The following is a 72089-nucleotide window of genomic DNA, read 5'->3' as shown; positions in this document are numbered from 1 at the left end:
ACTTAAGCCCCTGGTGTGTTGGCCGTACCAAAGTGTACGGTTGCAAGGTGTCATTAATGAACACATATATAAAATAAAAATGCAAAAACAGACTGAAGCTATGCATTGTTTATTCAAGAAGGTGCGTTAAAGCAGAATGGTACAGGTAGTGCGATAAGCAAAATGTAGGACTATGTCCCCTCCAAGGGCAAGCTGACGAATAGTATTAAAGTAAGTATTTCACTCGTTATCGTAATCCACCTGGGAGTTCCGTGGTGTGACGTAGCTTTCTGCCTCCTTGGTTGCTGCATCATGTGTTCGGCAATCATGCTGCCGGACAGGGTTTCCAGAGATTAAAGTCCTGAAAGAGAAAAATAACAAAGCGGGAAGCCCCTAGTGCGGTTTAAGCCGCGTCTTGGAGCGTGTCGTAGTCGTGCCCCCCTCCCCACCTGTGCCCATGGTATTTTTAATGCATAATTATGTACGCGTGGCACGGATTTCGCCATTAGGCTGGGACCGGGGTGGGGGCCGCATTGCTATGCAAGCTCGGAATGTGCCAGGCGGTCTTGTTGCCGATTACTCCGGGCACGCTTGAAGGTGTTCGGATCCTTAATCGCCGAACTAGTGGATTGCCTTAAGAGGCTGCTTTGCGCTTCTGCTGCGAGGGCCACAGTGTGCTCCTCCGTTCGAAGAGAGCACTTTGTGTTTCCATTAACTGTAATGACCCCCCGAGGTCCTGGCATCTTGAGCTTGAGGTATGCATAATGCGGTAGCGCATTGAATCTCGCAAATGCGGTTCGCCCGAGCAGTGCATGATAACCACTGCGAAACGGGACTATATCGAAGATTAACTCTTTGCTTAGGAAGTTATCCGGGGATTCGAAGACCACTTCCAGTGTGACTGAGCCTGTGCAATGGGCCTCTACACCTGGTATGACGCCTTTAAAGGTCGTTTTTGTGGGTTTGATCCTTGAGGGGTCTATACCCATTTTGCGCACTGTGTCCTGATAAAGCAGGTTCAGGCTGCTGCCGCCATCCATAAGGACTCGAGTGAGGTGAAATCCGTCAATTATTGGATCTAGGACCAGTGCGGCGAATCCGCCATGACGGATACTAGTGGGGTGGTCCCTGCGATTGAAGGTGATCGGACAGGAGGACCATGGGTTGAACTTTGGGGCGACTGGCTCCAACGCATATACGTCCCTAAGCGCACGCTTCCGCTCCCTCTTGGGGATGTGGGTTGCGTATATCATGTTCATCGTCCGCACTTGTGGGGGGAACCTCTTCTGTCCTCCGGTGTTCGGCTGCCGGGCTCCTCCTCGTCATTGCTATGTGGCCCCTTATCTTTGTTTTCGGCATTTAACTTGCCGGCCTGCTTGAACACCCAACAATCCCTGTTGGTGTGGTTGCCTGGCTTGTCGGGGGTGCCGTGTATTTGACGCGAGCGATCGAGTATACGGTCCAAACTGGACGGGCCTGGAGTGCTTCTTTTAAATGGCTTTTTCCGCTGACCGGGTTTAGAGCATTTGAATCCGGCATTAACTGCCATATCGTCGGTATTGTCACTGTTAATGTGGCGCTTGTGTTTGTTGCGATGTGACCTGCCATTGCCGTCATTGGTATCCGAAGTACCATGCTTCTTTGATATGTTATTGCTGCGAGCCAACCAGCTGTCTTCTCCCGCACAAAATGGGGTCATGAGTGTCGTGAGGGCTGCCATAGATTTCGGCTTTTCCTGGCCAAGGTGCCGGGCGAGCCATTCGTCGCGGATGTTGTGCTTAAAAGCTGCTAGGGCCTCTGCATCCGGACAGTCGACGATTTGATTTTTCTTTGTTAGGAACCATGTCCAGAATTGCCTGGCTGATTCCTCTGGCTGCTGAATTATGTGGCTTAAGTCATCGGCGTCTGGTGGTCGCACATAAGTGCCCTGAAAGTTGTCGAGGAATGCGGCTTCCAGATCTTCCCAACAGCCAATGGACTCTGCTGGCAAGCTGTTGAGCCAATGCCGAGATGGTCCTTTGAGTTTGAGTGGGAGGTATTTGATTGCGTGTAGGTCATCACCACAGGCCATGTGGATGTGCAGGAGGAAATCCTCGATCCATACCGCAGGATCTGTTGTGCCGTCATATGATTCTATATTTACGGGTTTGAAACCCTCTGGGATCTGATGATCCGTTACTTCGTCTGTGAAGCATAAGGGGTGTGCGGCACCTCTGTACTGGGCTATATCGTGACGCAGCTCAAATGAGTCTTGCCCGCTGTGTTCGGCCCGGCCGGATTTACTTTTACTGTATCCGGCGTGACGATTATCGTCTCGCATAGTGGCGCGCCCTCGTGATCCGTAGATTGATCTTGCATATTTTGCTTTGTCCTCCAATACGTCTCGCAGGTCTGGCGTATTTCCCCATGCCTTTTTATCTGAATGGCGTCGGGGTGCAGGCTGAGCTTTTGGCTGGAATGCCTCTCTGTCACGGCCACGAGGTGGCCGATCAGCCACGTCATACGCTTCTTCCTCTAGTCGGGGTAGCAACCTGCATTTTGGTTAACTCTTGGAGGGGCATTCGAGTTTATATTCCTCGGCCGCAAGGACTTCAGTCCATCTGTCGGCTAGCATATCTTGACCAGCTTGAAGCTTCTGCTGCTTTTTCTTAAGGCTATTTGCCGTGGCTATAAGCCGGCGCTTGAAGCGCTCTTGCTCAATGGGATCCTCAGGCACGACAAATTCGTCGTCGCCGAGGCTTGCCTCATCTTCGGAGGGAGGTATGTAATTATCATCCTCTTCCTCTCTATTTGCCGCTCTCTCATGAGGGCTGGCTTCTCCATCCTCCTGTGCTGAATCTTGCTGGAGCGGGTTGTCTTCGGCACTGTCCGTGGTGTTATTATCTCCTGTGCCAGAATCACCGTTTTTGCTTTGGCGGGACTTAGAGCGGCGCCGTTGACGCCGGCGCTTAGGTTGCTTCTTGGAGGGGTCATCCTCTGATGTTCCGTCGCCATTGCCTTCTTTGGGTGTGTCCACCATATATATGTCATACGACGAGGTGGCTTTCCAGTGCCCTATAGGCACTGGTTCCTGTTCGTCTCCTGCATCGTCGTCCATACCGTCGATGTCTTTGGAGTCGAAGTCGAGCATGTCGGTCAAGTCATCGACAGTGGCTATGAAGTGGGTGGTGGGTGGGCGTCGAATTTCTTTGTCGTCCGCATCCCAATCCTGCCAGTCATAATCCGGCTAGGACTCTCCTGACAAAGAGAGAGACCTTTATGAATTCAGTATGTTCCTGAAGGGCGAGTGCTGAAAGATATCCGCAGCAGTGAACTCCATGATCGGTGCCCAATCGGATTCGATTGGCAGGGGAGCGGATGGTCCAGAGTCCAGAGGAGAGTCCGGCGAAGGGGAGTCACGAGCCTCGTGAAGGATAAGGTTGGTGTTCGGTTCGATCTCCGTTGAGGCTGCTGCCTCCGCGGCGGGGTCTAACCACCCACCCTCGGATGGCGTAGTTGGCTCCGAATTAAAGGTCGGAGCGGCTGCAGGTGCGGTCTCTAGGACACTGTTCGGTGGTAGAGCTAAATCATGCCCATCGTGACAGTGCGGCGCACTCGGCAGGGGCTCGAATCCGTCGAAGATCAAGTCTCCGCGGATATCGGCCGTGTAGTTTAGGCTTCCAAACCTGACCTAATGGCCAGGGGCGTAGCTTTCAATCTGCTCCAGATGGCCAAGCGAATTGGCCCGCAGTGCAAAGCCGCCGAATACAAAAATCTGTCCGGGGAGAAAAGTCTTACCCTGGACTGCATCGCTAACGATGATCGAAGGAGCCATCAAGCCTGATGATGACGACATAGAGGAACTCTCAATGAAAGCACCAATATCGGTGTCAAAACCGACGGATCTTGGGTAGGGGGTCCCGAACTGTGCGTCTAAGGCGGATGGTAACAGGAGGCAGGGAACACGATGTTTTACCTAGGTTCGGGCCCTCTTGATGGAGGTAAAACCCTACATCCTGCTTGATTTATTCTTGATGATATGAGTATTACAAGAGTTGATCTACCACGAGATCGGAGAGGCTAAACCCTAGAAGCTAGCCTATGGTATGATTGTATCTTGTCCTACGGACTAAAACCCTCCACTTTATATAGACACCGGAAAGGGCTAGGGTTACACAAGGTCGGTTACAAAGGAGGAGATATACATATTCGTATTGCCTAGCTTGCCTTCCACGCCAAGTAGAGTCCCATCCGTACACGAGACGAAGTCTTCAATCTTGTCTTCATAGTCTAACAGTCCGGCCAAAGGATATAGTCCGGCTGTCCGGAGACCCCCAAATCTAGGACTCCCTCAGGAGTCCTAGTAGGGCTAGGACTAGTCTATCCTTTCTCACAAGTTGAATACAAGTCCGGGTCTTGCTTCCTCGTAAAGGAAATATTCGTCATCCCTTTCCTCTTAAGCCGGACCACCAGAGTATAAGCTGGCCTGCTGGGCCTTAGGCCTTGTCGTCCGTCTGATCCGCCCGCCGGGTCTCCAGTGAGTCATAATGTCCAGGCGGGTTACATGTGAACCGCCATGTCCGGGCGGATCGCCAGTGAATCGCCAAGCTCTAGCCAGGTCTCTGGTGAGTCGCCAAGTTCGGCTGGGTCATGATTCCGTCCGGGTCATACCGCGGGGTATATCCCCGACAAATCTCATCCAACCCATCACCGTCCAGCAAGCCTACGATGGAATTACTCACGCACGGCGGTGAGCATCATGAAATTGGTGATGGAGGATGGTTGATGATGACGATGGCGACGAATCCCCCTCTCTCCGGAGCCCCGAACGGACTCTAGATCAGCCCTCTCGAGAGGTTTTAGGGCTTGGCGGCGGCTCCGTATCGTAAAAGGCGATGAAATCTTCTTTTCTATTTATTTTCTCTGCGAAAGCAGTTATATGGAGGTGGAGTTGGAGTCGGAGACGCAACAGGGGGCCCACGAGGTCGGGGGGGGGGGCGCCCTGGGGGGGGGGTCGCCCCCCACCCTCGTGAGAAGGGTGTGGGCCCCCAGGTCTTCATCTTCGGCGAGGATTTTTTTATTATTTATTGTAAGGTATTCCGTGGAGTTTCAGGTCATTCTGAGAACTTTTGTTTTCTGCACATAAAACAACATCATGGCAATTCTGCTGAAAACAGTGTCAGTCTGGGTTAGTTCCATTCAAATAATACAGGTTAGTGTCCAAAACAAGGGCAAAAGTGTTTGGAAAAGTAGATACGTTGGAGACGTATCAACTCCCCCAAGCTTAAACCATTGCTTGTCGTCAAGCAATTCAGTTGACAAACTGAAAGAAATAAAGAAAAAGTTTTACAAACTCTGTTTGCTCTTGTTGTTGTAAATATGTCAAGCTAGCATTCAAGTTTTCAGCAAAGATTATAACTAACCACATTTGCAATAATTCACAGATCTCATAATTACTCATATCAATAGCATATTCAACTAGCAAGCCATAATAATAAATCTCGGATGATAACACTTTCTCAAAACAATCATAATATGATATAACAAGATGGTATCTCGCTAGCCCTTTCTGAGACTGCAAAACATAAATGTAGAGCACCTTTAAAGATCAAGGATTGACTAGACATTGTAATTCATGGTAAAAGAGATCCAATCATAGTCACACCCAATATAAATTAACAGTAATGAATGCAAATGACAGCTGCGCTCTCCAGCTAGTGCTTTTAATAAGAGGGTGATGACTCAACATAAAAGTAAATAGATAGGCCCTTCACATAGGGAAGCAGGGATTTGTAGAGGTGCCAGAGCTCGGTTTTGAAATAGAGATGAATAATATTTTGAGTGTTATACTTTCATTGTCAACATAACAACCAAGAGATGGTGATATCTTCCATGCTACACACATTATAGGCGGTTCCCAAACAGAATGGTAAAGTTTATACTCCCCCTCCACCAACAAACATCAATCCATGGCTTGCTCGAAACAACGAGTGCCTCCAACATACATCAGGTCCCAGGGGAAGTTTTGTTTGCAATTATTTTGATTTAGTTTGCATAAAGCATGGGACTGGGCATCCCGGTGACCAGCCATTTATCTCGTGAGTGAGGAGTGGAGTCCACTCCTCTTGAGAATAACCCGCCTAACATGGAAGATACAGACATCCCTAGTTGATACATGAGCTATTCGAGCATACAAAACAGGATATTTATTTGAAGGTTTAGAGTTTGGCACATACAAATTTACTTGGAACGGCAGGTAGATACCACATATAGGAAGGTATAGTGGACTCATCTGGAATAACTTTGGGGTTTAAGGGATTGGATGCACAAGCAGTATTCCCGCTTAGTACAGGTGAAGGCTAGCAAAAGACTGGGAAGCGACCACCTAGAGAGCGACAACAGCCATGTACATGCATTAAAATTAATAAACATTGGATGCAAGCATGAGTAGGATATAATCCACCATGAACATAAATATCATGAAGGCTATGTTGATTTGTTTCAACTACATGCGTTAACACGTGCCAAGTCAAGTCACTTAAATCATTCAGAGGAGGATACCACCCTATCATACCACATCATAACCATTTTAATAGCATGTTGGCACGCAAGGTAAACCATTATAACTCATAGCTAATCAAGCATGGCACAAGCAACTATGATCTCTAATTGTCATTGCAAACATGTTTATTCATAACAAGCTGAATCAAGAACGATGAACTCATCATATTTACAAAAACAAAAGAGGTCGAGTTCATACCAGCTTTTCTCATCTCAGTCAGTCCATCATATATCATCATAATTGCCTTTCACTTGCACGACCGAACAATGTGAATAATAATAAGAGTGCACGTGCATTGGACTAAGCTAGAATCTGCGAGCATTCAATAAACAGGAGAAGACAAGGCAATATGGGCTCTTTTGTCAGATAAACAATAATGCATATAAGAGCCAGTTCAACAATTTAATTATGGTCTTCTCCTACTGACCCCCAAAGAAAAGAAAAGAAATAAAACTATTTACACGGGAAAGCTCCCAACAAGCAAAAGAAGAATGGGAAATATTTTTGGGTTTTCTTTTTAATTACTACTACAAGCATGGAAGGTGAATTACTACTATTTTTTGGTTTTTCTTAAGGTTTATTAAACACACAAGAAGAAAGCATAAAAAGGAAAGTAAACTAGCATGGATGATACAATGAAAAAGTATGAGCACCGACATCTAGCAATGAGTGTGTGAGCATAAATGTAATGTCGGTGAGAAATACGTACTCCCCCAAGCTTAGGCTTTTGGCCTAAGTTGGTCTATGGCCATAGCTGGCCTGGCGGATATCCATAATAATAGTTGTTGGGGTCATACTATGATGAGGAAGAAGAAGGCTCCGATTGCCACTGGTTGGCAATCATATCCGGATCCCACTGATAGTTAGACTGTCGTGAAGGATCAAATTGTGGTTCCAATTCTGGCTCCTCGGCTGGTGCAGGGTTCCGGTAGGCATGGATAGCCGTCAATGGAACTAGGTACGTGCCTACAGTCAAATCAAACAAAGAAGGAGTAGGTAAGGTAATAGTCTCATGATGATGTTTATTAAAGAATAATTGATATTTGAGCTCTCCTGCCCTATTCTTAACAATAAAATCATGTCCCACCATACTTTTATAATCTAGATAAACACGGGGCAGCACCTTTTCTTCGTTCTCAACATGCCTAATAGGTATGTTAAAATGTGCAGCTAGGCGTGAGGCATAGATGCCTCCAAAGATGGGGCCTTTGGTACGGTTCATACTTAACCGTCTAGCAATAATGCCGCCAATACTAAAAGTGTTATCACTGTATAAACCGTGGAGCAGAATAATGATATCAGGGATGCTAAGGTTTCCACAGTTTCTGCGCCCAATTAAGCAATGACTAGCAAATAATGCAGAGTAACGTAAAACAGGAAAATGTATGCTAGTGATTCATGCATCGGAAACCTTCCTAGTTTCTCCTATAGTGATAGTATTAATGAACCCCTCCACATCATCATGATGTGGTTCTTCTGTCTTGCCCTCAAAAGGGACTAAACAAATCCGACAAAAATCATAAAGTGACATCTCCTTATGCTCATCATATAAATGAAACTCCACCGTAGGTGGCGAGTTCCTAGAATGGAAATGAAAGTTTTGCATAAAGGTATTTGTGAGTAAGAGATACTGATCGCATTGGTCATGGAGGAAGGCGGTGAGGCCTGCATTATGAGCCAATTCATGAAAAATCTTCATAGATACCGGCTTCTCTCAAGAAATCATCAGAAGGCCATTCACACGCCCGAATCTCCGCGGTGCGCGGCAAATTATACTTAGGCTTCGGTGCCTTTTCCTTCGAGCTTTGGCTCGATGAGCCCCTCAAAAATCTCTTCATTATTCTCTAAAAAATTCTGAAATTTTTAGTAACTTCAAAATAAAAGTAAACCAAACTCAATAATATTGATAGCAACTACTCCTACAAGTGCCTAGAGCCTATATCGTGCATCAAAACTACTTGGAACCATATAAATTTGACATGCAAGCTCAAGAACAGGGTCACCTAAGCAGCAAAAATTTACAATGAATAAAGTAATAGAACAAAAACTAATTGGACCAATGGAGGGGTCACATACCAAGGAACAATCTCCCCAAACAGTTTTGTGAGAGGTGCTTTGAGCAAGGAGATCGAAAATGGCAGCAAAGAGGGCTGGAACTCGTGCTTGAGTTGGTTTTTCATGTTTGTGGGAGGAAAAAGAAAAGGATGGGTGCAGGAATAAGTGGAGGAGGGCTTCCGTGGGCTCACGAGGCAGGGGGCGCGCCCTCCACCCTCGTGGCAAGGTGGTTGGCCCCCCTGGTGTGTTCTTTGTTCCATAAATCCTCAAATATTCTAGAAAAAAATCATATTTAATTTTCAGGGCATTTGGAGAACTTTTATTTTTGAGTTATTTTTATATTGCATGGATAATCAGATAACAGACAGAAAATTATTTATTTTATTTTATTTTAACTAAATAACAGAAAATATAGAGAGAGTACAGAAGGTTGTGCTTCTAGTTTCATCCATCTCATGGTCGTCAGAAGGAATCCACTAACAAGGTTGATCAAGTCTTGTTAACAAACTCATTCCGATTAACATGAAACCAGAGAAATTTCAAATAACACTAGGTTACCTCAACGGGGATATGCACATCCCCAATAATAAGTATATCATATTTCTTCTTGACAGTAGGAAGAGGAAATTCAAAACCTCCAAATATAATCGATGGCATTTTTCCAATAGAGTTGATACTATGAACTTGAGGTTGTTTCCTCGGAAAGTGTACCATATGCTCATTACCATTAACATGAAAAGTGACATTGCCTTTGGTGCAATCAATAACAGCCCCTGCAGTATTAAGAAAAGGTCTTCCAAGAATAATAGACATACTATCGTCCTCGGGAATATCAAGAATAACAAAGTCCGTTAAAATAGTAACGTTTGCAACCACAACAGGCACATCCTCACAAATACCGACAGGTATAGCAGTTGATTTATCAGCCATTTGCAAAGATATTTCAGTAGGGGTCAACTTATTCAAATCAAGTCTATGATATAAAGAGAGAGGCATAACACTAACACCGGCTCCAAGATCACATAAAGCAGTTTTAACATAGTTTCTTTTAATGGAGCATGGTATAGTAGGTACTCCTGGATCTCCAAGTTTCTTTGGTATTCCACCCTTAAAAGTATAATTAGCAAGCATGATGGAAATTTCAGCTTCCGGTATCCTTCTTTTATTTGTAATAATATCTTTCATGTACTTAGCATAGGGATTTGTTTTGAGCATATCAGTTAATCGCATACGCAAAAAGATAGGTCTAATCATTTCAGCAAAGTGCTCAAAATCCTCATCATCCTTTTTCTTGGATGGTTTGGGAGGAAAAGGCATGGGTTTCTGAACCCAAGGTTCTCTTTCTTTACCATGTTTTCTAGCAACAAAGTCTTTCTTATCATAACGTTGATTCTTTGATTGTGGGTTATCAAGATCAACAGTAGGTTCAATTTCTATATCATTATCATTACTAGGTTGAGCATCATTATGAACATTATCATTACCATTTTCATTAGGTTCATGTTCATTACCAGATTGTGTTTCAGCATCAGAAATAGAAATATCATTTGGATTATCAGGTGATTCAGCAATAGGTTCACTAGAAGTTTGCACAATCCTATCATTTTTCTTTTTCTTCCTTTTAGAAGAACTAGGTGCATCAATATTATTTCTCTGAGAATCTTGCTCAATTCTCTTAGGGTGGCCTTCAGGAAACAAAGGTTCCTGAGTCATTCTACCAGTTCTAGTAGCCACTCTAACAACGTAATCATTTTCCTTACTATTCATTTTATTGAGCAATTATTTTTGAGCTTTAACTACTTGTTCTACTTGAGTGGTAACCATAGAAGCATGTTTACTAATAAGTTTAAGTTCACCTTTGACATTAGCCATATAATCACCCAAGTGTCCAAGCATATTTGAATTGTATTTTAATTGTCTACTAAAATAAGCATTAAAGTCTTCTTGCTTAGCCATAAATTTATCAAACTCATCTAAGCATGGGCTAGCAAATTTAGTAAGAGGGATTTCAGCTTTATCATATCTACAGAGAGAATTTACCTTTACTACCTGTGTCGGGTTATCGAGATCAGGGGGTTCTTCAATAAATAAAGGATTAAGATTATATGTTTCTTCAATAGGTGCTAAATTAAGACAATGTATTTCTTCAATAGGAGGTAGATTCTTAACATCTTCAGCTTTAATACCTTTTTCTTTCATAGATTTCTTTGCCTCTTGCATATCTTCGGGACTGAGAAACAGAATACCTCTCTTCTTCAGAGTTGGTTTAAGAATAGGATAATTAATTGGAGCAGGAGCTGGCTCAGGAGCTGGCTTAGGAGGTGCCCAATTTTTTTTCATTTGTCAACATATTATTCAATAAGATTTCAGCTTCATCCGGTGTTCTTTGCCTGAAAAGAGAACCAGCGCATCTATCCAGGTAATCTCTGGAAGCATCGGTTAGTCCATTATAAAAGATATCAAGTATTTCATTTTTCTTAAGAGGATGATCAGGCACAACATTAAGTAACTTGAGAAGCCCCCCAAGCTTGTGGGAGACTCTCTTCTTTAATTTGCACAAAGTTGTATATTTCCTTTAAAGCAGCTTGTTTCTTATGAGCAGGGAAATATTTAGCAGAGAAGTAATAAATCATATACTGGGGACTACGCACACAACGAGGATCAAGAGAATTAAACCATATCTTAGCATCACCCTTTAGTGAGAACGGAAATATTTTGAGGATATAAAAGTAGCGGGATCTCTCATCATTAGTGAACAGGGTGGCTATATCATTTAATTTAGAAAGATGTGCCACAACAGTTTCGGATTCATAGCCATAAAAAGGATCAGATTCAACCAAAGTAATTATATCAGGATCAACAGAGAATTCATAATCCTTATCAGTAACACAGATAGGTGAAGTAGCAAAAGCAGGGTCAGGTCTCATCCTAGCATTTAGAGATTGCTTATTCCATTTAGCTAATAACCTTTTGAGTTCAGTTCTATTTTTGCAAGCTAAAATTGCAAAAGAAGCTTCTTGATCAAATAAATAACCCTCAGGAATAACAAGTGATTCTTCATCATCACTTTCATCTTCATAATCAGATTCAATATTTTCAATTTCTCTAGCCCTAGCAAGTTGTTCATCGAGAAAATCACTAAGTGGCATAGTAGTATCAGGCATAGAGGTAGTTTCATCATAAGTATCATGCATAGCAGAAGTGGCATCATCAATAACATGTGACGTATCAGAACGAATAGCAGAAGCAGGTGTAGGTGTCGCAAATTTACTCATAACAGAAGGTGAATCAAGTGCGGAGCTAGATGGCAGTTACTTACGTCCCCTCGTAGTTGAGGGATAGATCTTGGTTTTTGGATCTCTCAAGTTCTTCATAGTGTCCAGCAGATATAAATCCCAAGTGACTCAAAGAATAGAGCTATGCTCCCCGGCAACGGCGCCATAAATTAGTCTTGATAACCCACAAGTGTAGGGGATCGCAACAGCTTTTGAGGGTAGAGTATTCAACCCAAATTTATTGATTCGACACAAGGGGAGCCAAAGAATATTCTCAAGTATTAGCAGCTGAGTAGTCAATTCAACCACACCTGGAAACTTAGTATGTGCAGCAAAGTGTTTAGTAGCAAAGTAATATGACAGTGATGGTAACGGTAACAAAAGAGTAACGAAAGCAAAGTAATGTTTTTGGTATTTTGTAGTGATTGTAACAATAGCAACGGGAAAGTAAATAAGCGTAAACCAGTATATGGAAAGCTCGTAGGCATCGGATCAATGATGGATAATTATGCCGGATGTGGTTCATCATGTAACAGTCATAACATAGGGTGACACAAAACTAGCTCCACTTCATCAATGTAATGTAGGCATGTATTCCGAATATAGTCATACGTGCTTATGGAAAAGAACTTGCATGACATCTTTTGTCCTACCCTCCCGTGGCAGCGGGGTCCTAATGGAAACTAAGGGATATTAAGGCCTCCTTTTAATAGAGAACCGGAACAAAGCATTAGCACATAGTGAATACATGAACTCCTCAAACTACGGTCATCACCGGTAAGTATCCCGATTATTCTCACTTCGGGGTTAACAGATCATAACACATAATAGGTGACTATAGACTTGCAAGATAGGATCAAGAACACTCATATATTGATGAAAACATAATAGGTTCAGATCTGAAATCATGGCACTCGGGCCTTAGTGACAAGCATTAAGCATAGCAAAGTCATAGCAACATCAATCTCAGAACATAGTGGATACTAGGGATCAAACCCTAACAAAACTAACTTGATTACATGATAAATCTCATCCAACCCATCACCGTCCAGCAAGCCTACGATGGAATTACTCACGCACGGCGGTGAGCATCATGAAATTGGTGATGGAGGATGGTTGATGATGACGATGGCGATGAACCCCCCTCTCCGGAGCCCCGAACAGACTCCAGATCAGCCCTCCCGAGAGGTTTTAGGGCTTGGCGGCGGCTCTGTATCGTAAAACGCAATGAAATCTTCTTTTTATTTTTTTTCTCCCCGAAAGGAGTTATATGGAGGCGGAGTTGGAGTCGGAGACGCAACAGGGGGCCCACGAGGTAGGGGGGCACGCCGTAGGGGGGGGGGCGCCGCCCACCCTCGTGAGAAGGGTGTGGGCCCCCTGGTCTTCATCTTTGGCAAGGATTTTTTTATTATTTATTGTAAAGTATTCCGTGGAGTTTCAGGTCATTTTGAGAACTTTTGTTTTCTGCACATAAAACAACATCATGGCAATTCTGCTGAAAACAGTGTCAGTCCGGGTTAGTTCCATTCAAATCATATAGGTTAGAGTCCAAAACAAGGGCAAAAGTGTTTGGAAAAGTAGATACATTGGAGATGTATCAGTATGCTCGAAGTATTATTATTTCTATATCAATATTGAACTTTTGTCTTGAATCTTTTGGATCTGAATATTCATACCACAATTAAGAATAATTACAATGAAATTATGCCAAGTAGCATTCCACATCAAAAATTCTGTTTTTATCATTTACCTACTCGAGGACGAGCAGGAATTAAGCTTGGGGATGCTTGATACGTCTCCAACGTATCTATAATTTTTGATTGTTCCATGCTATATTATATCCTATTTTGGACATTATTGGGCTTTATTATACACTTTTATATTATTTTTGGGACTAACCTATTAACCAGAGGCCCAACCCAGAATTGCTGTTTTTTTTGCCTATTTCAGAGTCTCGAGAAAAAGAATATCAAACGGAGTCCAAACGGAATGAAACCTTCGGGAACGTGATTTTCGGAACAAACGTGATCCAGAGGACTTGGACCCTACGTCAAGACATCAACCAGGAAGGCACGAGGTAGGGGGCGCGCCCTCCACCCTCGTGGGGCCCATGTTGCTCCACCGACGTACTCCTTCCTCCTATATACCTACGTACCCCCAAACTACTAGATACGGAGCCAAAACCCTAATTCCACCGCCGTAACTTTCTGTATCCATGAGATCCCATCTTGGGGCCTCTTCCGGAGCTCCACCGGAGGGGGCATCGATCACGGAGGGCTTCTACATCAACACCATAGCCTCTCCGATGAAGTGTGAGTAGTTTACTTCAGACCTACGGGTCCATAGTTATTAGCTAGATGGCTTCTTCTCTCTTTTTGGATCTCAATACAAAGTTCTCCCCCTCACTTGTGGAGATCTATTCAATGTAATCTTCTTTTGTGGTGTGTTTGTTGAGATCGATGAATTGTGGGTTTATGATCAAGTTTATCTATGAACAATATTTGAATCTTCTCTGAAATTCTTTTATGTATGATTGGTTATGTTTGCAAGTCTCTTCGAATTATCAGTTTGGTTTGGCCTACTAGATTGATCTTTCTTGCAATGGGAGAAGTGCTTAGCTTTGGGTTCAATCTTGCGGTGTCCTTTCCCAGTGACAGTAGGGATAGCAAGGCACGTATTGTATTGTTGCCATCGTGGATAACAAGATGGGGTTTATATCATATTGCATGAGTTTATCCCTCTACATCATGTTATCTTGCTTAAAGTGTTACTCTGTTTTCTTGAACTTAATACTCTGGATGCATGCTGGATAGCAGTCGATGTGTGAAGTAATAGTAGTAGATGCAGGCAGGAGTCGGTCTACTTGTCTCGGATGTGATGCCTATATACATGATCATACCTAGATATTCTCATAACTATGCTCAATTCTGTCAATTGCTCAATAGTAATTTGTTTACCCGCCGTAATACGTATGCTTTGGAGAGAAGCCTCTAGTGAAACCTATGGCCCCCGGGTCTGTCTTCCATCATATTAATCTTCCAATACTTAGTTATTTCCTTTGCCATTTATTTTACTTGCATCTTTATCTCCCTTTATCATAAAAGTACCAAAAATATTATCTTATCATATCTGTCAGATCTCACTCTCGTAGGTGAACGTGAAGGGATTGACAACCCCTTTATCGCGTTGGTTGCAAGGAGTTTATTTGTTTGTGTAGCTGCGAGGGACTCGTGCGTGGCCTCCTACTGGATTGATACCTTGGTTCTCAAAAACTGAGGGAAATACTTACGCTACTTTGTTGCATCACCCTTTCCTCTTCAAGGGAAAACCAACGCAATGCTCAAGAGGTAGCAGAGATCCATATGATGTAACTCTTTTTGCGGTGTGTTTGTTGGGATCAAATGAACTTTGAGTTTATGATCAGATATATCTTTTTATCCATGAAAGTTATTTGAATCTTCTTTGATCCCTTATATGCATGATTGCTTATAGCCTCGTATTTCTTCTCCGATATTTGGGTTTTGTTTGGCTAACTCGATCTATTTATCTTGTAGTGGGAAGAGGTGCTTTGTAGTGGGTTCGATCTTACGGTACTTGATCCCATTGACAGAAGGGGAACTGATGATACGTCTGATGACCCACAAATATAGGGGATCTATCATAGTCCTTTCGATAAGTAAGAGTGTCGAACCCAACGAGGAGCAGAATGAAATGATAAGCGGTTTCCAGCAAGGTATTCTCTGCAAGTACTGAAACAAGTGGTAACAGATAGTTTTGTGATAGGATAATTTGCAACGAGCAACAAGTAACAAAAGTAAATAAAGTGCAGCAAGGTGGCTGATACGTCTCCAACGTATCTATAATTTTTGATTGCTCCATGCTATATTATCTACTGTTTTGGACATTATTGGGCTTTATTATCCACTTTTATATTATTTTTGGGACTAACCTATTAACCGGAGGCCCAGCCCAGAATTGCTGTTTTTTGCCGGTTTTAGGGTTTCGAAGAAAAGGAATATCAAACGGAGTCCAAACGGAATGAAACCTTTGGGAACATGATTTTTAGGAAGATTATGATCCGGGAGACTTGGACCCTACGTTAAGAAAGAAAAGAGGAGGCCACGAGGTAGGGGGGCGTGCCTGCCTACCCCAGGCGCGCCCTCCACCCTCGTGGGCCCCCTGTTGCTCCACCGATGTACTCCTTCCTCCTATATATACCTACGTACCCCCAAACGATCAGACACAGATCCAAAATCCTAATTCCACCGCCGCAACTTTCTATATCCACGAGATCCCATCTTGGGGCCTGTTCCGGAGCTCCATCGGAAGGGGCATCGATCATGGAGGGCTTCTACATCAACACCATAGCCCCTCAGATGAAGTGTGAGTAGTTTACCTGAGACCTACGGGTCCATAGTTATTAGCTAGATGGCTTCTTCTCTCTTTTTGGATCTCAATACAATGTTCTCCCCCTCTCTTGTGGAGAACTATTCGATGTAATCTTCTTTTTGCAGTGTGTTTGTTGAGACTGATGAATTGTGGGTTTATGATCAAGTCTATCTATGAATAATATTTGAATCTTCTCTGAATTCTTTTATGTATGATTGGTTATCTTTGCAAGTCTCTTCGAATTATCAGTTTGGTTTGGCCTACTACATTGATCTTTCTTGCAATGGGCGAAGTGCTTAGCTTTGGGTTCAATCTTGCGGTGTCCTTTCCCAGTGACAGTAGGGGCAGCAAGGCACGTATTGTATTGTTGCCATCGAGGATAACAAGATGGGGTTTTCTTCATATTGCATGAGTCTATCCCTCTACATCATGTCATCTTGCTTAAGGTGTTACTCTGTTTTTAACTTAATACTCTAGATGCATGCTGGATAGCGGTCGATGAGTGGAGTAATAGTAGTAGATGCAGGCATGAGTCGGTCTACTTGTCTCGGATGTGATGCCTATATACATGATCATACCTAGATATTCTCATAACTATGCTCAATTCTATCAATTGCTCAATAGTAATTTGTTCACCCACCGTAGAATACTCATGCTCTCGACAGAAGCCACTAGTGAAACCTATGGCCCCGGGTCTATCTTCATCATATTAAGCTCCTACTACTTAGTTATTTACTTTGCTATTTACTTTGCATCTTTATCATAAAAATACCAAAAGTATTATCTTATCATATCTATCAGATCTCACTCTCGTAAGTGGCCATATAGGGATTGACAACCCCTATTTGCGTTGGTTGTGAGGATTTATTTGTTTTGTGCAGGTACGAGCGACTCGCGCGTAGCCTCCTACTGGATTGATACCTTGGTTCTCAAAAACCGAGGGAAATACTTACGCTACTTTGCTGCATCATCCCTTCCTCTTCGGGGAAAACCAACGCAGTCCTCAAGAGGTAGCAAGAAGGATTTCTGGCGCCGTTGCCGGGGAGGTCTACGCAAAAGTCAATATACCAAGTACCCATCACATACCCTTATCTCCCGCATTACATTATTTGCCATTTGCCTCTCATTTTTCTCTCCCCCCCATGACAGTGTCCTGGACTAGGGGGTACTCACCACGTCATCTCTTGATCTGTTAGATTGGGCCGAGGACCCCCATGGCCGTATACTCATGGGCCAGTTTGGACGGCTGCCGCATAGATGGAAGATTCCACAAGACTTGGTGATCAAGACAAGGACTTCTCCCCACCGGCGTATTCGGCTAGGACTCTTGTTACCCTAGGCCTCTGGTGCATTATATAAACCAAGGCCAGGCTAGTCGATAGATCATATACATACAATCATACCATAGGCTAGCTTCTAGGGTTTAGCCTCTCCGATCTCGTGGTTGATCAACTCTTGTAATACTCATATCATCAAGAATAAATCAAGCAGGACGTAGGGTTTTACCTCCATCAAGAGGGCCCGAACCTGGGTAAAACATCATGTCTCCTATCTCCTGTTACCATCCGCCTTAGACGCTCAGTTCGGGACCCCCTACCCGAGATCCTCCGGTTTTGACACCGACATTGGTGCTTTCATTGAGAGTTCCGCTGTGTGTTCGGCAAAAGGTTGATGGCTCACGTGAAGATCAACTGCGACTTCGGCATCTTCGTCACCAGTTCGATTGGTCACCTTGGTTCGACCAAGGACTGCGCCCTACCTCCGATCGTCATGTTCGGATGAGGGCCTTTATAAACATCATCTCCGATCTCTATCAAAATCATGGAGGAATCATCCAGGGAGCCCGGGGGTTCAACGTCAACATTGCCCTCGGGCGACCGTGCTGTTTTTCTGGACAAAAAACTTGTGTCCGCCACCACCGCCTCCTCAAGTGTCTTTTTAACGATTGCTTCAGTGGAATTGTGAGGAATTGAGTCTACAACAACCCTGGAAAATTTCGTCGAGTTCTGATGGAGGAATCTCTGGCAATCCACGATATACCGGAACCCTGTCAAATCTGGACGGGAATCTGGACGAGTTTAGGGCGTGGTGTCCAGCTTCTAGCTCGGACGTCGTTTGGAAAATCCAACCGTTGATCGGCCGCGGAATTCCTATATCTACCACCTCTCAAAATTTCAGCTCGATCCGACCGTGCAAACTCTGGGAACCTTCCGATTAGTGCATCACTTTTCGGATCTGTTTTCTGCGCGAAAACGAATCCGACCCGAGTTCGTCTTTTTTATGAACGGGATTTCGGACATCCCTTTTGAAGGAAGTTTTGTATGGGGTGTTGTGTTTTGTTCCTGAACACATCCCACCAACTTTAAGATCTTTTGAACATGATCTTCAACATCATGCTGGTGTCACACCTGTCCGGCAATATTGCCCCACGGCTGCCGACCTGCGCTAGACACGTCGTCATTTTGTTGAGCCGAACTCAACTTCTTCGGATCATCATCTCGGCAAGCCGAACAAGAGTCCAGGATCGCGAAGGATAAATCATCACCAACATCGCCGCCCCACGGATTACACGGAGCGGGCATACCGGCATCACCGCACGGTCACTTCATCAAGCCGGCATCGACCTGCATCGGCAGGGCCGCACTAGTGCTTCTTCAAGCTGGTGTCCATCATGCCGACCTACTTCGACATCTCGGCTGGACCGGGGGCTTCGCCATCTCTTCATCAACCTACTCTGGAGACTTCGGCGTCACTAGCCGACCAGCTCTATCACGTTAGCTGGACCGAGGGCTTTGCCTCGGCAAGCCAACCTTTGCCAGCATCGCCATGCCGTCGCTTTATTGCCCATCAGGCAATGGGTGTGCAGATCGAGTCCCAATTTTGGGAATCACCTTTCTTCGGATTGCTACAACAAATGAACCAGGTGTTATTAATCATAGTATATTTTGCTTGTTTGGGTTCATTTTTCCTAAGGAATTATTACTCTGGTTTGTCCATCATATGTACGCAGGTCTATCAAATGGTGGCCGCATTAATGACGATCGCGTGGTGGTTCGGTCAGTTTCCGTACATAGTCCGGCGAACGCCGCATCCGAAACTCGAACCGAGCTGTGAATTCAGGCTTTGCCACGCCTTTACCGCTCACGCTGACGCCCTGCATCGACATTGACTTCAGCGCCAGGCCATATTTCTTTTATTACTCACTTGCATAAATTATTTATTATGAACGATTTTTTTATTATTACTATTATCTCCAGTTTGCACTATTTTTTGTGCACAGGAAAATGATCCAGCCGGATTATATCCTTTGGCGTCACCTCGGCTGAACGAGGGGCTTCGTCAACACTTCATTACCCCTTGCCGGGGACTCCGACATCATTCTGCCGGCCTACATTGACCGTGCTATGTCACCACTTCGGAGTGCCGAGCTCTTCGCTCCGCCACCTCGGGACCGGCTTGGGGGATGGAACCTTGTCCCGCATCAAGCTCGGACCGCGTCATCAATGCCAAACACATTAACCAACTAAGTTGCTTTCATGCTCAAAGTTTTAATTTTTATCTTGTGTTCGGTTCGACCAAGCATTATACTTTTTTGGAAAAAAGTTGCTTGTAAAAAATCTCCTTGTCAAAACTTTGTTTGTGGCATGCAAATTCAAATACCCCGTTTACTTGGGGAAGCTTTTTCCTCTTGCATATGACTATACTTGTACGACTTCGTTCCTTGTTCGTGTATTACGCCACAATATGCACCATATTGACTTAAGCGATTTGCAAGCTGGGTTGCCTGGCTCCTGTGCTTACCCCTACGTTCCCGATTGTTCGGCTAGGGAGTAAAGGGAGCACCTCTGCGATTGTCACGACCGGGTCCTCCGAGCTCTGACCTCAGACTGGGTGAAGCCGAAAGCTAGAGCTCTTATTGTTTTCAATCATGGTCGGCACACAAGGGAACTCATGAGTACAAAAAATCTATTGCACAAGTCTCATAGTAATAATGAGCACCAAAGAAAGGTATCAGTGGGGGTACTATTTTCTTCGAAGATGCTTCTTACACTTTGTTAGTAATATAGCATAAGTTCCCTGAGCGTGCTTTGTCTATTACAGCCTTATGGCCTGATTGCCTAGTCATCAGAAACACCGTCGATACTTTTGACAGGCGGAGTACATGACACTTTTCGGCCCTTGGCTGAAGAGGGAGAAGCCGACGGTCGGTTAAGACGCATTTAAAGTACGGGTGAACACAAATATGATATAAGTACTTTGGTACATACAATCATTATAAATAAAATTCTTACACAAGTCACTTGGGGGCTCTTAAAATTTATATATGAGCTGTAAATGTGTTTTCTTCTTGGTCGTTGTCAAAACACGACAGAAGCACAATCTTTTCTTTCTCTTCCAATTTTCGGATTGGCACCGAACACTTGATCTTGTTTGGACGTCATGTTTTTACTGAAGTTTTTTGGCTTTCCAAGCTTTTTGGCACTTTTAAACTATTTGTGTGTTTCCAGCACAAGTCTCACAGTGCAATGCCGGACACCTTTAGAGATTCGGCAAAAATATTCTCGGATATTGCTATATATGCATCGGTTTCGAATTGTGTCTTCGGTCAATAGTTGGGTTGCCCGGCTCCTGCACTTGCTTCCTACGTTCCGCTTTGTTCGGCTAGGAGTGCAAAGGGAGAACCACTGTGATTGTGCTTCCAGCTCACATGGTTAAGCACCTTAGTGGAGAAAGCCGATAACTAACTGTCATAAATCCCGGTAAACTGGTCAGCGATCCGATGACTGTGTTAAACGACGGGCCATTCATAACAATGGCCGGAGTGTTTACGGCTTGACCTCGACTGTCACCGAACACTACCGGGGGCTATTAACTGGCCTCCCAAACTAAATCCTCGATATTTTGCTCTTACATTGGGGCTGAGGTTTCATGATCATGCTTAGCATGAAAACCCAAAGAAAGGAACCGATAGCGGTACTATTTTCTTTGGAAGACATTTCTTATGTTAAACAGTAATATAACATATCTCTCTATGTACCTTTGTTTATAAAACCGTATGGCCAGATTGCCTTGTTTGTCATAAATCTTTGCCCTCATAAAGGCTTTATAAAGTAGGACAAACACTCCTCGGCTACTGGCCGAGGAGGTGGAAGCCGATGGTCGGTCAACAAAGTTTTGTACAATGCGGATCCGAGCATTAATGACGTAAAGTACTTGGATACATAGAGTCATTACACATAATTTGTGATTTTACTATGGATATTGATCCTTAATTCGGCCACCCGTGCTCGCATTAAGGCTCGAGGGCTACTGGGCTTCGGGCTTATTATTTAAAAACATTAAAGGGGCACATCGATCCCCTGATATGGTGTTGCCACACGACCAGTGTCTCGGGGGCTACTGCATTGCCTGTTCAATGCAGAAAATTTTAAGTGCAATACAATTGTCGAGGAGATTTTGATCCTCAGGTTGGTCGGCCGCACCCAACCCGAGTCTCGAGAACTGAGCACGCCGCTTTTGTGTTCAGCCGAGCTAGGACTTGATCCTCAGGCCGATTTTGCAAATCAACCTGAGTCTTAGCGGCTACTGGGATCAGTGGTCTTACGTCATCCTTCAGGTACATCTCGGGTTTTAGAATGATACACACCTTGAGGGTTACTGGCTATATATCTCGACAGAGAATAAATTGCACCAATCAAAAATATTGACAACAAATTGGCCCACAGTCGGGGTGGTGCACCACCTCGGAAGCAGTCCGGCATAAAGCTCGGGCGCTAGTGGCTGGATCCATAGAGGGCATTTCTAGCATTAAGCTCGGCTAAACTCCTTCAACTTTTCGGGACCAAGATGATCTATAACATCTTGGATATAGTCCGGCGTTGGAGCTTGGACAAGGTCCGGCGTTGGAGCTTGGATACATTTCGGCGTTAGAGCTCGGAAGCAGTCCGACATTGGTGCTCGGCTGCAAAAGATACCTCGAATGTAGTCCGGCGTTAGAGCTCGGACGCAAGAGGACACTGCCTCCTGGGAACAACTTCAAACTTGAGGTGTGGCATAAAAATAACAAGGCATTGATAAAGGCCGAAACTTAAAGGGGCTCCTCGGATACCCGATGTGTAAACTTGTCGAATGCATTTCGGCGATCCTCAAGATCGAAGATGAGAAGATTTGTTGAACCGGTTTTCAAGACCGACGACCGAAGATGAAGAACAGTTCGGAAGAATCGAGGAGCATCCCTAACTTGAAGACCGGTTCAGGGGGCTACTGACGGTGTCCTGGACTAGGGGGTACTCACCACGTCATCTCCCGATCTGTTAGATTGGGCCGAGGACTCCCATGGCCGTATACTCATGGGCCAGTTCAGACGGCTGCCACATACATGGAAGATTCCACAAGACTTGGTGATCAAGACAAGGACTTCTCCCCACCGGCGTATTCGGCTAGGACTCTTGTTATCCTAGGCCTCTGGTGCATTATATAAACCGAGGCCAGGCTAGTCGATAGATCATATACATACAATCATACCATAGGCTAGCTTCTAGGGTTTAGCCTCTCCGATCTCGTGGTAGATCAACTCTTGTAATACTCATATCATCAAGAATAAATCAAGCAGGACGTAGGGTTTTACCTCCATCAAGAGGCCCCGAACCTGGGTAAAACATCGTGTCCCCTGTTTCCTGTTACCATCCTCCTTAGACGCACAGTTCGGGACCCCCTACCCGAGATCCGCTGGTTTTGACACCGACACCCCACTTCACCCTTGCCGTTTTATTCGCCCTCTCTCTCTATCCTCCCTCTCTTTCTCTATTTACCTCTTTTGCCCTTTTCTTGTTTGCTCATTGATATGTCTCCAACGTATCTATAATTTTTGATTGCTCCATGCTATATTATCTACTGTTTTGGACTATATTGGGCTTTATTTTCCACTTTTATATTATTTTTGGGACTAACCTATTAACCGGAGGCCCATCCAGAATTGTTGTTTTTTGCGTGTTTTAGGGTTTCGAAGAAAAGGAATATCAAACAGAGTCCAAACAGAATGAAACCTTCGGAAACGTGATTTTCTCACCGAATACAACTCAGGAGACTTGGACCCTATGTCAAGACAATTAACAGGAGGTCACGAGGTAGGGGGCGCGCCCTACCCCCCAGGCGCCCCCACCCTCGTGGCCCCCTTGTTGCTCCACCGACGTACTCCTTCCTCCTATATATATCCACGTACCCCCAAACGATCGGGGACGGAGCCAAAAACCTAATTCCACCACCGTAACTTTCTGTATCCACGAGATCCCATCTTGGGGCCTGTTTCGGAGCTCCGCCGGAGGGGGCATCGATCACGGAGGGCTTCTACATCGTCATCCAAGCCTCTTCGATGAAGTGTGAGTAGTTTACTTCAGACCTACGGGTCCATAGTTAGTAGCTAGATGGCTTCTTCTCTCTTTTTGGATCTCAATACAATGTTCTCCCCCTCTCTTGTGGAGATCTATTCGATGTAATCTTCTTTTTGCGGTGTGTTTGTTGATACCGACGGATTGTGGGTTTATGATCAAGTCTATCTATGAATAATATTTGAATCTTTCCTGAATTCTTTTATGTATGATTGGTTATCTTTGCAAGTCTCTTCGAATTATCAATTTGGTTTGGCCTACTAGATTGGTTGTTCTTGCCATGGGAGAAGTGCTTAGCTTTGGGTTCGATCTTGCAATGTCCTCTCCCAGTGATAGAAGGGGCAGGAAGGCACGTATTGTATCGTTGCCATCGAGGATAACAAGATGTTTTTTTTGTCATATTGCATGAAACTATCCCTCTACATCATGTCATCTTGCTTAAGGCGTTACTCTGTTTTTAACTTAATACTCTAGATGCATGCTGGATAGCGGTCGATGAGTGGAGTAATAGTAGTAGATGCAGAATTGTTTCGGTCTACTTGTCTCGGACGTGATGCCTATATGCATGATCATACCTAGATATTCTCATAACTATGCTCAATTCTGTCAATTGCTCAATAGTAATTTGTTCACCCACCGTAGAATACTTATGCTCTTGAGAAAAGCCACTAGTGAAATCTATGGCCCCTAGGTCTCTTTCTCATCATATTAATCTCCATCACTTTATTATTGCTTTGCTTTTACTTTGCCTTTTACTTTTTACTTTGCATCCCTATATCAAAAATACCAAAAATATTTTTTATCATCTCTATCTGATCTCACTTTCGTAAGTGACTGTGAAGGGATTGACAACCCCTAAGCACGTTGGTTGCGTTGAGCTATTGTTTTTGTGTAGGTACAAGGGACTTGAGCGTAGCCTCCTACTAGATTGATACCTTGGTTCCCAAAAACTGAGGGAAATACTTACGCTACTTTGCTGCATCATCCTCTCCTCTTCGGGGAAATCCAACGCAGTGCTCAAGAGGTAGCAAGAATAATTTCTAGCGCCATTGCCGGGGAGTCTGCGCAAAAGTCAACATACCAAGTACCCATCACAATCCCTATCTCCCACATTACATTATTTGCCATTTGCCTCTCGTTTTCCTCTCCCCCACTTCACCCTTGCCGTTTTATTCGCCCTCTCTCTCTATCCTCCCTCTCTATTTGCCTCTTTTTGCCCGTTTGCTTTTTGTTTGCTCGTGTGTTGGATTGCTTGTTTATCGCAATCGCTCAAGATAATACTAAATTATGTGACTTCACCAATACCAACAATAATGATTTCCTTAGCACTCCAATTGGTCCTCTTACCGATGCTGAATCTTGTGAAATTAATACTGCTTTGCTGAATCTTGTCATGAAAGATCCGTTCTCCAGCCTTCCTAGTGAAGATGTCGCTACTCATGTTGATAGCTTCATTTATTTGTGTGACATGCAAAAGAAGAAAGATTTCAATAATGATATTGTTAAATTGAAGCTATTTCCTTTTTCGCTTAGAGATCGTGCTAAAGCTTGGTTTTCATCTTTGCCTTAAAATAGTATTGATTCATGGAATAAGTGCAAAGATGCTTTTATCTCTAAGTATTTTCCTCCTGCTAAGATCATCTCTCTTAGAAACGATATTATGATTTTTAAGCAATTTGATCATGAACATGTTGCACAAGCTTGGGAGAGAATGAAATTAATGATACGTAATTGCCCTACTCATGGTTTGAATTTGTGGATGATTATACAATATTTTATGCCGGATTGAATTTTGCTTCTAGAAATCTTTTAGATTCGGCCAAGGGAGGCACTTTTATGGAAATCACTTTAGGAGATGCTACTAAACTCCTAGATAATATTATGGTTAATTATTCTCAATGGCACACTGAAAGATCCACTAATAAAAAAGTGCATGCGATAGAAGAAATTAATGTTTTGAGTGGAAAGATGGATGAACTTATGAAATTATTTGCTACTAAGAGTGTTTCTTCTGATCCTAATGATATGCCTTTGTCTACTTTGATTGAGAATAATAATGAATCTATGGATGTGAATTTTGTTGGTAGGAACAATTTTGGTAACAACGCGTATAGAGGAAATTTCAATTCTAGGCCTTATCCTAGTAATCCCTCTAACAATTATGGTAATTCCTACGACAATTCTTATGGAAATTATAATAATATGCCCTCTGATTTTGATTCTAATATTAAAGAATTTATTACTTCGCAAAAGAATTTTAATGCTATGATTGAAGAAAAATTGCTTAAGATTGATGATTTGGCTAGGAACGTTGATAGAATTGCTCTTGATGTTGATTCTTTGAAACTTAAATCTATTCCACCTAAGCATGATATCAATGAGTCTTTCAAAGCCATGAGAATTTCCATTGATGAGTGCAAAGAAAGAACCGCTAGGATGTGTGCTATGAAAGATGGCTTTATTAAAGCATGTTCTTCTAGTTCCTATGAAAATAATGATGAAGATCTAAAAGTTATTGATGTGTCCCCTATTAAATATTTGTTTTGCAATATGAATCTTGATAATGATGGGACTGAATATAATCCACCTTTACCTAGAAGGCGTTCCAAGAATTCTGAATCTTTTGATCTTGATGCTAAATTTGATAAAAGTGGGATTGAAGAAATTAAAACCCTAGATGTTGCTAAACCCACTATTATGGAATTCAAGGAATTTAACTATGAAAATTGCTCTTTGATTGATTGTGTTTCCTTGTTGCAATCCGTGCTAAATTCTCCTCATGCTTACAGTCAAAATAAAACGTTTACTAAAAATATCATTGATGCCTTGATGCAATCTTATGAAGAAAAACTTGAATTGGAAGTTTCTATCCCTAGAAAACTTTATGATGAGTGGGAACTAACTATTAAAATTAAAATTGAAAATTATGAGTTTTATGCTTTGTGTGATTTAGGTGCTAGTGTCTCTACTATTCCCAAAACTTTGTGTGATTTGCTAGATTTCCGTGATTTTGATGATTGCTCTCTAAACTTGCATCTTGCGGATTCCACTATTAAGAAACCTATGGGAAGAATTAATGATGTTATTATTGTTGCAAATAGGAATTATGTTCCCGTAGATTTTATCGTTCTTGATATACATTGCAATCCTTCTTGCCCTATTATTCTCGGTAGACCTTTCCTTAGAACGGTTCGTGCAATTATTGATATGATGAAGGAAGGGAATATTAGATTTCAATTTCCATTAAAAAAGGGCATGGAACACTTCCCTAGAAAGAAAATAAAATTGCCATATGAATCTATTATGAGAGCCACTTATGGATTGCCTACTAAAGATGGCAATACCTAGATCTATTCTTGCTTGTTATGCCTAGCTAGGGGCGTTAAACGATAGCGCTTGTTGGGAGGCAACCCAATTTTATTTTTATTCCTTGCTTTTAGCTCCTGTTTATTAATAAATAAATTATATAGACTCTGTTTTAGTTGTGTTTTTTGTGTTTAATTAGTGTTTGTGCCAAGTAGAACCGTTGGGAAGACTTGGGGAAAGTCTTGTTGAACTTGCTGTAAAAAACAGAAACTTTAGCGCTCACGAGAACTGCTGTCATTTTTATTTGAGAAGTGATATTTAGTGAATTCTTTTTGAAGACTATTAGCAGATAAATCCCTCACGTCCAGAAACTTATTTTAGAATTTTTGGTGTTCCAGATCTTGCGTTAGCTACAGATTACTACAGACTGTTCTGTTTTTGACAGATTCTGTTTTTCGTGTGTTGTTTGCTTATTTTGATGAATCTATGGTTAGTAAAATAGTTTATAATCCATAGAGAAGTTGGAATACAGTAGGCTTAACACAAATATAAATAAAGAATGAGTTCATTAAAGTACCTTGAAGTGGTCTTTTGTTTTCTTTCGCTGACGGAGCTCACGAGATTTTCTACTTTAAGTTTTGTGTTGTGAAGTTTTCAAGTTTTGGGTAAAGATTTGATGGACTATGGAACAAGGAGTGGAAAGAGCCTAAGCTTGGGGATGCCCATGGCACCCCCAAGATAATCTAAGGACACCTAAAAGCCAAAGCTTGGGGATGCCCCGGAATGCATCCCCTCTTTCGTCTAGTTCTATCGGTAACTTTACTTGGAGCTATATTTTTATTCACCACATGATATGTGTTTTGCTTGGAGCGTCCTTTATGATTTGAGTCTTTGCTTGTTAGTCTACCACAATCATCCTTGCTGTACACACCTTTTGAGAGAGCCATACATGATTTAGAATTTGATAGAATACTCTATGTGCTTCACTTATATCTTTTGAGCTTTATAATTTTGCTCTAGAGCTTCACTTATATCTTTTAGAGCACGGTGGTGGATTTGTTTTATAGAAACTATTGATCTCTCATGCTTCACTTAGATTATTTTGAGAGTCTTAATAGCATGGTAATTTGCTTAAAATCCTAATATGCTTGGTATGTAAGATTAATAATAAAACTTTCTTATGAGTGTGTTAAATACTAAGAAAAGTTTGATGCTTGATGATTGTTTCGAGATATGGAGGTAATAATATCAAAGTCGTGCTAGTTGAGTAGTTGTGAAATTGAGGAATACTTGTGTTGAAGTTTGCAAGTCCCGTAGCATGCACGTATGGTAAACGTTATGCAACAAATTTGAAACATGAGGTGTTATTTGACTGTCTTCCTTATGAGTGACTGTCGGGGATGAGCGATGGTCTTTTCCTACCAATCTATCCCCCTAGGAGCATGCGCGTAGTGCCGAGGTTTTTGATGACTTGTAGATTTTTGCAATAAGTATGTTAGTTCTTTATGACTAATGTTGAGTCCATGGATTATACACACTCTCACCCTTCCATCCTTGCTAGCCTCTTCGGTACCGTGCATTGCCCTTTCTCACATTGAGAGTTGGCGCAAACTTCGCCGGTGCATCCAAACCCCGTGATATGATACGCTCTTTCACACATAAACCTCCTTATATCTTCCTCAAAATAGCCACCATACCTACCTATTATGGCATTTCCATAGCATTCCGAGATATATTGCCATGCAACTTTCCATCATTCCGTTCACCATGACACATTTATCATTGTCATATTGCTTAGCATGATCATGTAGTTGACATAGTATTTGTGGCAAAGCCACCGTTCATAATTCTTTCATACATGTCACTCTTGATTCATTGCATATCCCGGTACACCACCGGCGGCATTCATATAGAGTCATCTTTGTTCTAGTGTCGAGTTGTAATCATTAAGTTGTAAATAAATAGAAGTGTGATGATCATCATTATTAGATCATTGTCCCAAGTGAGGAATAAAAAAAGAGAAAGGCCATAAAAAAATAGAAGGCCCAAAAAAAAGGCCATAAAAAAAAGAAAAGGCCCAAAAAAATGAGAGAAAAAGAGAGAAGGAACAATGTTACTATCCTTTTACCACACTTGTACTTCAAAGTAGCACCATGATCTTCATAGTAGAGCGTCTCTCATGTTATCACTTTCATATACTAGTGGGAATTTTTCATTATAGAACTTGGCTTGTATATTCCAATAATGGGCCTCCTCAAGTGCCCTAGGTCTTCGTGAGCAAGCAAGTTGGATGCACACCCACTACTTTCTTTTGTTGAGCTTTCATACATTTATAGCTCTAGTGCATCCGTTGCATGGCAATCCCTACTCCTTGCATTAACATCAATCGGTGGGCATCTCCATAGCCCATTGATTAGCCTCGTTGATGTGAGACTTTCTCTTTTTTTGTCTTCTCCACATAACCCCCTCATTATATTCTATTCCACCCATAGTGCTATGTCCATGGCTCGCGCTCATATATTGCGTGAAAGTTTATAGGTTTGAGATTACTAAAGTATGAAACAATTGCTTGGCTTGTCATCGGGGTTGTGCATGATGAGAGCATTCTTGTGTGACGAAAATGAAAGATGACTAAACTATATGATTTTGTAGGGATGAACTTTCTTTGGCCATGTTATTTTGAGAAGACATAATTGCTTAGTTAGTATGCTTGAAGTATTATCATTTTTATGTCAATATGAACTTTTGTCTTGAATCTTTTGGATCTGAATATTCATGCCACAATTAAGAAGAATTACATTAAAATTATGCCAAGTAGCACTCCGCATCAAAAAATTTGTTTTTATCATTTACCTACTCGAGGACGAGCAGGAATTAAGCTTGGGGATGCTTGATACATCTCTAACGTATCTATAATTTTTGATTGCTCCATGCTATATTATCTACTGTTTTGGACTATATTGGGCTTTATTTTCCACTTTTATATTATTTTTGGGACTAACCTATGAACCGGATGCCCAACCCAGAATTGCTGTTTTTTGCCTGTTTTAGGGTTTCGAAGAAAAGGAATATCAAACGGAGTCCAAACGGAATGAAACCTTCGGAAACGTGATTTTCTCACCGAATACAACTCAGTAGACTTGGACCCTACGTCAAGACAATTAACAGGAGGTCACAAGGTAGGGGGGCGTGCCCTACCCCCCAGGCACGCCCCCACCCTCGTGGCCCCCCGTGTTGCTCCACCGACGTACTTCTTCCTCCTATATATATCCATGTACCCCCAAACGATCGGGGACGGAGCCAAAAACCTAATTCCACCGTCGTAACTTTCTGTATCCACAAGATCCCATCTTGGGGCCTGTTCCGGAGCTCCGCTGGAGGGGGCATCGATCACGGAGGGCTTCTACATCATCATCCAAGCCTCTCCGATGAAGTGTGAGTAGTTTACTTCAGACCTATGGGTCCATAGTTAGTAGCTAGATGGCTTCTTCTCTCTTTTTGGATCTCAATACAATGTTCTCCCCCTCTCTTGTGGAGATCTATTCGATGTAATCTTCTTTTTGCGGTGTGTTTGTTGAGACCGATGGATTGTGGGTTTATGATCAAGTCTATCTATGAATAATATTTGAATCTTCTCTGAATTCTTTTATGTATGATTGGTTATCTTTGCAAGTGTCTTCAAATTATCAGTTTGGTTTGGCCTACTAGATTGGTTGTTCTTTCCATGGGAGAAGTGCTTAGCTTTGGGTTCGATCTTGCGGTGTCCTTTCCCAGTGTCAGAAGGGGCAGCATGGCACGTATTGTATTGTTGCCATCGAGGATAACAAGATGGTTTTTTTTATCATATTGCATGAAACTATCCCTCTACATCATGTCATCTTGCTTAAGGCGTTACTATGTTTTTAACTAAATACTCTAGATGCATGCTGGATAGCGGTCGATGAGTGGAGTAATAGTAGTAGATGCAGAATCGTTTTGGTCTACTTGTCTCGGACATGATGCCTATATACATGATCATACCTAGATATTCTCATAACTATGCTCAAGTCTGTCAATTGCACAAAAGTAATTTGTTCACCCACCTTTACCTAGAAGGCGTTCCAAGAATTCTGAATCTTTTGATCTTGATGCTAAATTTGATAAAAGTGGGATTGAAGAAATTAAAACCCTAGATGTTGCTAAACCCACTATTATGGAATTCAAGGAATTTAACTATGAAAATTGCTCTTTGATTGAATGTTTTTCCTTGTTGCAATCTGTGCTAAATTCTCCTCATGCTTATAGTCAAAATAAAGCATTTACTAAACATATCGTTGATGCCTTGATGCAATCTTATGAAGAAAAACTTGAATTGGAAGTTTCTATCCCTAGAAAACTTTATGATGAGTGGGAACCAACTATTAAAATTAAAATTAAAAATTATGAGTTTTATGCTTTGTGTGATTTAGGTGCTAGTGTCTCTACTATTCCCAAAACTTTGTGAGATTTGCTAGATTTTTGTGATTTTGATGATTGCTCTCTAAACTTGCATCTTGCGGATTCCACTATTAAGAAACCTATGGGAAGAATTAATGATGTTATTATTGTTGCAAATAGGAATTATGTGCCCGTAGATTTTATCGTTCTTGATATACATTGCAATCCTTCTTGCCCTATTATTCTCGGTAGACCTTTCCTTAGAACGGTTCGTGCAATTATAGATATGATGAAGGAAGGGAATATTAGATTTCAATTTCCATTAAAAAGGGCATGGAACACTTCCCTAGAAAGAAAATAAAATTTCCATATGAATCTATTATGAGAGCCACTTATGGATTGCCTACTAAAGATGGCAATACCTAGATCTATTCTTGCTTGTTATGCCTAGCTAGGGGCGTTAAACGATAGCGCTTGTTGGGAGGCAACCCAATTTTATTTTTATTCCTTGATTTTATCTCCTGTTTAGTAATAAATAAATTATATAGCCTCTGTTTTAGTTGTGTTTGTTGTGTTTAATTAGTGTTTGTGCCAAGTAGAACCGTTGGGAAGACTTGGGGAAAGTCTTGTTGAACTTGCTGTAAAAAACAGAAACTTTAGCGCTCACGAGAACTGCTGTCATTTTTATTTGAAAAGCTCTATTTAGTTAATTCTTTTTTAAGATGATTAAAAGATAAATCCCTCACGTCCAGAAACTTATTTTAGAATTTTTGGGGTTCCAGATCTTGCGTTAGCTACAGATTACTACAGACTGTTCTGTTTTTGACAGATTCTGTTTTTCGTGTGTTGTTTGCTTATTTTGATGAATCTATGGTTAGTAAAATAGTTTATAATCCATAGAGATGTTGGAATACAGTAGGTTTAACACAAATATAAATAAAGAATGAGTTCATTACAGTACCTTGAAGTGGTCTTTTGTTTTATTTCGCTGACGGAGCTCACGAGATTTTCTACTTTAAGTTTTGTGTTGTGAAGTTTTCAAGTTTTGGGTAAAGATTTGATGGACTATGGAACAAGGAGTGGAAAGAGCCTAAGCTTGGGGATGCCCATGGCACCCCCAAGATAATCTAAGGACACCTAAAATCCAAAGCTTGGGGATGCCCCGGAAAGCATCCCCTCTTTCGTCTACTTCTATCGGTAACTTTACTTGGAGCTATATTTTTATTCACCAGATGATATGTGTTTTGCTTGGAGAAGTCTATCTATGAATAATATTTGAATCTTCTCTGAATTCTTTTATGTATGATTGGTTATCTTTGCAAGTCTCTTCGAATTATCATTTTGGTTTGGCCTACTAGATTGGTTGTTCTTTCCATGGGAGAAGTGCTTAGCTTTGGGTTCGATCTTGCAGTGTCCTCTCCCAGTGATAGAAGGGGCAGCAAGGCACGTATTGTATCGTTGCAATCGAGGATAACAAGATGGTTTTTTTTATCATATTGCATGAAACTATCCCTCTACATCATGCCATCTTGCTTAAGGCGTTACTCTGTTTTTAACTTAATACTCTAGATGCATGCTGGATAGCGATCGATGAGTGGAGTAATAGTAGTAGATGCAGAATCATTTCGGTCTACTTTTATTGGACGTGATGCCTATATACATGATCATACCTAGATATTCTCATAACTATGCTCAATTCTGTCAATTGCTCAACAATAATTTGTTCACCCACCGTAAAATACTTATGCTCTTGAGAGAAGCCACTAGTGAAACCTATGGCCCCCAGGTCTCTTTCTCATCATATTAATCTCCATCACTTTATTATTGCTTTGCTTTTACTTTGCCTTTTACTTTTTACTTTGCATCTCTATATCAAAAATACCAAAAATATTATTTATCATCTCTATCAGATCTCACTTTCGTAAGTGACCGTGAAGGGATTGACAACCCCTAAGCGCGTTGGTTGCGTTGAGCTATTGTTTTTGTGTAGGTACAAGGGACTTGAGCATAGCCTCATACTGGATTGATACCTTGGTTCTCAAAAACTGAGGGAAATACTTACACTACTTTGCTGCATCATCCTCTCCTCTTCAGGGAAATCCAACGCAGTGCTCAAGAGGTAGCACTCGTATGGTTGGAATAGTTGTTTATTTATTACTAAACAGAGAACCTAAGATCTATGGATCCTCATCCGCTTGCTAATCTTTTTAAGAGATCAAATTATGATGAACCAATTGCTAGTGAGTTTTGTGCACTAGATTGTCTTTATGAAGTTTTGCTTGAAATTCGTGAATCTGAAAATTGTGATAAAGTACTTTATGGAGTGATTCATGATGAATCTTTGAATAAAAAGCATGATTGCAATGATTTTACTATAAATTCTCTTGATGTCAATTGTGCTAATAATATGCAAAACCCTAAGCTTGGGGATGCTAGTTTTGCTATGTCCTCTACTTGTAGCAATGATCATGATTGGGGTGATTCTTCTTTTGATCTTGAAATTTTATTTACTCCTCATGATGATTATGAGATTGATAATAGTGTTTGCAATAATACTGAAAGTGGGTTTGGAGAGGTCATGACTTTAGTTAATGTTAATCCCACTATTTTGGAAGAGTGTCAACTTTGCATGCATGTGGATCGTGTTGAAATATTTTATGTGATAGCTATTTTGTTGAATTTTATTATGATCCTACATGTAATTATTACGAGAGAGGAAAATATGGTGGTAGAAATTTTCATGTTACTAAATTACCTCTCGTTATGTTGAGATTGCTATTGTTTCTTTCCACTTCCTTGCATATGCTAGTTTTTGCTTGCGATGATAATTTGTTTGCCTATAAGATGCCTATGCATAGGAATTATGTTATACTTAGATGTGTTTGTCATGTGTTTTATGATGCTCTCTTTGTGCTTCAATTCTTGTCTTTCATGTGAGGATCATTGAAATATTATGCCTAGCTATAAGGCTTTGAAGAAAAGCGCTTGTTGGGAGACAACCCAATATTTTTCCTTGCTGTTATTCAATAAATAATCTATCTATCCTCTGTTTTGGTTGTGTTTTTTGTGTTTAATTAGTTTTTGTGCCAAGTAGAACCATTGGGAAGACTTGGGGAAAGTCTTGTTGAACTTGCTGTAAAAAACAGAAACTTTAGCGCTCACGAGAACTGCTGTTATTTTTATTTGGAAAGTGATATTTAGTTAATTATTTTTGCAGATGATTAATAGGTAAATTCCTCACGTCCAGAAATTTATTTTAGAATTTTTGGGGCTCCAGATCTTGCGCTAGCTACATATTACTACAGACCGTTCTGTTTTTGATAGATTCTGTTTTTCGTGTGTTATTTGCTTATTTTGATGAATCTATGGCTAGTAAAATAGTTTATAAACCATAGAGAAGTTGGAATACAGTAGGTTTAACACCAATATAAATAAAGAATGAGTTAATTACAGTACCTTGAAGTGGTCATTTGTTTTCTTTCGCTGACGGAGCTCACGAGATTTTCTACTTTGAGTTTTGTGTTGTGAAGTTTTCAAGTTTTGGGTAAAGATTTGATGGATTATGGAACAAGGAGAGGCAAGAGCCTAAGCTTGGGGATGCCCATGGCACCCCCAAGATAATCTAAGGACACCTAAAAGCCAAAGCTTGGGGATGCCCCGAAAGGCATCCCCTCTTTCGTCTACTTCTATCGGTAACTTTACTTGGAGCTATATTTTTATTCACCACATGATATATGTTTTGCTTGGAGGGTATTGTATTATTTGAGTCTTTGCTTTTTAGTTTACCACAATCATCCTTGCTTTACACACATTTTTAGAGAGCCATACATGATTTGGAATTTGTTAGAATACTCTATGTGCTTCGCTTATATCTTTTGAGTTATATAATTTTGCTCTAGTACTTCACTTATATCTTTTAGAGCATGGTGGTGGATTTGTTTTATAGAAACTATTGATCTCTCATGCTTCACTTAGATTATTTTGAGAGTCTTAATAGTATGGTAATTTGCTTAAAATCGTAATATGCTTGGTATGCAAGATTAATAATAAAAATTCTCTTATGAGTGTGTTGAATACTATGATAAGTTTGATACTTGATAATTGTTTTGAGATATGGAGATGGTGATATTAAAGTCATGCTAGTTGAGTAGTTGTGAATTTGATAAATACTTGTGTTGAAGTTTGTGATTCCCGTAGCATGCATGTATGGTGAACCGTTATGTGATGAAGTCGTAGCATGATTTATTTATTGATTGTCTTCCTTATGAGTGGCGGTTGGGGACGAGCGATGGTCTTTTCCTACCAATCTATTCCCCTAGGAGCATGCGCGTAATACTTTGATTTGATAACTTGTAGATTTTTGCAATAAGTATATGATTTCTTTATGACTAATGTTGAGTCCATGGGTTATACGCACTCTCACCCTTCCACCTTTGCTAGCCTCTCTAATACCGCACACCTTTCGCCGGTATCATACACCCACCATATACCTTCCTCAAAACAGCCACCATACCTACCTATTACGGCATTTCCATAGCCATTCCGAGATATATTGCCATGCAACTTTCCACCCTTCCGTTTATTATGACACACTCCATCATTGTCATATTGCTTAGCATGATCATGTAGTTGACATCATATTTGTGGCAAAGCCACCATTCATAATTCTTTCATACATGTCACTCATGAGTTATTGCATATCCCGGTACACCTCCGGAGGCATTCATATAGAGTCATATTTTGTTCTAAGTAGCGAGCTGTAATTGTTGAGTTGTAAGAAAAAAAAGTGTGATGATCATCATTATTAGAGCATTGTCCCAGTGAGGAAAGGATGATGGAGACTATGATTCCCCCACAAGTCGGGATGAGACACCGGATGAAAAAATAAAAAAGAAAGAAAGAATAAAGGCCATAAAAAAGAAGAGAAAAGGCCCAAATAAAAAAATGAGAGAAAAAGAGAGAAGGGACAATGTTACTATCCTTTTACCACACTCATGCTTAAAAGTAGCACCATGATATTCATAGTAGATAGTCTCTCATGTTATCACTTTCATATACTAGTGGGAATTTTTCATTATAGAACTTGGCTTGTATATTCCAATGATGGGCTTCCTCAAATTTCCCTAGGTCTTCATGAGCAAGCAAGTTGGATGCACACCCACTTAGTTTCTTTTTGAGCTTTCATATACTTATAGCTCTAGTGCATCCATTGCATGGCAATCCCTACTCACTCACATTGATATCTATTGATGGGCATCTCCATAGCCCGTTGATACGCCTAGTTGATGTGAGACTATCTTCTCCCTTTTTGTCTTCTCCACAACCACCACTCTATTCCACCTATAGTGCTATATCCATGGCTCACGCTCATGTATTGCGTGAAAATTGAAAAAGTTTTGAGAATGTCAAAAGTATCAAACAATTGCTTGGCTTGTCATCGGGGTTGTGCATGATTTAAATATTTTGTGTGGTGAAGATAGAGCATAGCCAGACTATATGATTTTGTAGGGATAACTTTCTTTAGCCATGTTATTTTGAGAAGACATAATTGCTTTGTTAGTATGCTTGAAGTATTATTATTTTCTATGTCAATATGAACTTTTGTCTTGAATCTTTCGGATCTGAATATTCATACCACAATTAAGAAGAATTACATTAAAATTATGCCAAGTAGCACTCCACATCAAAAATTCTATTTTTATCATTTACCTACTCGAGGACGAGCAGGAATTAAGCTTGGGGATGCTTGATGCGTCTCCAACGTATCTATAATTTTTGATTGCTCCATGCTATATTATCTACTGTTTTGGACATTATTGGGCTTTATTATCCACTTTTATATTATTTTTGGGACTACCCTATTAACTGGAGGCCCAGCCCAGAATTGCTGTTTTTTGCCTGTTTTAGGGTTTCGAAGAAAAGGAATATCAAACGGAGTACAAACGGAATGAAACCTACGGGAACGTGATTTTTAGGAAGATTATGATCCAGGAGACTTGGACCCTACGTCAAGAAAGAAAAGAGGAGGCCATGAGGTAGGGGCGCGCCTGCCTACCCCAGGCGCGCCCTCCACCCTTGTGGGACCCCTGTTGCTCCACCGACGTACTCCTTCGTCCTATATATACCTACATACCCCCAAACGATCAAACACGGATCCAAAACCCTAATTCCATCGCCGCAACTTTCTGTATCCACGAGATCCCATCTTGGGTCCTGTTCCGGAGCTCCGCCGGAAGGGGCGTCGATCACGGAGGGCTTCTTCATCAACACCATAGCCCCTCCGATGAAGTGTGAGTAGTTTACCTTGGACCTACATGAGGGAGTCCTAGATTAGGGGGTATCCGGACAGCCGGACTGTTGGACTATGAAGGTACAAGATTGAAGACTTCATCTCGTGTCCGGATGGGACTCTACTTGGTGTGGGAGGCAAGCTAGGCAATACGGATATGTATATCTCCTCCTTTGTAACCGACCTTGTGTAACCCTAGCCCCTCCGGTGTCTATATAAATCGGAGGGTTCCGTAGGACAACATACAATCATACCATAGGCTAGCTTCTAGGGTTTAGCCTCTCTGATCTCGTGGTAGATCTACTCTTGTACTACCCATATGATTAATATTAATCAAGCAGGATGTAGGGTTTTACCTCCATCAAGAGGGCCCAAACCTGGGTAAAGCATTGTGTCCCCTGCCTCCTGTTACCATCCGCCTTAGACGCACAGTTCGGGACCCCCTACCCGAGATCCGCCGGTTTTGACACCGACATTGGTGCTTTCATTGAGAGTTCCTCTGTGCCGTCGCCAGAAGGAAGGATGTTTTGTCTCGTCTTTAAAGACGGTATTACTGTTGGGGGGAGCTTTGGCTGTCGGCCAAACTCTCCGGCTTGGCGGGTTCATCATGACCGCCTGCTCGGCCGCCGCACCGACGATGAATTCTCGGGTCATCAAAAACAGCCTCCACGTCAAATCAGCATTCGCCGAACAGATGGATCCAATGGAGCTCTCCTCCTTAAACGAGCTCTTGGATCGCATCGCCGCCTTGGGAGTCGCTACGAACTACGATTGGATTGGGCTTAAACCCAATCAAAGGGAGATTAACTCTCCACCGGTCACCCATCATATGGCAGTGGTGGAGGAACAATGCGGCGACCTTTCCTCTATCCTGAGGACCAACTATGTCTGGATTCCCGAGCTCTCCGAGCCGGACGCCCGTTCGCGGGAGGACAACATCCAATCCCTGAACTTAGAGTCAGACAGCGGACCAGGATTAGCAGGTAACATCCCGGAACCGGAACTTCCAAAATCGGAAACTCCTCGGCCCCTGGATCCTAGATCGGGTAGGGGTTTGGATTCAATTCCACCCACCCACCCAAACACAAGCAACCTTTCCCATATTAGGCAAGAGCCCCAGGAAACAGTACATCATTACTGGGCCAGATTCCTCCTTGCGATGAACAAGGTTAAGGACTGTCGCGAGGAAGACGCAATCTTATTTTTCTGCAATAATTGCACGGACAAGGGAATCCTTAACGCCATAAATCGCCGTGAGATAACACGCTTCGCTGACTTGGCGTCCATAGTACGAAAGTACTGTGTGATGGAAAGTGCCTGGAAAACCGAAACAAACTTTTGGGATTATCCGGCCCTGAACACAAACCCAGTCCGAAATAAAAGGGTGCATTATCACAATACACCCGGGTTAACTACCAAAAAGCAAAAACCCTCTACAGGGCAAGGAACCGTACTGGAGGGATGGCTCAATGGACCCTGCAAAATTCATAACACGGCAGATATAATACCAATGCACATCCTTAGAGCATGTTGGATACTCTGACAGGTGGCCAAAAGTGGTGAGGATCTTCTTATCCCACATACCACAGAGCACCACCCAGTGGATAACAATACGGTGTTAACAGTGTTCGAGACCTTTGCGTCAAATAATAGGCGCAAGCGAACACTCCGCAGCATGGCCGAAATCTTGCCACGTAGCAGCAACAAATCCATGGAGTGACACGGCTATTTCCTTCAATTCCAGTGATGAACCCAAATTCCGAACAGCCCGAGCACCAGCCGCACTGGTCCTCAGTCCAATCGTGGACGACTCTCGACTCACCAAAGTACTCATGGACGGCGGTAGCGGACTAAACCTCATCTATGAGGAAACTCTTCAAAAGATGGAAATAGACTGGAACCGCATCGAGCAAAGTAGCACAACCTTTAGAGGAATTATCCCCAGTCAGGAAGCACGCTGTGCTGGGAAAATCACACTAGATGTGGTATTCGACACGCTGGACAATTACAGGTCCGAAGAAATTACATTCCAAGTGGCCCCTGTAAGTGCATCTAGTGCCACCCCTAGTTGGTTTTGGAGTATTGACGACAAACCTAGTTGAGGGACTAATGTGTTTGTGAGAATTGCAGGATAACACAGGTAGAAGTCCCTCATTGATTCGGTTTTACTACCAGAGATGACCCCTAAAAATGTATGAAGACATTGAAGTCAAAGGTGGTATATGAAGATATTCACATTGAAGACTATGACAAGAGAAGACACGATATGAAGCCTATGGAGCTCGAAGACTTAGATCTTTCGTAGTTCTTTTTCTTTTGTGTTGAGTCATAGGAACCACCGTACTGTTAAGTGGGGTCTAAGAGAACCAGTCAGAATGACTGAAGTGATGCCTAAACCAAAAACCTATGTCTTCGAGTGAAGACAATGAGAGCGAATCTTGTCCAGAGCCGGACAAGTCAGCTTTGCTTGTAGCCCAAGTAAAGTTGCCATGTGAGTTTGAAATCTGACCGTTGGGACACGTGTCAGTTCCTTAGTGACCCCGGGTCATTTTGGACAAACCAGGTCGGGTTGCCAAGTGGCTATAAATAGCCCACCCCCTACAACCATAAACGGTTGGCTGCTCAGATTGAGAGTACGGCTTTTGTCATTTGAGAGCAACCCACCTCGAAGCCTTTGAGAGAGAATTCCTTGCGAGGATAAAGCCCTAACCACCAGAGCCAGAGAGAATTGGGCATCACTTAAGTCTTCTTGTCTGTGTGATCTGAAGACTTATTACACTTGAGGACTGTGCATCCTCCAGATGGTTAGGCATCGCGTTCAGAGCATCCAAGAGACATTGTGGATTGCCAGTGAACGAAGTCTGTGAAGGTTTGGGAGTCTACCTTGAAGACTTACCAGAGTGATTGGGCGAGGACTATGTGACCTTAGCTCAAGGAGAATACGGTGAGGACTTGGTGTCCTGAGCTGTGTGTTCAGGACTGGGTGTCCGGGACTGTGTGTCCTAAGGTTTAAATACCTAGCTGCTCCAACCACACGTACAGTTGTCACAGCAACTGGAACTGGTCCAACACATCATTGTCTTCAACAAGTCACTGGTTTCATCTTCACTTCCTTTTACTTACTGATTACTCATTGTGAAGTCATTGCATGTTTGTTCTATCTTTTGTCTTCACAACGTGAGTGTATGAACTATTTGGCTTCATAACATCTTCCTACCTGATCCTTATTACACTGCAGCTATTTGTCACTATGCTTTCACTCTGTTGATACTTGACCATGGCTTGCCTAGTGTAGTCTACCTTCCGCTGCATAGTAATAGGCATATCTCTGCTGTTTGTCTTCATAACTTCCACGTTTTGAAGACTTTCATAAATATCGCCTATTCACCCCCCTCTAGTCGATATAGCGCACTTTCAGCCCCGTTCAGCAGTGGCTATCACGCTCTTTTAGGACGGGAGGCGTTCACAATCTTCCAAGCCGCACCCCATTTTGGGTACATGAAGCTTAAAATGACCGGGCCCAATGGAATCATCACTCTCGCCAGTGATCCATACACAGCACTCCGCGCCAAAAACAAAACAGCGGCATTGGCCCTCGAGGCATTATCCGGAGCCCTCTCGGCCGAGGGGTTAACAACGCTACGCTCCACAGTGGACAGGGACGATGTGATACTCGACAAGAGATCCAAATCCACCTCTTTTAAACCAGCGGATGAAATAGTCAAATTCCAAGTCCACCCAACGGACCCTACCAAAACAGACTCCATCGGGGCACAGTTAAACCCCGTTGTGGATGCCGCACTACGAGAGTTCCTACGCGAGAATTGGGACATATTCGCCTAGCATCCCTCAGACATGCCAGGAATCCCACGCAGGCTGGCCGAGCACAGCCTCAATATCCTAAAGGGATTCAAGCCGGTCAAGCAAGCTCTTCGGCGTTGCTCCGAACCTAAGAGACAGGCCATGGGAGAAGAACTAGCCAAGTTATTGGAGGCTGGATTCATCAGAGAAATAAAACATCCGGACTGGCTAGCAAACCTGGTGATGGTACCAAAGAAGGACAAATCCTGGCGCCTTTGCGTCGATTTCAAAGACCTCAATAAAGCTTGCCCAAAGGATCCCTTCCCCCTCCCATGCATCGATCAAATCATTGACGCTACCGCAGGACACGAGTCACTGTGTTTCCTCGACGCATACTCCGGTTACCACCAAATCAAGATGCGGAGTTCGACCAAGCCGCAACGGCATTCATCACACCATACGTTCCCTTTTGTTTCAACACAATGCCTTTTAGGCTCAAAAACGCCGGTGCAACATATCAGCGCATGATTTAGACATGCCTGGAGAAACAAATTGGCAAAACAGTAGAGGCATACGTAGACGATGTGGTCGTCAAAACCAAACACGTCGACTCTTTGATAGACGACTTGAGGCAAACATTCGACAACCTCCGAACATATGACACCAGGCTCAATCCAAAAAAATGCGTTTTCGGCGTACCAGCCGGAAAGCTCCAGGGATTCATTGTCTCCAGTAGAGGTATTGAAGCTAATCCGGCCAAAATCCGAGCGTTGTCATAGTTGGCTACCCCAACAGACCTCAAAAAAATCCAGAAGTTAACTGGATGCGTGGCGGCTCTAAGCCGCTTTATCTCCCACTTAGGAGAAAAGGCTTTACCCCTTTATCGCCTCCTTCGGCGCACCGAACACTTCGAGTGGACAGACGCGGCCATAGCCGGATTGGAAGAAATAAAGGCCATTCTGGCAACCAACCCGATCCTGGCCGCGCCAAACATCGGCGAACCAATGCTGTTGTACATTGCGGCAACTCATCAAGTTGTAAGCGCGGTGCTCGTTGTCGAACGGGAAGCGGACGGACACAAATTCCCTCTTCAAAAGCCGGTATACTATGTATCCACTGTCCTCACTCCATGCAAATCACAATATCCGCATTACCAAAAGATAGCATATGCAGTATTCATGGCATCGCGGAAACTGCGACACTACTTTCAAGAGTGTTCGATTACAGTAGCCTCGGAAGTGCCACTTAATGATATTATCAACAACCGCGACGCTACGGGCCGGATTGCCAAATGGGCCATTGAGCTCCTCCCATTCGACATAACATACAAACCTCGCCGAGCCATTAAATCGCAAGTACTGGCCGACTTCGCCGCCGAATGGACGAAGGCCGAACTCCCTAAAGAGTACGGCGCATACTCCAATTGGATCATGCACTTCGACGGTTCTAAAATGTTGACCGGTCTAGGGGCTGGCGTCGTCCTGACGTCCCCAACCGGAGATACCATTCGGTACATACTTCAAATATTGTATATATACTCCAACAATGCAGCCGAATACGAAGCTCTATTGCATGGTCTTCGGATGTCAGTCTCCATGGGCATTCAACGCGTGGAGGTGCGTGGGGATTCAAACCTCGCAATATCCCAAATAAACAGAGATTTTGACGCCAAGTATCCGAAAATGGCGGCCTATCGAAACACCGTCCTAAAAATGTTAGCTCGGTTCGAGGGACTCGAATTTCACCATGTGGCTCAGGAAAACAATCAGGCGGCAGATATCCTTGCCCGCATCGGCACAAAACGCGACGCGGTCCCTCCCAACATATTTTTGGAAAGGCTTTTCAAGCCATCCGTAGTATGGGAAGGGGACACTGGTAACAACAGTCCGGACCCAGCCAAAATACCCGATACCAAACTCTCTGACACAATCAGAGGCTCCGCCACTGAAATAACACCTTCAGCCCACGAAATAATGGCCATTATTACCCTGTGGACAGAACCATTCCTGGCCTACCTAACTAGACAGGAACTTCCAAAGGACCAAAATGAGGCACGCTGCATAGTGCGGACATCCAAGGCCTACAGGGTCCATGAGGGAGAATTGTACAAGAAAAGCACTACCAGAGTCCTTCAAAGGTGCATCTCCGAAGAGGAAGGGCGGAATCTTTTGGCAGAAATTCACGCAGAACTCGGCGATCATCACGCCACAGCCCGGGCTCTTGTAAGCAAGGCCTTCCGTACAGGATTCTATTGGCCAACGGCCCGGGCAGATGCACATGACTTGGTCCAACGTTGCGTCGGTTGCCAGCTCTTTGCAAATCAAAGCCACATGCCACCCATCGCCCTCCAAACAATCCCCATTACATGGCCCTTTGCGGTCTGGGGGCTCGACATGGTTGGACCCCTTAAAGGGGGAACCCACAAGAAAAAAAATACTTATTGGTCATGGTGGATAAATTCACCAAATGGATAGAGGCCAAACCAGTTAAAACAACCGAATCTGGACCGGTGATAGATTTCATATCCAGGGTTGTACATTGTTATGGCGTCCCCCACAGAATCATCACTGATAATGGCACGAACTTCATGGCTGACGAGGTAAAACTCTGGTGCAGCAAAATGGGCATCAAGCTCGATTATGCCTCAATCTATCACCCACAAACCAACGGTCAAGTTGAGCGAGAAAACGGTCTTATAATGAGTGGCATTAAACCTAGATTAGTGCGTTCCTTAACTGAGTCTAACACGCACTGGGTAGAGGAGCTCGACTCCGTACTCTTGGGGCTGCGGACCATGCCGAATCGTAGTACCGGATATACACCTTTCTTTATGGTGTACGGCGCAGAGGCAGTCTTGCCCTGTGACATAATTCCTGACTCACCTAGAGTGCGCATGTACAAAGAAAGAGAAGCCGAGCTTGATCGGCAGGACAGTCTGGACACCTTGGAGGAGGAGTGCGGCGTAGCCAAAGTCCGTTCCGCATTTTATCAGCAACAGGCTCGCAGATACTAAAGCAGAGAAGTACGTGCCAAAACTTATAACGTTGGCGAACTAGTTCTACGCCTGCCGGATAAGAAAAAGAACAAGCTTGAGCCCAAATGGGAAGGTCCCTTCATTATTTACCAAGTTCTGACCAGTGGAGCGTACCGACTGCGGGATGCATCGACTAGTCGACTCGAGCCGAACCCATGGAACGCGGCCAGGCTCCAAAGATTCTACGCCTAGCGCCGGACTGTATGTTAGTCCCCTCCCTTTGTCCATTTTTCACAAATGCATTATCTGTCTTGTTTTCCTTCCTTTCTTTCTTTTCTTATTTCTCTAGGCCTTCAAGGGTCACCTTGTGCCTTGTTCGCACATGACAGATGCGCTAGCCGCACTCTTCATACCTGGGGGCTTCTTTCATAGAAGCTTAAATTATTTATCCGGGCTTCAGGCCCAACACATGTGTTATACTTCTGCATGTACCTTTTTTCACCATTATATGCATCGATATGACTTAAGTTTTGGCCAAGTTGGGTTGCCTGGATCTTGTATTTATGCCCTACGTTCCCGTTAATTCGGCTAGGGCATAAGGGGAGCACCTCTGCGATTATTACTGTCGGGTCAGCCGAATGTGTACCTCAGACTGGGTGAAGCCGAAAGCTAGCATTCTTAAGGGAATATTCGGTCGGTGAACAAAAGATGATTTTTATTTTTCATATCTGCCCCTAGATGTTTTTCCTGCATTTCCTATCGCAGTCCGGACATGCACTTTAGGGCATGCTTGCCCAGGGAAAGGAACCCTTAGCGGAACTATTCTCCCTGGAAGATGTTTCTTACTACCCATGTAATATAACATAACTAGTTGGGCACTTGTCTGATAAAGCACTAATGACCCCTACGCCTAGTCTCCATGCATACCCCTGTTCTTATATAACTGAGCGGGTATTCGGATACACTCCGGACTATTGGGCCCGGAGGCTGAAGCGAAAAGGTCCGCAACAACAAATGATCTACAATCCGGCTAGAAGGCATTATACATGTCACTTCAATTACATAGTCATGCAGACTGACTAGATTCTTCTTCTATACCATCCAACAGGCGGTCTAGCTTACAATCCTGTTGGGAATACTTTACGGCTAATTCTACTTGCCCATAAACTAAGCTAATGGGAATCTCTTTTCCGCCGGGCCCCACAGGTCCGACCTCGGCCATGTGATTTGGGTCTGCTTTGGTATACCACATCTTCACCATGGCCCAGGCTTCTCTGGCACCCTGTCGGCAGGCTGATATCTTCCATAATCGGAAGCGCCGCCGCGCTCCTTTGAGCTTCTCTGCAAGCTCCGCAACACCCTATGGCAGGGAGATGGATGGCCATAAGGCCTGGGCAACACCCTGCATCACCTACCAAACTTGTTCGTGCAGATGTGACAGCTCGGACAGAAGATCACCCGCAGACCTGGGCATTTCCTCCGCGGGACGACCCGTCAGCATACCTACAGACATAACGCTGTTAGTCGGCTTCTTCCCCGAATACCTTTAAAGGATTCGTTCAAGAACTTACTAAAAATGCCGCGTCGAAGCCTCTTATTCTCCTTCTCGGAGTCTACAAGCTGGCCCCGAACGTCTTTTAGTTCCACGTTCAGCCTTATATTGGCATCTTGGAGATTGTTTTTCTCCCGCCTAACCTCAGTCAGCACGCGTTTGCCAGCTTCTAGCTACCGCATAACATGCTGGTCCCCCGGATTTTCTTCGGATTCATCTGCAAAATCTATTGTTAGATTTGTAGCCACACCGCGCACTATATGGTAATCATCATTCTTTAAAATGTTACCAGCAGGAGGCTTTTTCTGTTCCTGCAATGCGGCAATAGCGGCCCGCAGTTGGGTCTTGCATTCCTCCAGCTCCTGGGACAGCCTAGTATTCTTCTCTGTAAGAACCTGCACAATAAAGATGATCCTTAAATCAGTTCTGCTAACTGTTTCAAGTCTCAGGGGCTACTGATACATACAAATCGTCAAATTCACTCACCCGTACATCCTTTACATACTGATCAGTGGCTCTGGCTAGACCATCTTGAGCGGCACGGAGGTACGCCTCTCCAGAATTAAAGGCATCAAATGCCTCTGGTGAGAACAAGTGTCACGGAGTATGGCCCGGCGGCGCCTATGATTCATGGCGCTTTCCACTTCTAAGTTTGTAGCAGATAATCTATCCGCTTCCTCTATAGGGGGATTATCCGGCGCCTGCCCCATATCGGCTTCTGCCTCCGTGTCCGGTCCTGGTGCCCGACTGGTGGAAGCATGATCAGCGACATCGCCGGACATATTCCGGCGAGCATTTTTTTGTTAAAGAAACACGGGCGTCATTATATTTGGAAAAAGTCGACAACCACGGAGCGGGGTTTGTTGTACCTTTGCGCCGGCGTCTCCATCCTAACCGCCTTCCTTTTTGGCCTACCCTGCCTCGATGCCTCCTCTTGGCACATTGCGGCAGGGCATCCCGAATGCCTTCACTGTAAAAAAGGCATGTGAATATGGTGGGTGAAGTGTCCAAAAGGGGATCCTACTTTTTTGAGTTGGTACTTTTTAGTTTTTCTTTCATGCGATGCAGGGAGCAGTCCGGGATAGTCGGCCATAATGCCCACCATGGCATCGTCGCAGCTCAACTGATAGAACTACCGGTTTATCAGCTCCACGGAGATAACCAGATCTTCTTCGAGTCCAGAGTCGAGGGCCCGGTCAGGGTCCTCCGGTTGTGGAGAAGGGCTGCTGACCTCCTTTGTGGCCTTTCGCAGTTCCTGCCGTAAATTGGCAAGGTGAATACCTACAATGAAAAACGCGGGAAGATGTAAATAAGGGGATGTAGCTTACCCAGCTTGGAGGATTGTACATGGAGAATCCGTCCCGTGGCTTGATGCGGGCGAACTCCTCCTCCTCTCCCTTGAACAGTTCGGATAGAATTTTGGCTAATGCGGCAGCATCGCCCGGACCCTTACGTTCGTAGCGGGTGGCGTCATCCTCCCCGTTGAAACACCACAAGGGGTGCCCACGATATTGAAGTGGTTGCACTCCCCGCATTATGCAAATCGACATAACTTCGGTTATTGTCAATCCTGACTGAGCCAGTGCCTTAATCCGGTTCATCAGATAGAGGACTTCTCTGTCGTCTTCCACCTGGGGGCTCCGTGGGCGCCAACTTCGGCGCTTCTTCAGAGGAGCATTGCTGAACTCAGGAAGACCCCGCCGAACAGGGTCCGGAAGGGGAACGTCCTCCATATAAAACCATTCTGAAGGCCAGTCTTCGGACGGCTTCTTTGGGGTACCAGACAGATATCCGGTATCGGCGATGCGCCATACTTCAGCTCCGCCCACTTGATAAAGTGATTCCCTCTGTGTGTGAGGGACGAGGCAGAATAGCCTTTTCCACAGCTTGAAGTGAGCCTCGCAGCCCAGGAACAACTCGCAGACGGCAATGTAGCCAGTGATGTGTAGGATGGAGGCAGGGGTGAGATTATGTGGTTGGAGGCCGTAGAACTCCAGGAGCCCGCGGAGGAATGGATGAATTGGAAATCCGAGTCCCCTTAGTAAGTAAGGAACAAGGCAAACCCGTTCCCCCATGGAGGGACAGGGAAAGTTCTCCGCCTGCTCCCCGCCATTGTAGGTGGCGAGCCCGGCTCGAACGGGCACAATGTATGCTGGAGGAAGAAATCCTTTGGTCTGCAGTTCGACCAATCGACTATGTGGGATTGAACACCTCTCCCAATTACCAAGCTTAGGGCTACGGGGGCAGGAGGAGGAGCTGCGGAGATCGGCCATGCTGGAATGGATCTTTTTGAAATGCGCTCTGATGGATTCTCGCTGAGGGAAGATGGTGTGGGTAGGATCTAAGAATCCCAATCCCTTTAATAGACAATTTATTTATCTGGCTAGGGGGTGAATGCAAAAATGCCCTGGTGCCTCGTATTCGTTCGATGCATGAGAAATTGCCCTTATTGGGCGCAGAAGCCAAGAGGATCAACATTTATGGGGACAGATACTATTTACAAACACTTGGAAATTGGAGAAGAACCCGCCTTGCAATGCCCAAGACAATACTACGCGCCGGACTCGTCGTCATTGAAGCATGGTTCGGGGACTACTGAGGGAGTCCTGGATTAGGGGGTATCCAGACAGCCGGACTGTTGGACTATGAAGGTACAAGATTGAAGACTTCATCTCGTGTCCGGATGGGACTCTACTTGGCATGGAAGGCAAGCTAGGCAATACGGATATGTATATCTCCTCCTTTGTAACCGACCTTGTGTAACCCTAGCCCCTCCTGTGTCTATATAAACCGGAGGGTTTTAGTCCGTAGGACAACATACAATCATACCATAGGCTAGCTTCTAGGGTTTAGCCTCTCTGATCTCGTGGTAGATCTACTCTTGTACTACCCATATCATCAATATTAATCAAGCAGGACATAGGGTTTTACCTCCATCAAGAGGGCCCAAACCTGGGTAAAGCATTGTGTCCCCTGCCTCCTGTTACCATCCGCCTTAGATGCACAGTTCGGGACACCCTACCCGAGATCCGCCGGTTTTGACACCGACACTACGGGTCCATAGTTATTAGCTAGATGGCTTCTTCTCTCTTTTTGGATCTCAATACAATGTTCTCCCCCTCTCTTGTGGAGAACTATTCGATGTAATCTTCTTTTTGCGGTGTGTTTGTTGAGACCGATGAATTGTGGGTTTATGATCAAGTCTATCTATGAATAATATTTGAATCTTCTCTGAATTCTTTTATGTATGATTGATTATCTTTGCAAGTCTCTTCGAATTATCAGTTTGGTTTGGCCTACTAGATTGATATTTCTTGCAATGGGAGAAGTTCTGAGCTTTGGGTTCAATCTTGTGGTGTCCTTTCCCAGTGACAGTAGGGGCAGCAAGGCACGTATTGTATTGTTGCCATCGAGGATAACAAGATGGGGTTTTCTTCATATTGCATGAGTCTATCCCTCTACATCATGTCATCTTGCTTAAGGCGTTACTCTGTTTTTAACTTGATACTCTAGATGCATGCTGGATAGCGGTCGATGCATGGAGTAATAGTAGTAGATGCAGGCAGGAGTCGGTCTACTTGTCTCGGACGTGATGCCTATATACATGATCATACCTAGATATTCTCATAACTATGCTCAATTCTGTTAATTGCTCAATAGTAATTTGTTCACCCACCGTAGAATACTTATGCTCTCGAGAGAAGCCACTAGTGAAACCTATGGCCCCCGGGTCTATATTCATCATATTAATCTCCTACTACTTAGTTATTTCCTTTGCTATTTACTTTGCCTTTACTTTACTTTGCATCTTTATCATAAAAATACCAAAAATATTATCTTATCATATCTATCAGATCTCACTCTCGTAAGTGGCCTTATAGGGATTGACAACCCCTATTTGCGTTGGTTGCGAGGATTTATTTGTTTTGTGCAGGTACGAGGGACTCACGTGTAGCCTCCTACTGGATTGATACCTTGGTTCTAAAAAACTGAGGGAAATACTTATGCTACTTTGCTGCATCATCCCTTCCTCTTCGGGGAAAACCAACGCAGTGCTCAAGAGGTAGAAGTGGCCCAGTCCTTTTTGTAGCAAAGGACAAGCCTGGACAAACTCTTATATAGATAAAAGCGATCCCGAGGACACATGGGAATATCGTCAAGCTAGTTTTCATCATGTTCATATGATTCGCGTTCGGTACTTTGATAATTTGGTATGTGGGTGGACCGGTGCTTGGGTACTGTCCTTACTTGGACAAGCATCCCACTTATGATTAACCTCTATTGCAAGCATCCGCAACTACAACAAAAGTATTAAGGTAAACCTAACCATAGCATGAAACATATGGATCCAAATCAGCCCCTTACGAAGCAATGCATAAACTAGGGTTTAAGCTTCTGTCACTCTAGCAACCCATCATCTACTTATTAATTCCCAATGCCTTCCTCTAGGCCCAAATAATGGTGAAGTGTTATGTAGTTGACGTTCAGATAACACCACTAGAGGAGAGACAACATACATCTCATCAAAATATCGAACAAATACCAAATTCACATGACTACTAATAGCAAGACTTCTCCCACGTCCTCAGGAACAAACGTAACTACTCACAAAGCATATTCATGTTCATAATCAGAGGTGTATTAATATGCATAAAGGATCTGAACATATGATCTTCCACCAAATAAACCAACTAGCATCAACTACAAGGAGTAATTAACACTACTAGCAACCTACTAGTACCAATCCCGGACTCGGAGACAAGAATTGGATACAAGAGATGAACTAGGGTTTTGAGAGGAGATGGTGCTGATGAATATGTTGATGGAGATTGCCCTCTCCCGATGAGAGGAGCGTTGGTGATGACGATGGCGATGATTTCCCCCTCCCGGAGGGAAGTTTCCCCGGCAGAACAGCTCTGCGAGAGCCCTAGATTGGTTCCGCCAAGGTTCCGCCTCGTGGCGGTGGAGTTTCGTCCGAGAAGATGGCTTATGATTTTTTCCTCATCGAAAGACTTCATATAGAAGAAGATGGCCATCGGAGGGCCACCAGGGGGCCGACGAGGTAGGGGGGCGCACCCAGGGGGTAGGGCGCGCCCCCACCCTTGTGGGCAGGGTGTTGCCCCCTGATGAACTTCTTGCGCTCAATATTTTTCATATATTCTGAAAACATCTTCCGTGAAGTTTCAGGACTTTTGGAGCTGTGCAAAATAGGTCTCTAATATTTGCTCCTTTTCCGGCCCAGAATCCCAGCTGCCAGCGTTCTCCCTCTTCATGTAAACCTTGTAAAATAAGAGAGAATAGGCATAAGTATTGTAACATAATGTGTAATAACAGCCCATAATGCAATAAATATCGATATAAAAAGCATGATGCAAAATGGACATATCAACTCCCCCAAACTTAGACCTCACTTGTCCTCAAGCGAAAGCCGAAATCAAAAAATATGTCCACATGTTTAGAGATAGAGGTGTCGAACAAAATAAAATACATACATGAGGGCATCATGATCATTCTTAGAACAACAACTTATATAATTCTTGTCATATGGTTTCTTATGCTAGAGTAATAATTCAATCACAATTTCAAGTATGAATCATAAACTTCATTGAAAACTAACAAACTATAATCTCGGTCATTAGAGCAATTGCAATTTATGATAACATAGGAAAGAGTCAATATATAAGAGCTTTTCAGCAAGTCCACGTACTCAACTATCATATAATCTTTCACAATTGCTGACACTCATGCAATACTTATGGGTATGGAGTTTTAATCGGACACAGAGAAAGATAGGGGCTTATTGTTTTGCCTCCCAATGCTTTACCTCAAGGGTAATGTCAACAATAATAGTTCATGAAAACTCACATCCAATTAGCCATATATACCAGGATCTTTCCAACATACTGTGCTTTCCAAAGGATAAAATGTAAAAAGGAAGGGTGAAGATCACCATGATTCTTATGCAAGGTAGGAGATAAAAGTAAAAGATAGGCCCTTCACAGAAGGAAGCAGAGGTTGTCATGCACTTTTATGGTTGGATGCACAAAATCTTAATGAGAAAGAACGTCACTTTATATTGCCACTTGTGATATGGACCTTTATTATGCAGTCTGTCGCTTTTATTTCTTCCGTATCACACGATTGTATAAAGCTTATTTTCTCCCACACTAATAAGTCATACATATTTAGAGAGCAATTTTTATTGCTTGCACCGATGACAACTTACTTGGAGGATCTTACTCAATCCATAGGTAGGTAATGGTGGACTCTCATGGCAAAACTGGTTTAAGGGTATTTGGAAGCACAAGTAGTATCTCTACTTGGTGCGATGAATTTGGCTAGAATGAGGGAGAAAGGCAAGCTCAACCATGTTGGATGATCCATGACAATATAATTTATCTCAGATGTAAGAAAACATAACCCATTACGTTGTCTTCCTTGTCCAACGTCAACTCTTTAGCCTGTCATATTTTAATGAGTGCTCACAATCATAAAAGATGTCCAAGATAGTATATTTATATGTGAAGACCTCTCTTTCTTTATTACTTCCTCTTAATTGCAACAATGACCAAAACTTTGCTTGTCAACTCTCAACAACTTTTATTCATCATATCTTTTTCTGTGTGAGCTCATTACTCTCCATAAGATCCATATGATCTCTTTGTTTCCCTTTTTATTTATTTCTCTTTTCTTTTATTCACTTGGGATCATGGCAAAATAATCAAGCCCTTGACTCAACACTAATCTTTATTATATATAGCTCACGGACTCGATTACATAGAGGGATCATAAAGCAAAACTCATAACTAGATCATACTAAAAACTTTTATTCTACTAGATCAAGATATTACCAAAAGGATCGAACTAAGAAAAACGGTAAAGATAGAAGTGATGGTGATACGATACCGGGGCACTCCCCCAAGCTTGGCAGTTGCCAAGGGGAGTGCCCATACCCATGTGATTATGTCTCTCTTTTCGGGGATGGTGATGTGATATTCTTGGCGATGATGCCCCTCAGGATACGATTCTCCTCCTCGAGCTTATTGACTTGCTGCTTGAGGTCCATTATTTCCTTTCGGAGTTTTCCTGTAACATCCAAAGCTCCCTGCACCCAAGGGTGCTGCATAGCTGCGGGAGAACCAGTGACACTCTTTTTCATATTCTCATAAGAAAGAAATTTAACATTGGAAGGAATAACCGAGTTTGGAATAGCCGAGCTCTGCAGTTCCTCCATTGTGAATCCAGCTTAGAAGCGGGAAGTGACTTCTTGATCCTCTTCCATGGCATCTATCCTCTTCAAATCAGCCTCCATCTCTTCCTCTGTTGCTGGCCCAAAGAAGTCAACATTGTTGTTTGTCATTGATCTCGGTGCCGGATGAGACACCCATAGGATTTTTATATGTAGGTGACATGTTTTTCCATAAACCATTTTATACGGAGACATACCCATAGGATTTTTATATGTAGTTCTATAGGCCCATAATGCATCATCAAGTTTCTTGGACCAATTCTTTCTAGACCTATTGATAGTCTTCTGCAAAATTAATTTGAGCTCTCTATTACTCAAGTCTACTTGACCACTAGACTGTGGGTGATAAGGAGATGCCATTCTATGATTAACATCATATTTAGCAAGCATTTTACGGAAAGCACCATGAATAAAATGTGAACCACCATCAATCATTAAATATCTAGGGACCCCAAACCTAGGAAAGATAACTTCTTTAAGCATTTTAATAGAAGTGTTATGATCAGCACCACTAGTTGGAATAGCTTCTACCCATTTAGTAACGTAATCAACATCAACTAAAATATGTGTATAACCATTAGAGGAAGGAAAAGGTCCCATACAGTCAAAGCCCCAAACATCAAATGGTTCAATAACGAGTGAATAGTTCATAGGAATTTCTTGACATCTACTAATATTACCAATTCTTTGACATTCATCACAAGATAAGACAAACTTACGAGCATCCCTGAAGAGAGTAGGCCAATAAAAACCGGATTGCAATACCTTATGTGCAGTCCTATCTCCAGCATGGTGTCCTCCATAAGCTTCGGAGTGACACTTGCGTAGGATCTGTTCCTGTTCATGCTCAGGTACACAACATCTAATAACACCATCTACTCCTTTATAAAGATGTGGGTCATCCCAAAAGTAATGCCTCAAATCATAGAAGAACTTTTTCTTTTGCTGGTATGTGAAACTAGGTGGTATAAACTTATAGCGACAATGTAATTAGCATAATCAGCATACCATGGAGCAGTATGAGAAGCATTTATGACATTTAATTGCTCATCAGGAAAGCTATCATCAATAGGTAGTGGGTCATCAAGCACATTTTCTATATTAGACAAGTTGTCTGCAACGGGGTTCTCAGCTCCCTTTCTATCAACAATATGTAAGTCAAATTCTTGTAGCAAGAGAACCCATCTAATAAGTCTAGGTTTAGCATCTTTATTTTCCATAAGATATTTAATAGCAGCATGATCAATGTGAATAGTTACTTTAGAATCAACAATATAAGGTCTGAACTTATCACAAGCAAATACAACTGCTAAGAATTCCTTTTCAGTAGTAGCATAATTTCTTTGAGCATTGTCTAGGGTTTTACTAGCATATTGAATAACGTTTAATTTCTTATCAATTCTTTGCCCTAGAACAGCACCTACAACATAATCACTAGCATCACACATAATTTCAAAGGGTAAATTCCAATCAGGTTGCTGAACAATAGGTGAAGAGATCAATGCCTTCTTAAGTATTTCAAATGCTTCTACACAATCATCATCAAAGACAAATGGTATATCTTTTTGTAATAAATTAGTCAGAGGCCAAGAAATTTTGGAGAAGTCCTTAATGAACCTCCTATAAAAACTGGCATGACCAAGGAAACTTCTTATACCTTTGATGTCCTTGGGACATGGCATCTTTTCAATAGCATCAACCTTGGCTTTATCAACTTCAATACCTCTTTCAGAAACTTTATGCCCCAAGACAATACCTTCATTAACCATAAAGTGGCACTTTTCCCAGTTCAAGACAAGATTAGTTTCTTCACATCTCTGCAAAACTCGATCAAGGTTGCTCAAGCAATCATCAAAAGAAGATCCATAGACGGAGAAATCGTCCATGAAAACCTCACAAATCTTTTCACAAAAGTTAGAGAATATAGCCATCATACATCTTCGAAAGGTAGCATGTGCATTACATAAACCAAAAGGCATACGTCTATAAGCAAAAGTACCAAAAGGGCAAGTAAAAGTAGTCTTTGATTGATCTTTGGCTAACACAGGTATTTGAGAGAAACCAGAATAGCCATCTAGAAAGCAAAAATGTGTATGCTTGGATAATCTTTCTAGCATTTGATCGATAAAAGGTAAAGGGCAATGATCCTTTTTAGTGGCCTTATTTAATTTACAGAAATCAATTACCATCCTATAACCTGTAATAATTCTTTGAGGAATCAATTCATCTTTATCATTAGGAACGACAGTGATACCTCCCTTCTTAGGGACACAATAGACAGGACTTACCCACTGACTATCAGCAATGGGATAGATTATACCTGCCTCAAGGAGCTTTAATATTTCCTTTCTTACCACTTCTTTCATTTTAGGATTCATCCGTCGTTGATGATCACGAACGGGTTTAGCATCTTCTTCGAAATTTATTTTATGTTGACATAGAGTGGGACTAATGCCCTTAAGATCATCAAGAGTATACCCAATAGCAGCACAATGCTTCTTCAGAGTTTTCAATGATATCTCTTCCTCATGCTCCGAAAGGTTAGCACTAATAATAATAACAGGATATATCTTTTTCTCATCAAGATAAGAATATTTAAGAGTATCAGGTAATGATTTAAGCTCAAACATGGGATCACCCTTGGGTGGAGGAGGATCCCCTACACTACAAAAAAATACAGTTCCGTGATGATATGTGTTTGTCACAGTAGGTCATGTTTTCTGTCATGCATGTACATCCATGAAAAATTTATGACAGAATCAAGATAGTCATACCTGTGCTGTTGTAGAAGTGTTCCATGACATTACCAAAATTATCATCACGGAAGTGTCCACTTCCATGACGATAAATCACGCGTCACAGAAGTGCTTTCGTTAAGGGTGACCGACACATGGCATCCACCATAACGAAACGCCGTTAAGCTATCGGGTCGGGTTTTGGATCCGATAACCCGTTAACGGCCCCGACCAATGGGGATTTTCCATGTGTAAAATCATCATTGGCTGGAGGAAACACGTGTCGGCTCATCGCTGGGACATATGTCATCCACTCATTGGACAGAAGGCGCCTATGATACATCGACACGTGGCACCGCCCAACAAAGGCCCATTCCTGTGAAAAGGCCGGCCCGTTTGACTTGGTCAAAAGGTGGTGGGCCAGCCCATGGAAAGCCTGTTAACGGCTTGTTCGCATATAGCCCATTTACAACCCGCTAACCCAAGGCCCGTTATGCCCTATTCGAATTAGTCCCAGTAGCGTCATCTGGGCCATCCAATATGATTCCAGCCCGTTTTCACTTCTGGCCCATGTATGGCCCATGACGTCTTTCGGCCCATATGAGGCCCTATGTAACTCTTGGCCTATTAACGACCCATGGTGAAACTGGCCCGTAATGAACAGTGTATCACTTTACACCCATTAACGGCCCGTGGTGAAACTGGCCCGTAAAGAACAGTGTATCACTTTATACCCATTAACGGCCCGTTATTCCGTTGGGCCATTTCCAGCCCATGTTATCTTTCGGCCTTCTCAGAGCCCATTTATTCTTGGGCTATTTTCCAGCAACCTTTTACTTACGGCCCGTTACTGTTATTTTCTGCTTGTGGGCCAAATTCAGCCCGTGGTTACAGTCGGCCCGTTTGTGGTCCGTTAATACGTTGGGCCGTTTCCATAGCGTCATCAAATACGGCCTATTAACGATGGCCCGTTATGGTCGGCCCATGAACGGATGATTCCAACTCTAGCCCGTTTACGGCCAGAATGCAGGCTGTTTGGCCCATGTTTGGCCAATCGATCATACGACCCGTATAAGGCCCATTGATGATACGGCCTGTAGAAGGCCCATTGTTTCTACGGCCCGTAGAAGGCCCATTGTTTCTACGGCTCATAGAAGGCCCATTGTTTCTACGGCCCGTAGAAGGCCCACTGTTTCTACGGCCCATAGAAGGCCCACTATTTCTATGGCCCGTAGAAGGCCCACTGTTTCTACGGCCCGTAGGAGGCCCAGTGTCACTACAGTAAATATTAGCCCATGGTTATTGTGGCCTAGTTTTAAAAAATAGGTTATTGCATCCACTAGCAAACCGCAGAAAAAGAACTGCACTGACTACAAGCAAACAAACAAACAAGACAACAAGGAAATAAATAAGCAAGCAACTTACACTAGGCTATCACGACTATTACACATATTACATCCACTGGGCATCAAAGTTCGCCACCAGTGCAAATATAGGGAACACAACAGCATATAAACGCCGCAGCAAAACAAGTCCAGAACTGAAACCAGTTCAGAAGAGCTCAAGAAACAATATCCTGGGTACCCATAATGCTGGCAAGATGCTTAGCAAGCTTATTAACTTTCTGTTGTTTGGCACTTAAGTCCTCCAGCGCTTGCTGTTGCACCAGAAAGTATGCATCTGAATTCTGCAGAGACTTCCTCAGTCCTTCGGCTTCCTGTCGCATAACATCTGATCGATGTCTTTCAACTGGAAGTTGAGACTCAAGAAGCCGAACTGATTCAGGCAACGAGTTCAAAGAGTTGGTGCCAGCAGTGGTAGCCAGTAACTTGAACACTACATCAAGACAGGACTTTGGGGTTGTCTCAGTGTCTTCAATATAGTTTTTATCAGCTTTCTTGGAGACCAACTGGGATGCCTCACTATCTTGAACCTTATCTGCATTACTTCCTTTACCATTGCATAACAGGGTAATCTTCTCCAATATTTTATCCATGTTCTAAAAGAGAAACAAACAAACACATCTCAGGTTTACAATGTAGTATATGGAACTCATTTTGGTAAACCAGTTCAGTAGTAAGGTGGACAGGATAACAGCATGAAACAAACATATATCTATGTAGTATGGTCACTATATGGTCTATATCATTCTAGTTCATGTTGCCAAATCAAGATAGATACAGTTCGAATCATATCTATTTAAGACAAATCAGCATAGACAGAATATAGGTGTGGGAAACTACACAACAATAACAACACTTGTAATGTGCATGACATGAGAACATAACTGTTTATTCAATTGAAACTGAAATCAACATAGAGCAAGTTACAACAGCAAACAGCCAAACACGTTGAAGAAACAGGTTTAAAACATACCTGCTGCGCCATTGGAGTTTCAATTGCATCCTTCAAATTTGAAATTAGTTGGTATCAGTAAATACAGTGATGCAAGAGCAAAGTAGTATGAACCATAGCTACGAAACCTGACCTGAGAACAATTCTTCTTCTGCTTTAAGCATTGACTTCTGGTTCAGAGTGGTGGTCCTCGTGATTTGGGCACTGTAGTTGCCTTACTAACTACTCGTGTTTGGGTGCTCTGTGGTGGAGATGGTGCTGTGTCAACGGGAACTGGGTGTCTATCTGCTGGGGTTGGGGTTAGAAGGGGTGTAGCTGGTTCTCTGTCCAACTAGGTAGGGGTACAATCTGCATGAGTGTGGGTTATGTGTGGTGGGGCTGGTTCTTGGGCAAGTACAATGGTGGTTCTATCTTCATTGACAGGTAGCACGATCTTTTCTGAAGACCGTGTTTTTACTCCCACAGATACTGCCATCACTCCCTCCAATTGAAATGGCTGATAAACAAGAAAAGTAATTGAATGTACAGACATTGTAAGATAGACATGTGCAATGGATAGTAGGGAAGAAAACAGGGCATGAAATAATTCACATTTATGTTGTCTAAGCTAACAGAATAGCAGGACATAATTTCACATATATAATGGCTAATTAAACAGGATAGCATGACACAATTTCACATGTATGATGGCTAACTAAACAGGATAGAATGACATAATTCCAAGTATGATGACTATGTAAACAAGATGACATGATATAACTATACGATGTGTCTATTAAAGTGGCTGGCATGCCATAAATCACAAACATGTCGTCGATGGAAACATGATGGCATATATAATTCACGGATAGAATGACATAATTTAAAATATGATGACTATGTAAACAAGATGAGATGATATAACTATATTATGTCTTTAGAAAATTGTCGGATTTCGGGTTCCGGCAGACCCTTGAGGTTCAAACACTGGGGTGCGCGCGGAGATTTCGCCCCTACCTACCTGCACCCCTCCGCCGCGCTAGGATCAAAGCTATGAAAACAACAACACAAGGGACACGGGGTTTATACTGGTTCAGGCCACCGTTGTGGTGTAATACCCTACTCCAGTGTGTGGTGTGGTGGATTGCCTCTTGGGCTGATGATGATGGACAGTACAAGGAAGAACAGCCTCGCGAGGGACTATTCTTGGCTGGGGCGATGAACTGCTGGGAGGAGTTCAGCCACCTTTCTCTATCTCTCTCTCTCTACTTACCACCTCTCTACTTGTCGAGCCCTTGGAGGAGACTGAGCCCAACCCTTTGCTACGTGGGAGGCCGGTCCTATTTATAGTGGCCCTGGTCCTCTCCCCAAATATTGAGCGAGAAGGGAGCCAACAATGGTGGGCTAATTTGAAGGGGGACAGCAAGTATCAACTATCCTGACAAAAGTAGTCTTCGCCTGCGCAAAGCTCTGGTGATGACGCTGTCTTGGGCCCCATGGTGACCTCCGTCTCGTAGTCCTCCTGGTCTTGGTCTCGTTGCACCGAAATGACAACCTTTGCCTGATGCCTCGGTACTCCACGGCTGCGCTTGCCCCCTTTGCACCAAAGAGGAAAGGAGGACGCTGCACGGGCTGGCACCCGCCTGGCGCCCTGAGTCATCATGGCTTGCATCACGGGCACCTCGCGAGGTACCCCGCCTTGATCTCTCCGCCTCCTCGTGAGCCAGCCTGACGAGGCCGTGCCTAAGGAAGCTCCGTGTCGTCCGCCCCGCGAGGCTTGGCCCCTCGCGAGGGTCTTGAGTTTGTGTTGGTGAAGATGGGCCATGCTGGGCCCCCCTTTGAGCCACGCTGCAGGCCGCAGGCAGGCAAGTCTGGGGACCCCCGTTCCCAGAACACCGACAGTAGCCCCCGGTCCCAAGGCGCACCCGGACTTGGCCGTGCAGGGAGGCGGAAGGGCAAGAGCAAAGCGCCTCGGGCCCTAACAGCCTGTGGCCTTGGACGCCACGTGGCGGTTGACTGGACGTGGGCACCTTAGTAGCCGTGCGAGTTGATAAGGGAGTGGCGTCCGCCTAGGCCCTTCTTCTTGCTTCCCCCGGTTGCTGTTCAGATCCCCTTTCTTGCGCTTCTCCTTCCTTCCTCCGAAATCTCCAGATCTGCTCTGACCGTGCGACCCAGGAAGCCATGGCGCCTCGCCAGCCCCCGGCCGCAGCTTGGTACTCATCTGCCCTGGACCCGCTGAATGTGTCGGAGGCGGGCCTTGCCCGATTGCGCCGGATAGCGACGGCGCGAGGCATCGACGAGGCGAAGGTGTTCAAGGCCGGCTCCGCCACCCCTGAGAGTCAGAGGAGCACCTTCTATCCACTCTTCGTAAGTGCCATTGTTGCTGGCCTGGTGCCTCCATTCTCCGAGTTCTTCTTCTCTGTCCTCCGCCATTACAAGCTGCAGGCTCTGCATCTCCATCCCAACTCCGTCCTTCTCCTCGCGATCTTTGCTTATTATTGTGAGGCCCACGTTGGGGTGCTGCCCTCAGTGGCCTTGCTGCGCCACTACTTCTCCCTCCGGACCTCTCGCGGTCCTGCTTCTGCGTGCACGAGCTTCATCGCGTACGGTGGCGCCATTGCCATCTCGAACTCTGGGAAGAGGATTGAGGGCTTCAGGAGCAAGTGGGTCTTGGTGGATGCTGAGCGCATCCACCCTCGACTGATCTTTCCCACCGAGAAGCCCACGAGCTCCAGCAACTGGGGGTCCAGCGGAGCTCATGGATCCCCACGTGAAGATGGTGTTGGAGAAGATGGACGCAGATCAAAGGCCGGCCGACATGGTGGCAGCGAAGCTGACCGGCGCGTCGTTGCTGAGAGAGTTCCTGGAGCACCAGCTGGCTCCGCTTCAGCAGTACTCACTTCCAATGTGGAGGCCCCATCCGAGCCCCGCAGCCTGGGCCGATGGAGACTTGGCTGCGGTTCTCCAATCTCTGGTCGGGGGCAATGTGGCGAGGTTGGAGGGCGCTCCTACGCCCTTGTTCCTCCGCGACGACTGGGAGCGGGTAGTGAAGTCCATGCCCGTCTTCAACGGGGAAGGGCCCGTGCCCCTGGAGGCTCCCGAGGGACCGGTGGACGTACCCTCCGGCGACTCCAGCGAAGAGGAAGAAGGAGGGGAGCGCGGAAAAGGGCCTGACTCTAAGGCGACTGACGGAGAGTCGAGGGCTCCCCTCCCCCGACGCAGGTCCCGCATTCTCCGCCTCTCTCCGAACGATGACGACGAGGATGACGACGAAGACGACGACGAGCAGGACGGCGGGAGCTCACCCCCGATCCCGAAGAAGGACAGGACCGGGCTGATCTCCTGCGGGTCTCCCTCGGCCCCGGGGCGAACCGCAGACGCACCTTCCGCCTCCAAGCTTCCCAAGGTTGACCCTTCCAGCCGGCTTTCAGGCTTCAAATTTGGCCGGAGGCCGCTTGAGCTCACTGGCGACGACCCGTAAGCATTCGGTTCTTGTCTTTTTCTCTTGCTCTGCTTCTGAGGCTTGACGTCCGCATCTTTGGATAGGTTGGCGCCCGCAGCAAAGAAGTCAAAGGGGGCTCCTGAGGTTCCGTTCGTGACAGCGCCCCTGAAGGAAGGTGACCGCGACGCACAAGCTTCTCCCGCCCGGTCATCCTCGCGGGGCCTGACTGAGCCGACTGGGGCGAGCTCAGCCCCCACGGCCCAAGTGGCTCCCAAGGTGCTCCCGTCTGCCGCTGCTGCTACAGCTGTCGGGGCGCGGCAGACTCCGCCTCAGGATGCTGCGGACGTGTTGCCGCCTTCTCCTCCTACTCCACCGACTGTTATCTCCTCGACTCCTTCTGCCATTCTGGACCATGCTGTTGCTGAGCTGGATCGGCTGCGGCAGGATCTTCTCGGCGCCGACCCTCGCCTGGTGGCCAGGCGCTTGGAGCTGGTTTCTGGATGGGTTCGCTCCGACGCTTCGATTCGGGCGGCGCTGGTCCAGGCCTCGACGGCATGCGACGAGGAGAAGCAGGCCGTCCTTGAGGCGAAGGCTGCTTGCGATGCAGCCCTGGGAGAGGTGGTCAACGTCCGTGGTCGCTGCAAGGTGCTGGAGGCCGAGCTGCAGGGCCTGCGGGATCAGCTCGCGAAAGAGGTTCGCCTTCGCCAAGAGCAGGAAGAAGGCGTGAAGGCTCGTGAGGCGGCCGTCGAGGGCCGGGAGGCCAAGCTCAAGAAACGCTGCGACCGCCTAGGCGCGCTGGAGCAGGAATTGGGGGCGAGGAAGGCCGAGCTGGACGGCAAGGCCCTGGTCCTCGCCAAAGACCGCACGGCCTTCAAGGAGCTGGAGGCAAAGGCTCGCTCCTCACTGAAGACGCTTTTCGATAGCGGCCTGGAGAGCCCGCTGGCCGACGCCGAGGACGGCCCCGCCAAGCTTCTTCCCTTCTTGGTCCACGCTCTTGAAGATGTCGCCCTTGGCCTCGGCCCCACGACCGAGGCCGAGGCACGTGTTCTGTCTTCTGCAGCACTGACGCGGGTTCTCACCCACATCCACCTTCGTGATCCTGGGTTCGACCTTGACAGCCTGCTGGAGCCCGTGAGCGGCAAGCGTGCGGCGGCTGCTGCCGAGGCCGTGAAGGGTCGCGCAGAGGCTCTGCTGGGGAAGTTCCGGGCCTTCAGCACCAAGCCAGAGCAAGGCGCTGTCGACCCCGCTGCTCCGTGAGGCGAATCCACACCGCGCTGCTCCCCCGCCGCCAAGTGACTCCATCATGGCTCCTGTCCTGCTTTTGATTCCTGCACATGTATCATGCCTCGGGGAGGCGTTTAAACTTGCGCCTGATATTGGGATAACAGTGTGGACTGTAATATTTGCTTTCAAATTCCTTTGAAATTTGTGCTTTTCCTTCCTACTTGCTTACGTTCTACGCTGGCAGAGCCCGGCCCTGCGCGTACCTCACCCAGCAATAGCCCCGACCGGAAACCAGGACGGGACCAAGGAGTGAGGGGCTACATGACAAGTTAGGCTCCTGAGTCGCGATGCTCAGGAGTCCCCCTTGGCGCACGAATAGCAAGTAGGGAGGTGTGATGTGGGTGGATCCACCGTTCTACGTCTGCAGAGCCCGGCCACGCGCGTACCTCACCCAGCAATAACCCCGACCGGAAACCAGGACGGGACCAAAGGAGTGAGGGGCTACGCGACCAGTTAGGCTCCTGAGTCGCGATGCTCAGGAGTCCCCCTTGACGCTCAAACGGCCTTCATACCTTGGCTCCGCTCGGGGAGAGGCGCGCGACGAACCAGCCCGTGGGGACCTGACTGGCGGCGTGCGTCTGGGCGTGACCTTGGCGCAGCCCCCGTGCCCAGCCCCCTCGCGCGGCACTCCCGAGGGGAGGCATTGTGATGAGGCTAGACACTGAGCACTGGGATCCCTGAGTTTGATGCGGCCCGGAGGCCACCCTTAGTTGTTTATCACCAGCGCGGAGCATAGCGCTTCTGTATGAATACGGGCATAGCCGCTCCTCGGCAGTGTCATCAGCTAGCGCGGAGCATGGTGCTTCCACTGGTGCGTGGGAGGGGCCCCCCTCTGGGAGGAGCCCCTGGGGCGTGTACAGCCCCGCCCTGATTCGTGGCTGGCACGGTAGGGCCTGGCGAGGTGTATCTCGGCACCCGTGAGCCAGCGCGGGACTCACGGGGCCCTACCTCTAGGCGGGTTGCGCCTGGCACTAGGCCTTATCTTGTGTTGTGTCCCTGCAAGTTCAGTTAGATGCCTGCACTCTATGTCCTTGGGTCCCGGCCCTCGAGCTGGTCTCAGCCGTCGCTGGTATGCCAGGTCGCGATGCCGTCGTCAAGGCCAGAGGGTAAGGGCTGGAGAGCCAGTAAGAGCCCTGAGTCGCGATGCTTAGGTACCCCCCCTTTAACGTGCAAGTGGTCAACATGGAGAAGAGGAGGCGTCGCGGACCAGCATCAAATAATCAAGCATGGCAGTTCTAACGCATAACCGGAAATGAACGCAAATGGGGGACATGCCACTGAGCCTGGCCTGAGCGGCTTGGGGATCATGCAGCCCGAGGGGCGCCCCCAATAAGGTAAGCTAACAACGCGAAATAAAAGGGATACACGCCGCAGGGACGGACCCACGCGGCCTGGGAATAATGCAGCCCTGGGGGCGCTCCCAGTTGGAAGCGAAACTTGAAAGATGTCACCTGATGACGCTGAAGACGAAGGGGTGTTGGCGTAGCCGGCTCAGCAGGGCTGCGGGAGCCGATCCTGATGAGCCCCCAGGCCCAGGGGCCTCGGGAGGCTCCGGAGGCGCTGGCGGTTCCTCGCGGGCCATCTTCATCTCCGCCAGGGCTGCGGAGCACCTGGCCTCCTGCGCCTCCGTGATGCCCCTCATGAGGCGCTGGTACGCGTTAGCCATGCTCGGCAAGCCGTAAGGCATGCGAACGTAGCTGTGGGGTGGACCTCCGCAGCGCCCCACTCGCGAGGGCCAGAGGCGCTCCAGGGAGGTGACTTGGTTGAGCCCTGGTACGTCGACGCAGACGCGCAGCCCGCCATCCTCACCTGGATGGGTAGCCAATGTTGGTAGGCGGCGGGTGCCTCTCATGACTCTGGACTCCTGTAGCTCCTGAATGGCCTTGCTGATGAACTCCTGTGGGTCTGGATCTCCTTGCCTTGCTCCTTCTTGAGGGAAACGTGCTTCGAAACACTCCTCCATGTGGTGCCCCAGTGCCTCCCTCGTGACCCTTGCTAGGTCGGTGGCCCTCCAGGGGAGAGCCCCCGAGCCCTGCCTGAGGAGGGCGCCGAGCGCGCTTTCCTATGCGATGGAAGGAGGTTCCCCCTGGGCAGGCACGGGCCCAGAGGGGCCTACCTCCTGAGGGGCCAGGCCGGACGATGTCTTCTTCTTCTTAGGGGCGGCCTTGGGAAGCCTACTGCTTCCGCGATCTGGGTCCTCCAGTGATGCGGCCTGAAAGGCTCACTCCAGGGAACACACTACATCCTTCTCTTCACAGGGCACCATGATGACTCCGCCGCTTCCTGGCATCTTGAGGATGTTGTAGCCGTGGTGAGTCACGGCCATGAACTTGGCCAGCGCCGGGTACCCGAGGATGGCGTTGTACGGCAGGCGGATGTGTGCAACGTCAAAGTTGATGAGCTCGGTGCGGTAGTTGTCGCGTGACCCGAAGGTGACGGGGAAGCGGACCTGCCCGATCGGGACCGTGGAGCCATCGGTGGTACCGGAGAAGGGCTTGGTTGGCTGAAGCTGGCTGTAGGGCACTTGGAGTTTGTTGAACGTCTCTACGGACAGGACCGTTGAGCCCTACCCCGCCATCGATGAGGGTCTTGGTGACCACCACGTTGTTGATGATTGGGGAACAAAGCATCAGGAGGACTCTGGCTGTAGCCGCACACTTGAGTTGATCTGCTGAGCTGAAAGTGATGGCGCACGCCGACCACCTGAGAGGGCGCGTGGCTTCGAGCTTGGGGAGGGCTGCATTCACTTCGCGGGCGAACTGCTTGAAGATGCGCTGAGAGGCTGGGGCCTGAGCTCCGCCCAGGATGTAGGCGATCGCGCACGGCTCCTAGAAGCCCCCAGCCTCCTCGTCCTAGTGGCGGTCCTCGTTTCTCCTTGGCTGCGGCGGCAGCGGTGGGAGGCCTGCATTGCCTTGCGGGCGATCCTCGCGAGGCTGATCCCTCCAGCCTCCCTCGCGAGGTGGGTCTTGCCAGCGATCCTCGCGAGGTTGGTCGCGCCACCCCTGGCGCGGGCCACGGTCTTCCCAGCGCCCTGTGTTCCTTCCTCCTCCTCGGCCGTATCCCCGGTCACCACGGTCAGGGCGACGGCCGATCCTTCCTTCACGCACGGCTCGGACTTCTTGGCATTCGCTGGTGTTGTGGGTGTGGAGGTCATGGTACACGCAGTACCGGCTGCCCTTGGGAGGTTCGGGTTGATCTCTGCCCCGCTTGGTGTCTCGTTCTGCCGCGAGCATGGCAGCCCCCTTGCGCTTCACTTCCTTGGCCTTGAGCTTCTTCTCTTCTGGGTCTGCGGCAGGCAGCTCAAGGAGGGAGAGACACCCTTCCTCAGCCCTGGCACACTTGTTCGCCAAGTTGAACAGCTCCAAAGAAGTGCACAGGTCTTCATGCATCGCCAGCTCCTCCTTCATCTTGACGTCGCGCACGCCGTCGGAGAAGGCTGAGATGATGGCCTCTTCAGTCACCTTGGGAATCTAGAGGCGTGCGTTGTTGAAGCGCTGGATGTACTTCTGCAGGGTCTCCCCGGGTTGTTGCTTGATGCGGCGCATGTCGCTCATGGCGGGTGGCCGGTCGCTAGTACCTTGGAAGTTGGCGATGAAGCGGGTGCGCATCTCTTCCCAGGAGGAGATTGTGCCTGGAGCCAGGTTCAGGAGCCAAGTGCGGGCCCCGTCCTTGAGCGCCATGGGAAACCAGTTCGCCATGACCTTCTCGTCTCCATTGGCAGCTTCGATGCCCAGCTCGTAGAGCTGGAGGAACTCCGCAGGGTCGGCCGTGCCATCGTAGCGAGGAGGCAGGTCCGGCTTGAACTTGCCCGGCCACGCGACGTTGCGCAGTTCGGTGGTGTAGGCGTGGCAGCCTGCTGTGGCCACGGGAGGCCTTGGGTGATGGAGAGCCTGGTCCCGCATGTCCCCACGCGCCGTAGCAGGAGGATGGTCGCGACGTGCTGGAGCAGGGAGTGCCCGGGCAGCTTCTTGCGGGCGAGGGACTTCTTGGCAACTCTGCTCTTGCCGCGCTGGCACCTGACGGAGCGGGTTCCGCCCAGGGGCCACGCGTCTTGGAGCCATGGCGTCTTCTTGAGGAGGAGGCGGCCGGGGCGCCGCCGGAGCCTCGTCGCCCGCGCGGGGCGGGGTGCGATGCAGCAGAGCGGATGGCGCGGAGGAGCCCCCTGCGGCGCGGACGAGTTCGGCGACGCGGTCGAGCCATTCTTCATAGACGTCATCGACGGGAGGGTAGCGCAGGAGCTCGTTTGCCGCGATGAGTGCAGCCCAAGCCTCCATGGGCGCGCGAAGCGCGCGGGACGAAGATCCAGCCAGGGCGAGTGAGGGAGTCGCGGTGCGGCCGTCTTGGCGCACGGATGGATGCTGAGGCGATGCTTGCTGCTCGTCCCCCGCCGGGCCGGTGGCGGCGTTGACGGCAGGCGACAGGGAACGGCGAGGACGCCCGCCGGTAGGGGCTGTCTGGGCGACACAGGAAGCGAGGGCGGCCCGGCGCTCCGCGTGGGCCCAACGTGCGTCAGACATGAGCGTGATGGTCGGAGGAGAGCGGAGCGGTGGAAGACGAATTCCGGCGCACCCCTACCTGGCGCGCCAAATGTCGGATTTCAGGTTCCGGCAGACCCTTGAGGTTCGAACACTGGGGTGCGTGCGGAGATTTCGCCCCCTGCCTACCTGCACCCCTCCGCCGCGCTAGGATCAAAGCTATGAAAAGAACAACAGAAGGGACACGGGGTTTATACTGGTTCAGGCCACCGTTGTGGTGTAATACCCTACTCCAGTGTGTGGTGTGGTGGATTGCCTCTTAGGCTGATGATGATGGACAGTACAAGGAAGAATAGCCTCGCGAGGGACTGTTCTTGGCTGGGGCGATGAACTGCTGGGAGGAGTTCAGCCACCTTTCTCTATCTATCTCTCTCTCTCTCTCTGCTTACCACCTCTATACTTGTCGAGCCTTTGGACGAGACTGAGCCCAACCCTTTGCTACGTGGGAGGCCGGTCCTATTTATAGTGGCCCTGGTCCTCTCCCCAAATATTGAGCGGGAAGGGAGCCAACAATGGCGGGCTAATTTGAAGGGGACAACAAGTATCAACTATCCTGACAAAAGTAGTCTTCGCCTGTGCAAAGCTCTGGTGATGACGCCATCTTGGGCCCCATGGTGACCTCCATCTCGTAGTCCTCCTAGTCTTGGTCTCGTTGCACCGAAATGACAACCTTTGCCTGATGCCTCGGTACTCCGCGGCTGCGCTTGCCCCCTTTGCACCAAAGAGGAAAGGAGGACACTGCGCGGGCTGGCACCCGCCTGGCGCCCTAAGTCATCATGGCTTGCGTCACGGGCACCTTGGGAGGTACCCCGCCTTGATCTCTCCACCTCCTCGTGAGCCAGCCTGACGAGGCCGTGCCTGAGGAAGCTCCATGTCGTCCGCCCCGCGAGGCTTGGCCCCTCGCGAGGGTCTTGAGTTTGTGTTGGTGAAGATGGGCCGTGCTGGGCCCCCCTTTGAGCCACGCCGCAGGCCGCACGCAGGCAAGTCTAGGGACCCCCGTTCCCAGAACACCGACAAAAATGGGTTGGCATGCCATAATTCAGATACATGCTGTCTATGTAAACATCATGGCATCACATAATTCAAATATATGATTTATATACTAAGGAAGTGAGCAGAGGGCAATCGCATATATGATGTGTCAACTAAGGAGATGGCATTCAATATTGTGTATAGGATGTAAAAACTAAGCATTGCAATAAAACATATGCATTATATGAGTAATATAACCCTGCCAAGTTTGAGCATACACCTCAGGGGGATAATAGGACTGCTCATCTGCCTCTGAATCCTCCTCTGAAGAGCTATCTGTAACTAGCAAGATATCTGCTTCAGCAGGTAGCATTGTCTGCTCTGAAGACCTTGTTTTCACTCTAGATTTCTCCATCACCAATTCAAATGGCTGATGCACATGAAGATCAGTTGAATATACAAACATTGTCGACAAAAGCAATGAGAAATACAAAAAAAGGACGTCGTGATATAATTCACATATATGACGCTTGCCTAAACAACATGGCATTGCATAATTCACATACATAGTGCCTTGCAACAAGATAACATTGCATAATTCACATATATAATGTCTTGCAACAAGATGGCATTGCATAGTTTACATATATGGTAATTAGACACTAAACAGGTGGCATTCACACAAAGCATGTCTAAACTAAGCAAATGACATAGCAATGCAAGATACCATACGCACGATATGAGCAACATAACCCTGCCAAGTTAGGGAATGCACCTCGGGGGGGGGGGAATATGACTGGTTATCTGTCTCTGAATCCTCCTCTGAGGAGCTATCGGTAACCAGCAAGACATGCGCTTCATCAGATAGCATTGTCTGCTCTGAAGACCTTGTTTCCACTCCAGATTTTTCCATGACCGTGCTGAATGGCTGATGCACAGGAAGAGTAATTGAATGTACTAAAATTGTTGACAAATTTAACACATAATAAAAAAATGATGGCATGATATAATTCACATATAAGATGACTAGCTAACCAGGGTGGCATTGCAAAATTCACATATATGATTCCTGGCTAGACAAGATGGCATTGCATGATTCACATATACGATAAAGAAACTAAACAGATGGCATTGACACAAAGCATGTCTAAACTAAGCAGATGACATCTTTAATGCATATAGTAAGCAATGCAAGGCACCATATGCATGATATTACCAACATCAGCATGCCAAGTTAGAGCGAAGACCTCATGGGGTAAATAGGAGTGGTCTTCTCCTTCCGAATCCCCCTCAGAACAGTTATCTTCCTCTTGATTACGATCTGGAATGGGTGGAGGGGGGGCTGCCTTTGCGCCCACCATGGAACGATGTTTGCATGAAATTTTATTGCCACACAAGGCTCGTCTCTTTTGCTCTACATGATCAGTTCCATTGTGTACAATAACTGGCATGCATAGGAATAAAACATAGTGAGATTATGTAAGGAGTGCATGCACAAATCCAGAGTGATGGTAGAAAACTGTGGATAGACCCAAAACCAATGATAGCAGGCAGATAATAGCTTTAGTTAAAAAATACAGATAATGGCTCCATTAATGTTTGTTTTCACCCAACATGAAACTCATAGTAGACACCGGAGATTAACCAGATAGTAGACAGATAGTACTGATTGCTGCCCCAATATGTACCCCACAACCATTTAAAAACTCAAGTTTCAACATTAGTTTGGACCTGACTCGGAGTCTAATAGGTGAACACGACGATAATGTAGCATGTCATCATATTAAGTGACGCATAACATAAGCAGACACGGAAGAGTGCGTCCTCTCTTGCGGACCCGTGTAGTCCTCAAGGTCATCTGCTCAGTTGATGATGGTAATGCAGTTGCCGTGGCTGCCAGCGGCGGGGAAGAAGATTTGAGGCGGCGAAAGACAGTCTGGAGAGTGGATCCCTGCTGTGGTGAACCCTTCCGTCGTTGGAGCAGCTGAGCTAGGGTGGAACACAGCGCCGCAGGAGCAGGACAAACCACACAAGGTTTTCTTTGACACATATCTGTAACAGAAGTAATTGAGTAAGGGCTTGTTTGAATTTGAGGATTCTAACAATGTAGGGATAGGAAATAGACAGGAATAGGATAGGAATGCATGTGCAAAACAGAGAATTTAAAAACACATGATTTCTACCAATCTGGGTGTTTGATTCACAACAATTGGAAGATCACAGGATGCAAAAAAGCATGGTGAGATTAAGTTAAACCACAAGAAAATGTACGGTTATAATGCTATTATGCTACTATAGCTTAGTCTTGTGCTTGATGAATAGGAATTTGAAAAGGAGGAGAAGTGGAAATTAGAATTCCTACGGTTTTTCTTTCAAGGAGACACTAAAGGAACAAATCCTACAGTTTTCCTTTGCTCCATTCCTTTGCACCAAATTCATGAAAAGAAGTACCATAGGAAACTTTCCAATTTCGATGTTTTTCATTCACTTTTCCTTTCAAGCACTGGCGATTCTAGTAGGCAGGCTTGAGCAAGGAAAATCCTACACTAAAAAAAGTTTTTGTGCTACTTCTATTACTTTGGACCCAGGCCACTGCCATACTAGCTCAACTCCCAGGCCCATTGACAAATGCACAACTCAAACACGCAGAGATAAATGATGATGGCATTCAAGAGAGTCCATCACGGATAGCTAAGTTGCCCGGTACCTCACTGCTTGTTGTATAGTAGGATAAAATAATCGTATTTCCCGTTACTACGAGTGCTCGGTGGACAATATATATAACATGTAGAGTAAAAAAGAGATGCAACAAGTGTACAACCTCTTTGGCGAAGCCATGTCGATCTCAGCGTGATTGGGTTGGCCGGTGAGGATGCTCCAGCTGACTTGGCTGTCGGAGGAGGGGAAGAGGATCCTAGGCGGCTGGAGATGGAGCCCGAGGTACTGCTCCACTGTGATGGAGGGTTTCGTCGTTGGAGCAGCTCCGGTGAGTTGTACGACGCCGAGGCTGAAGCAGGACAAGAGAGACAACGAACAATGTTAACCTGAGTGGAATTCTAATAGCATCTCCAATACATGTAAAATACATAACCACAAAGTGCTAGATGTAAAATACATCAGCCACTCATCTCTGAACTTAACTGTCGAAACTGAACTTAACTGTCGAAACTGAATTTAACTGTCGAAACTAAATTTTGCTGTCGAAACTAAACGTACTAGCAAGGTGAGGCTACACGTCGGTCGACTGACTTTTTCATCTCTGGTCAGTCGGTTTTGCAACCGTTGGATACGAAATCAAGGGCCTGCGTTTCATCTTCAACCTCCACACCCCTGAGCCGCCAGCCACCACCAACCAAACAGCAGCCCCCCGCCGCCCGCGGCCGGCGGTGCGCCGCCCCGCCCGCCCCGAAAACACTCCCCACCACCGGTCCGCCGCCGGCCATCCCTCTAGCCCCCCTCGTGCCGAGCTTTTTCTCCGGCGATCCCCACGCCACTGCCACGCCAACGCCCCGCCACCGCCGGTGACCACCGCCCCCATCCCGAACCCTAAGATAGATAGTGAGGTACCTCTCC

This window comes from Triticum aestivum, chromosome 4A, assembly GCF_018294505.1.
Source record: "Triticum aestivum cultivar Chinese Spring chromosome 4A, IWGSC CS RefSeq v2.1, whole genome shotgun sequence".
Classification (NCBI taxonomy): domain Eukaryota; kingdom Viridiplantae; phylum Streptophyta; class Magnoliopsida; order Poales; family Poaceae; genus Triticum; species Triticum aestivum.
Note: the sequence above shows the minus strand (reverse complement) of the source record.